At 35.0% G+C, this 72,089-nt stretch overlaps 5 protein-coding genes across 5 annotated transcripts; all 5 read right to left on the minus strand.

Annotated features, from left to right (window-relative positions):
- Positions 1 to 3,179: 3,179 nt before the first annotated feature.
- On the minus strand, positions 3,180 to 7,583 carry LOC142528309 (uncharacterized). Its single transcript, XM_075633351.1, has 7 exons — positions 7,463 to 7,583; positions 6,752 to 7,351; positions 6,007 to 6,248; positions 5,638 to 5,832; positions 4,708 to 5,265; positions 3,643 to 3,785; positions 3,180 to 3,525 (listed from the first exon to the last, which is right to left on the minus strand). The coding sequence occupies exons 1-7, from the start codon at positions 7,581 to 7,583 to the stop codon at positions 3,180 to 3,182; spliced, it is 2,205 nt and encodes a 734-aa protein (XP_075489466.1).
- A 6,989-nt stretch (positions 7,584 to 14,572) lies between these two features.
- Positions 14,573 to 17,092, minus strand: LOC142529073 (uncharacterized). Its single transcript, XM_075634463.1, has one exon. It carries the CDS (start codon positions 16,321 to 16,323, stop codon positions 14,893 to 14,895), a length of 1,431 nt encoding a protein of 476 aa, XP_075490578.1. The 5' UTR covers positions 16,324 to 17,092; the 3' UTR covers positions 14,573 to 14,892.
- A 2,692-nt stretch (positions 17,093 to 19,784) lies between these two features.
- On the minus strand, positions 19,785 to 24,258 carry LOC142528779 (uncharacterized). Its single transcript, XM_075633951.1, has 3 exons — positions 23,599 to 24,258; positions 21,991 to 22,137; positions 19,785 to 21,467 (listed from the first exon to the last, which is right to left on the minus strand). Exons 2-3 carry the CDS (start codon positions 22,130 to 22,132, stop codon positions 20,098 to 20,100), a joined length of 1,512 nt encoding a protein of 503 aa, XP_075490066.1. The 5' UTR covers positions 22,133 to 22,137; positions 23,599 to 24,258; the 3' UTR covers positions 19,785 to 20,097.
- A 767-nt stretch (positions 24,259 to 25,025) lies between these two features.
- Positions 25,026 to 30,455, minus strand: LOC142529834 (plant intracellular Ras-group-related LRR protein 7-like). Its single transcript, XM_075635491.1, has 10 exons — positions 30,135 to 30,455; positions 29,536 to 29,605; positions 29,295 to 29,341; positions 28,675 to 28,783; positions 28,470 to 28,555; positions 26,628 to 26,718; positions 26,088 to 26,173; positions 25,670 to 25,756; positions 25,448 to 25,583; positions 25,026 to 25,263 (listed from the first exon to the last, which is right to left on the minus strand). The coding sequence occupies exons 1-9, from the start codon at positions 30,231 to 30,233 to the stop codon at positions 25,473 to 25,475; spliced, it is 786 nt and encodes a 261-aa protein (XP_075491606.1). The 5' UTR covers positions 30,234 to 30,455; the 3' UTR covers positions 25,026 to 25,263; positions 25,448 to 25,472.
- Positions 30,456 to 31,746: 1,291 nt separating this feature from the next.
- LOC142529201 (uncharacterized) lies at positions 31,747 to 36,541 on the minus strand. The gene is made up of 2 exons (XM_075634660.1): positions 34,782 to 36,541; positions 31,747 to 31,995 (listed from the first exon to the last, which is right to left on the minus strand). Exons 1-2 carry the CDS (start codon positions 35,134 to 35,136, stop codon positions 31,955 to 31,957), a joined length of 396 nt encoding a protein of 131 aa, XP_075490775.1. The 5' UTR covers positions 35,137 to 36,541; the 3' UTR covers positions 31,747 to 31,954.
- Between the last annotated feature and the right edge of the window lie 35,548 nt (positions 36,542 to 72,089).

The following is a 72,089-nucleotide window of genomic DNA, read 5'->3' on the forward strand; positions in this document are numbered from 1 at the left end:
TCTCTTTTTCTCCCCTTTTTCTCCAACTTCATCAATGTAACATCATTCATTTTTCTTTTCTTTTGTAGGAGAATTTTCATTTCTTTGATCCTTTGAATTCTTACTCCCTTGAGAAGGTAGGAAATTAATGTTTAAGATATTCAACGGGGTAGTAAATGTGGGATATTTGAAAGAACATCGAATGGGGGTCTTTTACACATATTAACGTGTGCCATTCGAATTCATTTAAGCTCAAAGAGGTGACAAATGATAAATTCTTTTTATTTGGTAGCTTGAACGGCTCAATCGATCCAAAAATCACCTAAATCATTCCTAAATCATAATTTGTCCGTATTTCGCCTTGAGTGATGTTTGGATAGTTCTAGACAAAATATCAATTCACCAACACAAAGTAGAATCTAATCATCGTGAAAATGGTGTCTCAATGCATCTCAAAAGAAAAGTGCTTGGCTTCCAAGAAATTTCAAGACACAATTCTTTTTTTTTTCATATAGGCTCAAGAGGGCTTCAAATGAGTATTTATGAACAAATAAATAGGCCCAAAAAAAATCAAAGATTGCCTCAATCATATATGTGTTTGCAAAAATTTATTTCGATGTTAAATGAAAATCAAAGAGTTGTATAGAAATTATAAGTCTCAAACTTACCAAATCTCATGATTGTTCTCTAAATTTTTCAAATTGATCGATTAACATGAATGTAATACATGACTTTTCTTCTTAATGCAACATTTTTCTTTTCTCATCATTGGCCATTTTAAATAAAAATTTTCATGACTATAAACACACAAGCAAACAACTACAAAAATAAATAAATAAACACACAAAAGAAAATAAACACACAAGCAAACATAGAATAAATCAAATCTCCCCCAAACTAAAACATGTGCATCGTCCTCGATATAAATAAGCATGAAAATTAGGAGAATACACAAACTTCGGGCGACGACCGTCAGTGGTCATCACCATCCTCATCATCTTCGTCATCTTGTGGTGGTTGGAACTCCGGCGGGTGGTATATGGGTGGCCACTGTGGAGGAGGTGGGAATGGATTGCCAGAGGTTGAAGCCGATGGAAATTGCTGAGCCAAGACAGATGTAAAATCCATCATATATCCCATAAATGTGTCGGTCCTAAACCGAAATGCATCCATTTCTTGGCGGTGTTGTTGCATATCTTCTTCCAACTGGGTCAACCTATCTCTCCTATTTCGTTGTTGCGGTTGTGGTTGTGGTTCTTGAGCCTGAGCCTGACCACGTCTCTCTGCAGCTCTTCTGTTAAATTCCCTTTCTGCTCGACGTGCCGCAACATGTTCACCTCTAACTACCCTATGTGGTTGAACTACCACAATGGGGTTTTTAGGCTTCAACAATTCTTCATTTACTGCCCAAGTCACTCCCGCATTTATGCAAAAAGCAGTGATAAGAGAAGGGTGGAGGAGTCCACTAGGAGAGTTACCTCTTGCATATTCAAGCATCGAACTCTGAAGCAATTGACCTAAATCAATTGTCTTCCCCGTCATAATGCAAAAAGTAATAATTGCCCTCTCCTTGATGACTGTGGTGGTATGCTCAGTAGTCTTAATCCTAGCAAAAATAAATGAATACCAATCTTTGGCAACACTTTTGAGATCAGACTTAGCTAGGCTAACATACACATCATCCCTCATTCTCCATTCCGCTCCCTCTATGCAAATTGTTTGAAGAATATTATTATAATTTACATGCTCAGCCTGGTATTCTTCATATTCATCGTGCATTACATGAGGGATACCATATAACGTATTGATCGTATGTGCATCAAAGGCTACCATTTTTCCTCGCACCAACACCTTCAACTGATCATGCCTAACCTTGAGGTTAGCATAAAATTCTCTCACCAACGAAATGACAGCATCTTGTGGCTGCCTGCCAAACTCATCCCAGTGCCGAGCAGTAAGCATTAGTCCAATTTCAGTTCGAGGGAAACTAAGATCAAATCCCCTTTCTTTCATAATGCTCTTGCTCAAAATCTTTTCATAGTTCTCCTCCGCTTGTTCGTCCCAAAACCTGTTTGCATCGTAATTCACAGATGATGATGCACCCTTAGATTGTTTTTTTCTTGGAGGCATTTTATCGAACACCTTTGAATCACCAACTTCTCCTCAATCCAATTCACAAAATTTAATGATTCTTGCACTCCCCCAAACTTAATACTCACAATATGCACACCTCAACAATATACACAACAATCCAATCAACAATATCCACAATACCAAGAATGTACTTCACTAAACGTAATTTCCTTCCATAGCAAATAACACCTTCAATTTCGAAATTTCAACAAATATGCAATGGATTTGCTCAACTTGATTGTGTTGAAATGTTTCTTGAAGAATAAAATCAAAGCTCCATCCAATTTGAAGAAATTTTCTAGCCCCTTTTAAACCCTAGGTTTGATGTTGATTTTTGTGGAAAGAAAAGTGATATTTGATGGAATGAATGAAGATATTTAGGTTGGAGTGGTAAATTTGTTGAAGAAATAACAAAAATTGAGTGTGAAAAGTTTGTTCTTGAGAAAGGATTTCGAAGGAAGGAGAGAAATTTGAGAGAGGTGTTCTTCGATTATGAAAATTTCTGCCCCATTTTGTTTGTAAAACTATCGACCGCGGGTGCGGTGTTCCTTCGGGAATTCTTATAATTTTGATCTTCGATGACCGCGGGTGCGGTGTACAAGAGACCGTGGGTGCGGTGTGCTCTCGGCAAATGTAGCATAATTCGATATGAATCAACCGCGGCCGCGGTGCAAGAACAACCGCGGGTGCGGTATGCTTTCGAAACATGTTGCGCGGGTGCGCTCCAAAATATACCGCGGGTGCGGTGCTTTCTCGGCAATTTCTTGAAAATTTTTCTTCCTTAACCGCGGGTGCGGTGTTATATGTACCGCTGGTGCGGTATTCCTTCGGGAAAAAAATTTTTCTTCTTCATTTTTTTTGAGTCCTGAGAATAAAACAAGTGGAATTCATTAGTTTTGGGAAGATATAAGCACACACTATACTAAAAAAAATATAAACAACCTATAATAAGAATACTAGAATAAAAGCAAAACCGAAAACAAATTTCAAAAGAGAAACAAAAATTTGGGTTGCCTCCCAATAAGCGCTTGGTTTAACGTCTTCAGCCCGACTTCCATCAGTCTACATCAAGTCGATCCGCCCAAAGGAATGTTGTCAAGGTGCCTTACTTCAGTTCCATAATATGGCTTAACTCGTTGCCCATTCACCTTGAAGGTCCTTCCATCACTGCATTTTAGCTCAATTGCCCCATGAGGGTACACTGTCTCCACCAAAAATGGACCTGACCAACGTGATTTCAACTTACCAGGAAACAACTTCAGACGAGAGTTGAACAAGAGTACTTGTTGTCCTGGTTTGAGCTCCCTTCGTACAATGAGTTTATCGTGCCACTTCTTGGTCTGCTCTTTGTAAATCTTGGCATTTTCATATGCATCATTGCGGAACTCATCCATCTCGCTCAACTGCAGTTTCCTAACGTCACCAGAAGCTTTCAAATCAAAATTTAATTTCTTCACAGCCCAAAATGCTCTATGCTCCAACTCCAACGACAGATGACATGCTTTCCCAAACACTAGCCTATAGGGAGACATCCCAATAGGCGTCTTGAATGCAGTCCGATAAGCCCATAACGCATCATCCAACTTCATAGCCCAATCTCTCCGGTTGGTGTTGACAGTCTTTTCCAGAATTTGCTTACTTTCACGATTGGATATTTCAGCTTGTCCATTCGACTGAGGATGATATGCTAGTGCCACTTTGTGCTTCACATTGTATTTAGCCAACAGTGAGTTGAAAATTTTATTGCAAAAATGCGTACTTTCATCACTTATGATGGCTCTCGGTGTTCCAAACCTGGTGAAGATGTTCTTGTGGACAAACTTAACTACAACACGAGCATCATTAGTATTGGTGGCAATTGCTTCCACCCATTTCGACACATAATCAACAGCTAATAAAATATAAGATTGACCAAAAGAAGGGGGAAAGGGTCCCATGAAATCTATGCCCCATACATCAAAAAGTTCCACTTCCAAAATATTTGTCAGTGGCAATTCGTGACGCCTAGAAATGTTTCCTAACCTTTGGCACCTATCACATGATTTCACTAAGGTATAGCTATCCTTAAACAAAGTAGGCCAGAAAAAACCTGATTGCAATACCTTAGCTGCAGTTCGTGTCGCTCCAAAATGTCCACCATATGCATATGAATGACATAGCTCAAGAATTTGGTGTGCTTCAACACACCGTCAACACATCTCCTAATCACTTGGTCAGCACATCTCTTATACACATAAGGATCATCCCAGAAGAAAAATTTGATATCATGAAAGAACTTCTTTTTCTGATGGTGGTTCAGATCTGGAGGAAGAATACCACAAGACAAAAAATTTGCAATGTCAGCAAACCAAGGGAGTATTGAACTTACCTCAAAGAGTTGTTCATCCGGAAATGTTTCCTGTATTGCTCCTTCTTATTTCCTATCCTCTAACTCAAGTCTTGACAAGTGGTCAGCCACTTGATTCTCACTTCCTTCTTATATTTGACCTCGAAGTCAAATTCTTGTAATAGCAGTATCCACCTTATCAAGCGTGGTTTCGCATCATTCTTGGCAAATAGGTAGCGAATGGCTGCATGGTCAGTAAAAACAATTACCTTTGTGCCGATCAGATATGGCCCGAATTTGTCGAAGGCAAATACTACAGCAAGCATCACCTTTTCAGTCGTGGTGTAATTTTGCTGTGCAGCATCCATAGTACGACTTGCATAATAGATTGCCCTAAACATCCTTTCTCTTCTTTGGCCCAATACTGCACCAACAGCATAATCACTTGCGTCACACATCAGCTCAAAGGGCTCCTTCCATTCCAGCACTATCATGATTGGTGTTGTCACCAATGCCCTCTTGATTTTCTCAAACGCCTGCAAACAATCATCATCAAATATGAATGTGGAATCTTTTTCAAGCAAATTACATAAAGGTTTAGTGATCTTAGAAAAATCTTTAATGAATCTCCGATAAAACCCCGCATGTCCTAGAAAGCTCCTTATTCCTTTGATGTTCTTTGGTGGAGGAAGTTTTTCAATTGCAACCACCTTGGCTCTATCCACCTCTAATCCCTTAGATGATACTTTATGTCCCAGGACAATGCCCTCTTGGACCATAAAGTGACATTTTTCCCAATTAAGAACTAGGTTCTTTTCTTGGCATCTCTGCAACACAAGAGATAAGTTATGTAAACAATGATCAAATGAAGAGCCAAATACCGAGAAGTCATCCATGAAGACTTCCATGATTTCCTCCACCATGTCTGCAAATATAGCCATCATACACCTCTGAAAAGTGGCCGGTGCATTGCATAGCCCAAAAGGCATTCTCCTAAAAGCGAACGTGCCATAGGGACACGTAAAAGTAGTCTTCTCCTGATCCTCTGGTGCTATAGCTATCTGGTTTTAACCTGAATAACCATCTAAGAAGCAATAATGACAATAACCAGCAAGTCTATCTAGCATTTGATCAATAAAAGGCAATGGAAAATGATCTTTTCGGGTGGCATTGTTCAATTTTCTATAATCCATACAAACTCGCCAACCAGTTACAGTACGAGTAGATATTAATTCATCATGTTCATTTTTAACCACAGTTATTCCACCCTTTTTCGGTACAACTTGTACAGGAGACACCCAATTACTATCAGAAATAGCATATATCACACCAGCATTCAACAATTTCAGCACCTCATTTTTCACAACTTCTTTCATTGCCGGATTTAATCTCCTCTGATGATCCACATAAGGAGTATACGACTCCTCCATTAAAATTTTATGCATGCATATAGTGGGGCTAATTCCCCTAATATCAGAAATCGACCATCCCAATGCAGTTTTATATTCCCTCAATACTCTCAATAATTTATCTTTTTCATCAATAGTAAGGGAGGAAGATATGATTACCGGATATGTCGACTTCTCTCCTAAGAATGCATAACATAGGTGGCTTGGCAATTCCTTCAGATCAGGAGAGGGTGATATTACCTCTATTTTCTCTTTGACGTTCAACTCCTCAATCAACACATCCGTTTTCTTTTCTTTATGCAATACTTCAAGAGCCACCAGTTGCTCTTTCACTTCCCAGTCGTCTTCACTAACAGCTTCAGCAGCTCCAACCAAGCAACTCTCCAAAGGGTCCCTAGTTCCTGCACAGTCAAAGGATACACATGAGTCTATAACATCAGTGCTTTTACAAGTACTTACCTCATTTGATCCCCTCATGGCATGATAAATATTAAAAATGACTTCTTCTCCACCAACTCTCAAGGTGAGTTCACCCTTATGCACATCTATCAATGCCCTTCCAGTTGCAAGGAACGGTCTCCCAAAGATTAATGGAGCATCATTATCCTCTTCCATATCTAGAATCACAAAGTCTGCACGAAAAATAAACTTATCCACTTTTACCAATACATCCTCGACGATCCCTCTTGGATATGTAAGACTTCTGTCTGCAAGCTGTAGGGTGATAGTGGTTGGTTTAACTTCTCCAAGCTCCAATTTCCTGAAAATAGAAAATGACATCAAATTAATACTTGCTCCTAAATCACATAAAGCTTTACTACAATGAGAACCACAATAAAGCAAGGAATAGTAAAAATCCCTGGATCTTTCAATTTTTGTGGTAATTTCTTTTGTAGGATGGCACTGCACTCCTCAGTAAGCTTCACTGTCTCAAACTCTTGCAGCTTCCTCTTTTTAGACATCACATCTTTAATGAACTTGGCATAGTTGGGCATTTGCTCCAATGCATCAGCAAATGGTATATTGATGTGTATCTTCTTAAAAATCTCAAGGAATTTTGCAAATTGATCATCTAAACTCTTCTTTTTGAACCTCTGAGGGTATGGAATGACAGGCTTAAATGCAGGAGGTTGTACAACTTTTGTCTTAGAGTCCTCAACCTTATTCTCTGTTATAACCTCAAACTCAACATCTTCCACTGACTTCTCATTTTCCACCATCTCCTTGGGACTTTGAACCTCCAATTCTTTTCCGCTCCTCAAAGTGACTGCCTTGCACTGCTCTTTTGGATTAACTTCCGTATTACTCGGAAATTGACCCCTGTTCTGATCTCTCAAAGCATTAGCCAACTGTCCAATTTGTGTCTCCAAATATTTTATCGTAGCACCCATGTTTCCTATGTGAGTCTCCATGCTATCAAGCCGAGACTCAGTTCTAGCCATCCTCTTTCCAGATTCAGCCACAAATGTACCTACCAAATCCTCAAACGAAGGCTTTCCCTCCCCTTTTGATGTATTGAACCCCGGAGGAGGATTCAACACATTCTTATTGTTTGCATAAGAAAAATTTTCATGATTTCTCAAACCTGGATGATAAGTATTAGGAGGAGGGTTACCTCGATATCCTCCAAATCCACCAAAGTTTCTGTTGTTGATATATTGGGCTTCTTCAAGAGAATGAGTTTCTTCAGCAACCACGGAAGGACCTTCAGTGTCAGGTATGCTCACTTTATTCATGGCTGCTAGTTGTGTGGTCAATGCAGAAACTTGGGCGGTTAGTGAAGTGATAGGATCCACGGCATAAATACCGGCTGTCTTCTTTACTCCTGACCTTTCAGATGGCCACTGATAACTGTTAATGGTCATCTGTTCAAGCAAATCATATGCTTGATCAGGTGATTTGGCAAATATCGTTCCACCAGCTGCTGCATCCACAGTGCCTCTTGTTTGTCCATTCAAACCATTATAAAACAATTCAATCTGTACCCAATCTTCAAAACCATGGTTTGGACACCTCCTCAACAACTCCTTATACCGTTCCCATGCCTCATATAATTGCTCAAAGTCAGTCTGCCTAAAAGTACTTATCTCTATCTTCAACTGTGCAGACTTCGCAGGTGGAAAATATTTAGCAAGGAACTTGGTTTCTAACTCCTGCCATGTAGTGATGCTCCCCAAAGGAAACGATTGGAGCCATCCTCTTGCTTGATCCCTAAGAGAAAAAGGAAACAAACGCAATCGAATTATATCATCAGAAATACCATTTATTTTTACCGTGTCAGTAATTTCAAGGAATGTTCTGAGATGTAGATGAGGATCTGCAGTAGCGGCTCCCCCAAACTGATTCTGTTGAACCATGTTTATCAATGCGGGCTTAAGCTCAAAGTTGTTTGCATTAATAGTCCCTCATGCTATGCCCGAGTAATGAGCATTTAGTACCGGCCTAAAATGATCTCTGATGGGTATTGCAGGGGGTGGATTTTCATTATCTCTGTTTTCAGCCATTGCTCGAATCTCTTCTCTTCTTGCCTTTCTTAATCTTCTTACGGTTCTTTCGATCTCAGGATCAAAGCTAAGCATGTCAAGATTTTGCGATCTTCGCATGCACTGTCAAACAAAGATAAGAAACAAATCAATGTTTAATGTATTACAATAAAAACAGCTCTAAATTAAAATAAAGACTAATTGGTAACAATACTAATATAAATTTAAAATAGACACTCCCCGGCAACTAGCGCCAAAAACTTGTCGCGTGATTTCTTAATTGCTTGCAAGTGCACAACGTCAAGTTGTAATAAAATGTATTGTCGAGTACAAGTGTCGATCTCACGAGGAGTACGTATTTAAATGTATATTAATGCTTGCAATTAAAATAGTCTCAATTTTATTTAGAAAAATCAATTGACAGATTTGTTTGCACCAATAACTAAATTGAAAATAAATTTAATTATATTATAACACCAAACTTTTTATAACAAATAACTATGAAATAAAAGATCTAGAGGTCCGATTTCACGCAACTATCCACCATGTGTTATTTTGTGTAGCTATATTATAAATGTCCTTATTATACATTAGCTAAGAATTCTAAATTATCTACTCCCTCTCCTGAGTGCTAAGTAGATACTAATTATCTAACAAAGGATTGTAACGTCCCCGTCAACAATCTATAATTAAATAACACAATAAGCAATAACTTCTTTTAATGGCTTCAATAGCAATATATGTCCTCCCGAACTATATAAATACCATCGATGTATTTTTCCCTTTCTTGTTTATAAATTCCCTTTTCCAAGTGATAAATTATAAACATAAGAATCATTCAAGATATGGCCAATAAAATGAAAGCATTAAGATTGGAAAAATATAAATGAACAATAAGGAAAACTTGTATAGCATAATTCATAAATCTCAACACATGGTGTCTAGTTTTGTTCCATCATTCCTCTAGAAATAAGAATTAGTTCATAATAAAAATAACACAACAACACATGAATCTTAAACAAGACATATCAAATAAAAATAAAGAAAGAAGAACTAAGAACAAGAGATTTGGAGTGCAATGAAATTTCTGTCCAGAAATGTGCAATAGATTTCCAAGGATGATGAACTTGAGCTTCAATCCTTTCTTTGTAGCCTCCTCTCCTTTCCTTTGCTCCCCAATACCCTAGATGGTGAATAATAGAAGCCTTTTATAGTCCAGACAAACTTCCCCACGCAGCACACCATTTTCCTCTTCTTTTATTCGAAGTCCACAAAGTTACAGATTTTTCGGTCTCTGTTTTGCGAAGGACCGCGGGTGCGGTGAAAGAAGGACCGCGGGTGCGGTGTTGTTTCGGAGAAACTTTCAGTCTCGAAATTCAGTGACCGCGGGTGCGGTGAAAGAAGGACCGCGGGTGCGGTCATGCTTCGGCAGAATTTTTTTATTTCTATCTTCAGGGACCGCGGGTGCGGTCCATATGATACCGCGGGTGCAGTCATACTTCGGCCATTTTATCTTTTGCACTACTCCAAATTCTATTCTAAGCTTCCAAACTACAACAACAAAAACAACAACAAATCACATAAAACCTGCTCAAGAATAACAAAATTTCAAGTTAAAAACAAGTAACAAAAGTACAATAAATTGCACTTATCAATTACTATAACTAAATACACATTTTTTAAAAATGCTCATAAGGAATCAATCACTAACTTATATGAAAAAACATTTAACGACATACTATATTGAAAATATTTTAATTAATTCAGCGCATTTGCTGAAAATTTTCTAATTAATTAAGAAAAATTCATTTACAATAGTCATATTTAATCTTTTAACATCATTTACTTTATAAGATATTCATCGCAATTCTTTATTTGTATGTTAATCTTTAAATCTCAATTATGATTAATATATATTATTTTTCTAAGAGTTCTTAAATAATGATTTAATACATTTATTCGACACTTCAATATTAACATTTTAAAATATATTAATTTTATATTGTATGCGTGCAACACTTCTAATCATGATTATAAAAATTCAATAAAAATTCTAAAAATAAATTAGGTAAAACATAAAAAATTACACAATTAATCAAAAGACAGAAAATAAAAACTAAATAATTGTTTATTACATATAAACTACTAATACCAACTTCTAAAGATTGAAGTCGGTGAGAGTGGAGGCCACTATGTATTAAAAAAATAAAAATTTAATGCTTGAATGAGTCACACTGCAAAGTTAGTGAAGTAAAAAAACGAAAGACAAAGTGAGTTAATAAAAATATTATAATGAGCTAAGTTGAATGAGACTCATATATATAAGTATCTCACTTGGTCTCACCTTATGTTTTGTCACTGTACAAAGTGAAAGTTTATGCACTGTAGTATTCTACATTTTCTTAATTTTTCTCTTGATTTCAAATTTATTTAATCATCTATTGGTTTTTAAAGATATATTAGAATTTTTTCTAAAAATCTAATCTTAAATGTGATCAATTAACCAAATAATTATTATACTTTGTATATAATAATAAATAGATCAATATATTTAAGATAGAAAAAGTAATGTATTGAGAAGAATAAAATAAGAATGTTAGAATTAATACCATAATTATCTAATGTCAATATTAAATTTGGCGGCAATAATTTTTCAAAGAAAATAGGGCCAGTCAAGAAAGGCAGCAAAACGTGTATTAAATGTGGGCAGAAATTTGGATTGTCAAATTTGACGGAAATAACGCGTTTTTAACGCGCTTTCATACTGACAGAGGCTCTATAAATAGAGCTCCCCCTTCATTCTAAAATCATCCCTTCTTCGAGTTTTCTCTCATTTTATAAGCATTTGAGTGCTTAGTTCTATAATATTTGTGAGGTGTTTTGTTCTTCTATATTAAGAGAGTGTGTGTTCTCTTTGGAAACACAGTGAGCGAATTTGTACACCACAAAATATTATAGTGGAATTCTTTTCATCTTGTCCGTGGTTTTTACCCTAATAATTTTTAGGGGTTTTTCACGTAAATCTCGGTGTTCAGTTTATTCTTTATTTTCGGGTTTTATTATCTCAAATTCCGCACGTGAGACCAACAAAATTTAACATCCTACATTCGAAAATGTGTTTATTGAGGTAAAGACTATGATGATAAACTAAAAATAATAATTTATTTATCATTATAACGTAATAAAAATGTGATCGTTATTCGGAATCAGAAAATGATGTACTTTGACTTTTTTATTAAATTGTATGAACAATTCTTTCAATATTTTTAGTGGATAAACATGTTAAATCTATTAAAATTAAATAGTAAAATTTAATGATGAATATGAATGTATTAATTCAACTTTCAATTTAGGTCTCAGGATTTTGTCAACATGCTCTATATATATATATATTCTGATTTTTCTTTTATTTTAAAATATAAATTTTCAAATAAATGAAAATTGATTTTTTTTTCTCTACTGCTTATGTAGAATATAAATTATATATTCTACTCAAATGACTTATAAATTCATATGATTTAGTAAAAAGTTACTTGCATAAACTTATTTGTTTGGGTACAATAATTGATCATGTTGTGTAGAGTAATTGAAATGTTGTGCTTGAGCTGTTTTACTATTTAAAATATTTGATTTGCACTTTTACCATAATATATAGGTTTTGATAAAACAGTAAACGCTTGAACCTACAATTTGTATCAGAGCCAAGATCGGGACTTTGATTTTCGTTGATTGCAATTATTAGGAGATAGATTGTTTGGTACAATAATTGTCCACGATGGTCAGGCGCTTGAGTTGTTGTATGATTTAAAGATTTGACTTGTATAGTTACCATCAGTTATAGCTTTTGGTAAAGCGACAAACGCTTCATCCTATATTATTCGATTGTAAAGCTAGAAGAAACATGTTGCATCAACTTTTAGTTTTGAATTGATCCTTTACATGTTACTCGATTTTTAAATTTAGAAGCATTCTACAGTTTTCAAATATTATTATATATTGAATTATAGTTTATCTATTTCAAATTGGATAATATACAATAAAGAGTAGGTCTTTGTGAAACGGTCTCACGAATCTTTATCTGTGAGACAGGTCAACCATACCGATATTCACAATAAAAAGTAATATTCTTAGCATTAAAAAGTAATAATTTTTCATGTATGACCCAAATAAGAGACTTGTCTCACAAAAGATGACCCGTGAGACCGTCTCATACAAGTTTTTGCCTACAATAAAACTCATGTAAAAATTATTAATAAAAACATTTAAATGAAATATTGGATTTGTCGATAATCAAAATAAGAAATAAACAAATTTTGATCCATGAGTGAGAAATAAGATATTTTAAATAAAGTTATAATTGCCACAATGAAATAGTACACCTACATGCATTTATCACTGTATTTTGCAACTAAAATTTCAAATGGAAGATACAGTGAGTTGGATAAGATAAAAGAGAAAAAATTATTAACTATTTTGGGTTACACAAAAAATAGAAATGGAAGAAGTGTTTGTCATACAATGAATTCAGTTTCCAAATTAAATGTATTCTATAAAGCTATATTTACCGTTCAAACTTTATAAATGCAATGAATTTTTCTAAAGTTAAGGGTACACAAATGTTCCCGTTAAGATATTTAAACAATTAGAAAAATTAAATATACTATTTTTCTAGAGATAATACTAATATGACATTAGTAATTTGATTGTACTAATTATACTTATGAGTTAATATGAAATATTAAATAAGTGTCATAAGAGTCAGTAAAAATATGATTTATTGTCAAAAATATTATTATTATAAATTACAAATAAATGACAACATTTAATCAATATTTTTTTAAATCAATCTATCAGTACTTTTTATGTGATGATAGATTGTTATAATAATTAGGGGTGAGCATTCTGTCGGTTCTGTTACCGATCGAACCGAATTATTCATAACCGGATCGAATCGAAATATTTAACAATAACCGAACCGATCGAATTAATTTTCATAACTGATGAAAACCGAACCGAATTAAAATTGGTTAATTCGGTTGGTGACCGAATTAACCGATTAGTTTTAAAAAAAATTTGTGATTTGACTTTAATTAAATATGTAATTTTTTTGAATACTACAGTCTACACAAATGCATAAAAACATAAAATCACATACATCACAAATTTTTCTTTAGAATTAGGGCTGATTTTAATATTAAAAATTTAAAAATATATTAAAATGATAAATAATAAAAATTTATTAAATAATATATTTATTATATCGGTTAATTCGGTTAGCCGATTTCAAAATTATGAAAACTGTAACCGAATCGAATTAACCGATATAACCGATTTTTTTAATTTGAAAACCGAATTTCTGAAATAACCGAACCGAATTTCCGAATTGACTCGGTTCGGTCGGTTAATTCGGTTTAACCAAAATTTTGGTCACCCCTAATAATAATGTGTAGTTTATATGTTATCAAGTATAAGTGTCTAATAAATTAAAGGTGACTAGGAAAGTAAAAGCATCCAGTAGAAATTGTTGTCAATTTACATGAAAGAGAATAATAATCAAACAACATGGTAAATAAAAAATAGCATATCATTGATTGTCAAAAAATTTTGTAATAATTGAATATTATAATAAAATATATGCATTATTGAGAGAATATGACAAATAATAAAAGAAAACAATATGATAAAAAAAATATGAGAAAAATTTTAGTAGTCCAAATCTTTTTTTAAAATTAAAAAAATATGTTTTTTCCAAATTAGTTACATATGCTAATTAACACGAATTGTCAAAATTTACAATACTATTATCATTATCTTTTGTTGAGTTAACTAATTTTATTTCAAATTATAATAACTTCAACATATGTTTCCTACGTGCAACGCACGTGCATTATCTAGTATACATATGTGTGTGTGTTGTATATATATGACAATATAGTGAAAGGGAAATGGGATTGGTGGTCATTTTAAATGGTAGGTGACCAACCCACCACCTTTAGTTCACTTGTAAACTTTGTATACGTGTACAATATAAAAAGACTCCACATGGTAATGACTTCATGTGTATATACTTAAATAGCAAGTCCAATTTTCAATACTTCATTCATTTTCCTTCATTGCCAAGTCAAGATAATTACAGCCGAGGACTTTAATTTGTGGATGATGTATAGATGAAATAGAAATTACAATTAAATGAATGATTAATATCATTTTCAAGTAAGAAAAAGAAAAGAGTAATGATCAAGTGTTACATAATCTAGAAATGGTAAAAACAAGTGGAAGTTATGGCTCAAGAAAATGGTTGATGGGAAACTTTTTGGTAAAAATTGATGTAACTTTAATTGCTAATAGACCATAGAACACTTGAATTTTCAGTAAAGAATCAATGAATTGGTGAATTAGTAAATGGCAAGCAAACCAAGACTATCATCAGCTGGAGATGAAGCCGAGCAACGGCTCGTGCTCGTTCTTGTGACTGTGATCGTGCTCTTGTTCATGGCTGATCCCTATCCACCAAGATTTGAAGTCACTGCACCCTTCATCGACAGGAGCAGGCATGTTGAGATCAAGAAAGTCTCGTATTTCGGATAATTGGTTTCTGAGGAGCTGTAGATGGATGATTGCTTTTGGTTTGATGACTAATCAAGTGTGATCTTTTGTGCCCACCTAAAGCTTGGCCTGACGAGAAAATCTTGAAGCAAATTGGGCATTCATGATCTTTACCTTTCTTGAATCCAACTTCTGATGCAGCTTTTGCTGCAAAATCACGTTTATCTTCGGTGTTCTGATCACTTTGAATTGGTGAATTTTCTGTGTTTTCATTTCTTGGAGCACAGCAGCCTTTGAAATTTTTATGGCTAGCTCTGTGACCCCCAAGAGCTTGGTAAGAAGGGAAAGCTCTTTTACAAATTGTGCACAAAAATTTGCTGTTCCTCTCGAAATCTTCCGAGTCGAATGGGCTGTAGGATAATGGGACTTTGAAGTTTTCCACAAGCAAAGTCGAGTCAGAATCACTTGAGTCAGTAAATTTCCTCTTGTTGTTCTTCTTGAAATCTTGTTCTTCAAGCAGATCAAATTCACTTTTCTTGATCAAATTCTTTGGGGAGCTAACGTCGGATTTGTTGCATCCAATGTCGACATACTTCGACTTCTTAAAATTTTCATCTGCACGAAATTCAGTTCTTTTTTTGTGCCCATTTCTTGAATATGGAGTTTTAACCTCAGAATCCACAACTATAGAATATATCTTCCCATTTTTGAGTTCCTCAAACCTCAAGAACTCACCATTTTTCAAGTTTCTGTCCACGATTTTACCGAGATTCTTAGCTTCTAAAAGCTCAGAATTATTATCAGAAGAATCAAAAGAATGCATACCATCCCATTTCCTTACATCCTTTGAAAGCATGATCAAACTCAAAGCTACCGCTTCTTGTTCTCGCTGATCGATATCAGAAACGTACGATGAAAAATTTGTCAAAGAAGATGAATTTGCTGCATATGTGCACCTTTTCAATCTCTCTGATCTCTTTTTCTTGCTAAAGGGAGTCGCCGCTTCGTTATCTGAACAGTTATCCATGTTCATTTTCCGATGATCATCGAAACTGTCTGGAGAATCTCCTTCCAAGCTATTTTCAATCCTTCCACTGAGAGAGTGAGATTTCATGTGGCCAAACAAAGCCTTCCAAGATTGGAAACTTATGCCGCATTCTTTACAGAGCTTTCTTTGAAGCAAAGTATTCACTTTTTTAATCGACTTTGAGAATTTTCTAGTCTTGTACGAACCAACTCGGCTTCCGAATACCATAATCTCATCGAGTTTAGCATTGCCTTTGCCATTTGTATGAGGTGGGAGTTTCTTCTTTTGCAACTTGTGATCATTTTTCTGAGTTTGATCGGATGAAACATTGATCAAATGAGACCTCATGTGGCCACCTAAGGATCTGCCACAGGGGAAACTTTTGTTGCAGAATTTGCAGATATACTTCAGTTCCTCCATAATTGAGTTGAAATTTGACAGAAACAAAGGTGAAAAAGGGATCACAAACAAATCAAGAAAAGTTGAAAACTTCAAAATCCTGACATCTGTGCTAATGAAACAGCACAGAAAATGCAAAAGATCAAATCAAGAACATGAATCGAAGTCAAACCAGGATTAATCCAGTTTCGCCAATCCCAAACTTATAACCAGCAAGCTCAAATCAAGAAACATGAACTTGAAGCTCAAAGGAGACGACTGATTCAATTTCTTGAACCTTGAACAGCTGGAGAAAAACAAAGATTCAAGAATTTGTCGGAGCTCCAGAGCCGAACAAGATCAGACTGAAGAAAAAAAATATGAAAAAGAATAACAAAAAGAAAGAAAAAGATCAGTTCAGCTAGCAACCAAGGAAGGGACTCTCTTTTTTTTAAGCTACTCTTACTTGTAATAGTAGTAGTAGCTTTAGGGTAGTTGAAAGTTGAAGTAAATATCAATTTAGAAAGAGCAGAATCAGTTGGCTTTGTTGCAAATGATGGCAAAGAACAAGCCAATATAAAACAAGAAACAAAGAATTAATTAAAAAATATACATATATTTATATCAAATGTCTATCTGTCACAAAGTACATCAGGGAGGGGAGAAAGCCATGCATGAAAGCTAAGATAAAAGAAGAGAAACAAAGCAAAGAAAGTGGCAATAAATTGGTGGAGGGTGGGGGCTTTAAGATATCCTTGCTCCTCTTGCAGAGCTTCAGCTCCAAATGGAATATAGGAGCAAACAATAAATTTTTATATGCGTATGACTTCATGAATGTTTGTGATCTATTATAATTTTTATTTTTTAAAAAAAAAGATTTTTCCTTTAATTTCAAAAAATAAGTCTTTTTAATACTCGATTCTACTTTTTAAAAAAAATACTCAGATTTAATTGAATTTTATTAATTGATCTCCTTCTGATATTTCAAAAGTGATTATGATATTTTGATAATTAAATAGAAATTTTTATTTACACTCTTTAAGTTCATTTACACCATCAAACTTTATCTTTATCAAACACTTCAATAAATGTATTTTTTGTGTTTTTTAAAAAGTATAATTTATTTACCGAACATTCGATGCTAAATTTTTCTAGTTTTTGACTTTATTTCAAGCAAAATTCCAGTTTTCATTTTTTCTTACATCTTTCTCATCTATACCCTTAATCATCTCTCTAAAACGTAATATTTTACAAACACTCTCTTATCATGCATTAAATATGTGAACTTTATATATATATTTTAAAAAATGTATGTATGTAAAAATAAATTAAATTGGTGTTCTTTAGTATCAACCGTACAATTCTTTGTAAGTATCGTTCTGGTGGATCCAACAAATAAGTAGCTGTTCAAGTTGTGGATCTTTGCCTCTATTTATCATTTTATTTTTTTATGTGGATATTTATTACTTTTTAAGGACGAATCTACCATACTTTTATACAAGTATTTGCCACCCACTTTCACAAAACAGAGTGGGAGAAAACTGATATCGACCCATCAAATTTTTAGGTGTAAAAAACAACATTCGAATGTTAGAAAATGGCACAAAATATAAATATAAAAGATAGCGTAAAAAATGTATTATTTTAATACAAAACTTAGTTGACAACTTGAGGCTGCAGCTAGCAAAGAAGCTGAGCATGCAGCAATAGTGACAGTGCCGCCCCAAATTTGCTGCCATGCCGGCTTTTTTCATTGCAAAATCCGCACTTTCAAATGTCTTCTAATTCCATTTTTCAGCCTGCGTTTCCACTCCAAGATTTAGCTGTATATGTCTACCATATTTTATATTTTTATATAATATACCTAATCGGGTTCAAGCACATAGATAGTCATTAACTAGTCGTGAGGGAGGTGAGTTGTATGATCAAAGCATAGATTTGCAGCAATGGCATGCGGAAGTAATTCTATATGTGTTGAGAGCAAATCACATTAAATGTTGTTTACTTTCTCTAAGGTTATGTGATAACACCGAGCTTTAGGAAAAAAAGATGAAATAAAAGATTTGAATCAAATTTTAAATATAAATATAATTTATTCTCGATTTTTTTCATGATGATTGATTAGTTCAACCGATTAATCAATCTAAAGCTCCTCAACAATAAACATTAATGATTTTTGCATTTGAAAACATTTGCATTAATAAAGTGACTTCACTTGTGAGCAAAGTTCATAGATTGTCCCAAAGTGATGCTTAAATTGACAAGCAAAAGGTTGGCCACTCACTTGTCTTCTCACTACTACCTTACTTGCATCATTCAAGTACAAGAAAGATAAGATGCCTTTCTTTTGGCTTTATTGGTCAAATTGTTCCAACAATTTGGTACACCCATCTAGCACATTGGCGGAGCTATTTTCGTCTGGGTGACTACGTTCAAGAGTTTTCAATCTTAGCTCAGGTGGTTCGAAATTCTTGACTCCGCCATTGATCTACCACTTAATCCAAACATCACAATGAGAATTAACTACTATCTATATTAAGCATACATATCATCCACTACAAGAAAACACGCAGTTTAGTGACGATTTTTAATGAATAATCGTCCAGTGATTTTTTAAAATTAATTTTTTTTTATTAGTTTGAAACTCCGATTAATCACTCTCATGTAGTCAAGATAGACATGGCTACAAATTAGGTTATTAAAAAAGAACAAACTTCAACCAATGGAGGGTTGCATGATCTACCTAATGGTCTCTTTAATATTTTTCAAGAAACATAGTTTTTCACGTCTATAAATTATTGTAGGTAAATGATTGTTAGACTACATATTAAATATTAACAAACAGATGAGAAATGAGAATTAAAATCACAAATTGCAACAAATATTATTGCACTAATCAATATTGATAAAATAACACCGATTATCATTATTTTGTACCATTGTTAATTAAATACATCAGCTGCTTCTACCAAACTTTTATATCATAATATGAAAACACTCATCAATTAAAGAAAAAATGAGATTTTTTTCAATAACTTTCTTAATATGTGTGTGTGTGTGTGTGTAAAAACATAATGATCAATAATATATTTTTGAAGACAAAATCTAAGTTTCACATATTACAATGCATACAAATATATAAATTAATGGTATTTCCATGTATATTTGTGTACATAATATAAGCATGTTCCTGAGCAACACATGCTTAAGAAACACTCAAAACTCCCACCTGTCCCTCGAATGCCACCATTATTTTTTACTTAGTTAATGATTTGTACAGCTAGCAAAAAACATCAGAAAACACACAAAGTATGCTATAAAATATAATAAAAACCACTCCACGTTGAATGAGACGACATTTTGATCCCAAATGTACCACTTTTTTCCATATTGAAGTTTTTCAGGCTGATAATACAAACAAGCAGGCTCCCCTTCAAAAATATATATATATATATATATATATTGTTTTGTTCAAAGGATGATAAATAATTTACAAGGGTAAATACCCTTGGCTCTTAAAAAGCCATAAATTAGAGAATTTACAGAGTGTATCACATGTCATTGTAATCGGTTAAAACATAAATCTCAGGAGTTCAAGGTCGAACGACGGAGAAACTGGGAGACAAACAGGTAAACTAGTAAAATAAGGACTGCCAAATGATATCAATTATCAAATCTTACAGAATCAGCAGGTGCTGAAAATGTACAAGTAAAATTGGAACTGTTCTCCAGAGTAGATCCGTTGTTTACCTGAGCCAGGGTGTTAAACGCCACAAGGACAACAAAAATGTTTGAGATTAAAGACGCTATCGGACACTAGCTTAAGCCCTGTCCATCCCGGGCCTTACAGTTCCAAGATCCAGTACCAAACACTTCTTCAATCATACTGCATGTGGGCAAGAGATCCACTTCATTTCTTGTGTGAGCCATGTACCCACCTTCCCAATCTCGAGCATTACAAGCCTCCAACATGAAGTCATGTCCACTGACCCCATTAGTGCCAGTCCATTGTCTATGATCATCACTTTTCTCTGCACGCTCGCCAAGAGCAACAATAGCATCACCAGATGTACGAGATTCATTTTTAACACCAGGACTGCGAGTTTCATGAGAATGGTCGCCACCTGAAATCTGGCACATGGCATGTATATTACCAGGATATACAGCAGATGCCTGGCAAACATCCTCACCAGATGGATGTGTGACTTTATCAAAGATTTCATGTCTATCGGCATCTAAAGGTGATTCAACCTCAAAACCATCATCTTCATCAACTTCAACCTCATCATCACTAGAATCGTCAGTCCCCTGCCATTGATCATCATCGCTATCAATGTTCATTGGATCAATCCTGTTTTGCTCAGCGCGTTTTCGAAGCATAAAGACATTAAAATAATAACTGACAATTTCCTTCCTTGTCCTGGAGGGAAATACAACTGCTAGATGGTCCCAGAAGTTCTTCCCTACCGATGCTGGATAGGAAAATACAACCTCATGAAATAATTGCTCTTCGTCTTCACTCCATTTCTCCGCAACTAACTCTCCCATATCACAGAAACCTAGCACAGTAAAAGCCTCAAGCCCAAGTGTTTTCTTAAGTTTCTCTCTGGCTTCTAGAATGTGTTGTTGGACACATCTGATCGAGCCCATGTCTTCACATGAACAATCTATTCTACCAACCCCAACCTCATTACTCTCTGCAGGCAATTTTGATTCTGGCATTGGAATGACACGGCGTCCAGCTAAATCAAAATGTTTGAAAGGAACAGATTCTGGGGATTGAGAAATCAGATTAGATTCTTCCTGTGGATACTTGGAGCATTTAAGGGTCGTCTGATTTCCATGCCCAACCCATTCCAGTACGTTAGCTTGGAAATCTGGTCCCACAGGAACAACTTTCCGAGGAGGATGATCCAAAAGAAACGAATAAATCTCCGCATGGTGCATATTGGTTCTTGGTGGGCGTTCAGTATTATGATAATCAGGGGATGACAACAAGTGAAATGGTGACTCCAACCTTCTATCCTCTTCACGGACACTGCTGGTGGCCCAGGAACTGTAAGGAAGAGAACTGGAGGCCGTGGATGGAACATCTTTCGTGATGAAAAATAGAGGATCTGCACCAGTAACATGGAACTTCTCGCTATATTCAGGCTTAATTTTAGCTGAACAGTTATCACCTTGATCTAAAACACAATGGTTTCAGTCAATCGATAAACAAATGAACTCAGACTAGAAAACCGAAATTTCAGTTCCAAAACTTGAATTGTAAGGCAGTTAAATGAAAACAAAGTGAGACAATATTGGAAGTAACAAGCTGCAAAATAATGTAGTTCAAAATTTTTTTTAAAAAAACTCGAGCTGACATCATAAGAATGGCCAGTGCCATCATAAGAATCGAGAGCACCATTGATAATTAACAACGGAATATAAGAATGCTGAAACATCGAATCAAATAAATCATATAATTTGCCAATGCTCGAACATCACGAGATCTATGAGGACCAAACTTTAACTACATTTTTACAGTGAACACAATCAAATCATTTCGTAGATCTCAGGTAGTACATTAAATTCATGGACACGTGAACAGTTGAAGAACACTGAACACAAGCTCTATTGTTCAACTCTGAGAAGGCTTATGTGACTCAAAACTCTTAGGCTAAATATTTTTAGAAGGTCAGGAATATGCCACTTTCTCTTCCCCACCTGAAACATGAGGACTCGGAACTGCAGATTCAGAAGGAAATTCGAAAGTAGTAATGAGTTGCTTATTTGGTTCAAGATGCCTAGCTTGTTTAGATGAAACTTCAATTGGCTCGCCTTCGCCAAAAGTGCGTTTCTGTACCATTTTAGCTGCGAAAGTACAAAAAAGTTTAGAAAAAAGAATTCAGAGTAGAGAAGAAAATTCACCAAACAACTAAACAGAAAATAAAAATAAAATTGACCATACATGAAGCTCTCAAGAGACAAAACACTTTATGCAACTTTCACAGATAATGTAAGAGAAAACAGAAAATGAATACAAGCTACATCAGAAAATCAAATCTCTTCCCCCCATTCTTTTTCCTTTTTTTTAATAAGAAACAAAATTATAGTATATAATAACCAACTATTAATTACAAAAAGCGGGCAAGATATCCGGGCACGGAGCACCTAAAGCTCAAATCATATTAACAGTATATAAAGGTCCAATCCCTAGAAAAATATGAAACCGAAAATGTAATAAACACCTTATGCTTCCTTATCCATGTAGATGCCCAATCTTATATTTTCCCAACACTCTTCACCCGACTCCGTTGTTTCATAAAAAATCCTTCAATTCCTATCCAACCAAACTGACCAAGGTAAAATAATTTTGCGTCATCTTGTCAAATAATATAAAGCATGATAGGTAATCCTAAATCAGGTAATGATGAGAAAAATGGACCCCCCTTTAATTAGAAAGTACTGAAAGTACTTCATATTTTTACCATGGTTTGCTCCAAAGATTTTATTAGGCCATCACAGCATAGATCCAGCCAGGATACTGAATCTCAGTGTTCTATAATGGCATTAAAATCATGAAACATCTCCGTGAAGAAAATATCTACTGATTCCAGAATAGGCAGAAAACTAGCTTGGCAATGAATGGTGTTTATATCAAACCAGTAGGCACGAGACTTCTGAAAAGGGTTACGCCTCAAAATCAATAAATCCCAACAGAAAATTTAGGGTTTCAAACTCTTAAGAAAAACACGCAGTTCAGTAGAACTTCTAACAGAGTCAATGCACCCACTAAGAATTAGAATTCCAAGTACAAATGCCAATCCATATTTTAATTCATGATGCATGGAATAGAATCCGTAAGAGTAACTACAGCTCGTACAGTTTGTTCTAGAATTATGTTCTATTATTTCATGTAAAGTACAGACAGATTAGTGGTGCATGCCTAAATTTGTTTCACGCTATTTGCAATTTGAAACCTGGTATACTAGCCTTCCAGATTCTTATCCCACGACCATGCAACATACCAAGAATAGTAAATAAATGTTATTTGAAATAAAAACCATCAATGATAAGTTGGGCTCCACCAAAAAGCAAGATAAGGTCATGCATCAAGTAAGGCGATATCGTCACTAAACTTTAAATTTTTTATTTTGTCATCAAAGAACTTGAATCAGCGCAAATGCATATTGACTCTAATTATGGAAAAAAATAATAAGATAAATTTCTGAAGAAGTATCAAATAATATAAATGGAGAAAAAATTAAGCTCCTCTAAGCAAAGAAAGTTTCAAAGCAGTCGGAAAAATTTACCTAAAAAATATTTACATACCTCTAAATAATAGAATCTTCGAATCAAAAGGAACAGCTGATCGATGAATTTATGATCGTATATCAATGGGCTTGGCGAAAATTACTAAGCACCGAAGCAATTTTCTTGCTGGGGATCCAATTAAAAAAATTTTCCAGCTTAATTTTATTTTTTTAAAAAAAATACAAAACAAACCATAGATCCCCAAATGACACACACAGAAAAATCGATCTGCAAAAATTTACCGAAAAATCGAAAAAAAAAATTTACTTCGAAAATCCAAGAAACTATCAGGGAAAAGGAAATCAAAATACAAAACAATTAAATCACAAAAAAATGATAATGATAATTTTTTCTAATTTTCCCAAATTCAAGAAAAAGTTAATAAACCATGAAAATAAAAAGAAATACAGAACGATCTACGCAGATCACAGCTTAATTCGACGAGATCTATCCAGAATCAAACACCAGAAAACCCTAACCCTAAATTTCAATTCCATAAACGAAAGAAGGTAAATGAGTTATCGATACAAAGATAAACAGCTGAATTGACAGGATTTGCTCTCAATTTAAAGATTTAGAAGAGAAAAATGGGTGAAATTGAGCGAAGAAGAAGGGGATCGAAAAGAGGGGAAAATAATTTTGTTTGACTTATAATATAATTAATAAAAATGCAAAAAATAAAAGGTAAAGCAATTGTGAGTGATGAAACTGTAACAAGGTTGGAGTGAAACTACCGCAATGACCTTGTCATGAAATTTTTCGTTAATTTGAAAACCATCCCTGAAATTGTTTGTTATTCACCACTAACCCACAGACTTTTTAATTTAGCAACCAGATCCCTTTGTAGTACCATCCTTTTGCTTGTTGTAACCAACTAATTGCATAGTACCCCCTCAAAATCTGAAAGACGAAAACTTACAACAATATTTTAATAAGCTAATATATGATTATTTTTAAACATAAAACTCATATAAAACATCTTACGGATCAATTTTATAAGAAAAATATCTTATTTGATTCGATTTATGAAAAAAATTATTTTTCCTTGTAAATATAATTCAAGTCGATCCGTTTTTTTGAGACTCATTTTTTTTAAAAGTTAATCACATATAATCTTTTTGAATGGAGATTTGATTGTGATTTATGATTACGAAATCAATAGGTCGTTGTTATGTGATCATTCGATTGGGTTTCACACATTTATAATTTGAAATGAAATTTTTAGATTTTTTTCCCAAATTCGACCTACGGATGGAGGATGGATCACTAAAATTCGAACAAATGGAGCACTGAGAAATGCAAATTCTCAATTTTTTTAAAAAAAAATGTATTAAGCAATAAATTTATACGTGTTTTCATTTGAAAGATAAAATTTTATTCTTTCCTTCTTCAATGTAATAAATGTATTTTTGGATGCTGATTGATATTTTCAAAACACACACACAAAAAGAAAATATTGTTATTATTATACAATACATAAAGAAAATATTGTCATTATTATTATTTACATGACTCACAGTGCAGGACTACAGCAGATGCATATGGCAGTCGAGCAAGGGGAGACGAGCTAAGATATATAGGCACACTAATAAATAATCGGCAGCAGAAGAGGATCATAAAAAGATGGCGCCCTGTGATTGACTATCGAAGAGTCCGAATCCCGAATATCACGACATACAGCAACTGCAAAAAAAAAAAACACACTAAATTTACATCTGGGAACTAAGCAGTATCAGAGTAGAACGACGAACGACTACCAGAATGTTACGATGAAGTATCTAGGAAGATAATTGATGAAAATATAACAGCATGAAATGAGAGTTAACTTCAAATAAAAGAAAAAATTTCCATTAGAAAGAGTTCAAACCTTGCAAAAATTTCGGCTGCAAGATTTACAGGTCAACGCCCTCATCAAGGCCTTTGGAGCTGATCATCACATTAGAATCAATCTGTTTGTCGAACTTTCTTTTTCTCCGAGACTCGAATTCTGGGAACCCTTCCATCTAACAAGAACAAAAGAAAAAAAAAGTTGAATGCTTGCGGAATTAGTTGTACAACACAGGCACGCAAAATATTTAAATGGTTTCACCTGTTGAAAATGATCCATAGATATTGGGTTTCCATGGAGGGATATATTCTGCAGACTTTTGCAATCTTTCAACAAGTTTGGAGGTATCTGTGAAGTGTAGGACACTGATTAATAAATCCATTGATAGTAAAAAAACTTCAAATTATCAGACAGGCGACATTACATGGAAAAGTTATAACTTTGGTACGATAGAACATAAGGACTCGATTAAAGTAACTCAGGTACAACAAATATAAAAAAAACACCGCGGCAGATTATTTTGGGTCATTTTAGCATTCTCACACACCAAAACCTAACATGCAACAGGCACCACAACTATGTGCATTAAAATAACAATCATTTACTTAAGACTAAGGTAAGCAAGATATTTCAACCAAAAAACATATTACACCAAAAATAAAATGAAGTTAACTGATACCTGTTTCAGGTCATTATTATCCAAACAGAGAGACTTTAGATTAACGAGATTGCAAATTGAACCCGGAAGCTCTTCAATAGAATTTTCTGTAACGTATATATATTAGATATTAAAACTCAATAATGCATATGCAGAGAAGAGTAGAAGTATAAGGACATCCATCGTTCTTAACTAAATAAGACATCCTTCTAAACAATCTCTCTTTTACACCATATACATTGTATGTAAGTGAAAGGAATGAATAGATCATCAAGAAACTGATGGGGATGAGACTCATATATGAACATCAAACACTGGAAGATGCTATGGACACAATCAGACAAGTTCCTCAAATGAACACCATTCCATTTGTTGCTAACAGAGTGGTGGTCTATGCTGACTTAAAGCCATTTGAGGCTAATTATATTCTGTACTATTTCTTGGGAATTCATGCATTGGTATATTTCGCAATCATAAATTTTGTACTGCTAGAACATTCAATTTGTATAATTGAATTGGGTGTCCTACAAAAAAATTACAAAAAGATACATCTGAAAGTACCATTAGCTTGAAACTCCTCCAGCGAGTAACAGCTACCAATTGACTCCGGAAGAAAGTTTATTTTGTTGTTTGATACATTTAACAGCACCAACTGCAGAGTCCAAAGTTTTGAATGACTTTCTTCAGCATATACAACATATAAAACAAGTTACTGCTATCAAATAATAGAGATTAGATCCAAAACCCAGTCAAGTAATGAATTCAAAATCAAACCACCTCATGATGGGCCATTTTCACCAGTTCATTATGTGATAGAACCCATGGAAAAGCTACAATTCATCTTTGCACTGTGTATAGGTATGGGATAAAGAACTTAATGGACAACCTTGGTCCTATTAAACTAGTGAAAGTGAAGATCTGAATGGAAAAGTCAGGGTTAAAAACATTCATAGTTGCAGGGGTCGTGACAATTCTAGTTGTTTGAATAATGGATCTACGAGTGAGTGCTCTTACGCACCAGCTGAAAAAGCCCTTTCCCTTTTTCATAAAAAATGAAATGAAGGTAAGCTTCATAGCTCCAACCTAGTAAAAGGGCTTTGATGCCCTTTTACTAGGTTGGGTTGCTGGATACGGGATCCTCGTAGTAGGCTGGACCAACATCCATCCGAGAGAGGGCAGTCTTTAGAAACAACTGGGTGTATGTATCCCAGGTGAGCCAAGAGGTGAAGAGTGGGAGTAGATCAGCTCCTTCCCGCCCTAGGAGTAGCACAAAAAGAGGGATTAAAATTATACCAAGACCTTCCCTTACTTGCCTCAATATTTAATGGGCCTAATATGGGTCCTAATATAAAACACATAGGCCCAAGAGTTCCCAAGGCCTCTGAAGAATCAAGATGTGGGGGAGAATGGAAAAAAAGTGACGAAGGGGTGGACTGTTAGCGCATTCTGTTATTTAACTTATTTTTCCTTGAGAAGTTTTGTAACTAGCATTGCTAGAGGAGAGCAAGAGCTCTTTTACAGAGTCAATACTCTGGGTATGTATATATATATATATATAAACTTGCATTTCAGCATTCAGAAATATATTTGATCTATGAAATCTGAGTTGCAACACCTTCCTCCTTGGGGCTCTGCACACTAAGCCAATCCTTTTCTTGACATCAGGTGGAGTTCTTAAGAAATTCATGGATTTTGGATAAAAGGGGAAAACACTTTTGCAATATTAATTGATTTAAAAGGGACATAATTAGTTATTAATAAATTTTAATAATATTAATAATAATAAATTGAAAAATAGAGAAAAACCGACTACCGGAATCGAACCGATGACCATCCATTACAAGTGTGATGCCCTAACATCTGAGCTAAGCACAAAAACTCTAATTTATATCAAAAAGACTGGGAAAAAGTTTTAATATCCAGAACATTTCCTAAAATAATGGATAAAATGAATCAAATCGGTCTCCCTCAATCGAGAGACTCGCTTGCTTCACTTCAACTTCATAGAAGAGGAAGGAGCTATGCTTAGGGGTGATTCCGAAGCCTGGGACAGCAATACCGATGTGTCAACAGTACTTCTCTGATCTGATCGAATATCATTCTTCAACTTGTTAGGAAGCTCGTAATTTCTTTCAAAATAAATTACTAGATCATTGTCAGGTGCATGGACAAGATGCAATCAACTGAAGTGGACCTTTCACAACTAGATCCCTGAACTCTGTTACGATTCTAATCATATGGCTAACTTATTATATCAGCACTGACTGACATCATAATAAATAAGTAAAATATTGAAGTTTGGTTCATTTCTCTAAAATAGGAAAATACAGTAAGAAACAAATCAAGTCACAAAATCTGAAATATCTTTGAACCATAAGTGAAACACTAGAATAAGTAACTCACATTGCGCAAGCTCCCTATAGTTTCAGGCAACTGAATCAACAAATTTCCCGATATTGATAGCCTCTCTAGTTTTACCAACTGGCCCACTGAAATTCACAATAAGTTTCACGAATCAATAGTTAGAACCTTCAGTTTAAAGCAGCAAAAGGCGGTTTCTACAACATATTGAAGTACAATCCTTTCACTTTGAGACCAAGAAACTCACATTCATCAGGCAATGTGGTCACTTTATTTCCATCGAGTGTCATAACCTTTAACGACTGAAGCTTTCCTAAGTTCATTGGAAGGCGCTCAATAAGATTATCAGCTAAAATCTGTGAAACAAATGTTAATCAACCATATATGTGAGAAAACAGATGTCAGAATGATACAATCTAATTGTCAGAAGTAACAACCTATTCAAGCACACTGCATGATGAAACTAATACTATAGCAAATAAGATTGTTGAAGGTTGTCATCTGGAAAAACATAGTGCAATAAAGATCTTCGTTCTGACAGAAATTGTTTTTTTGTTTCATACAAGACAATCATGAAAAAAAACCTAAACAATTTTAACGTCTATAAAGAGGTTAAAACAATTATGCAACATCTGTGAACTCTTGAAAATATCATGCTAATACTTTTTACTTTACATATAGCGTGTAAAATCACAACTATCCAAAAATAATACGTGTTGGATTTCCTCAAACTATTACAAATATACAGAAGAAATTATGATAGATAAAAACAAGTAATATTAGCCTTTATAACAAAAAGTGTTTAACTCATGCAACAAATATTCAAACAATTCTCCAGGATCAACACATGCAAATCATAATTCTTACCAAACGCTGCAAATTAATCAATTTGCTTATCTCCGTCGGAACATCAACTGTTACAGCAAATAAGAGAATTTAGGAAGTTGAAGAGATTGAAAAGAGCAAAGTAAAATACTATTCGTCTAGTAATGAGTTTGCAAATCTACAAGAAACACTAATGCCCCACCATAATCGAAGTTCAGGTTAAAAACCAATTGTAATTAGAACAGTAATGATAACTGAATTGTTTTTAAACTTGAAAAATTACCCAATCTGTTATGCGTTAAATCAAGTGTGCGCACTGATCTTTCCAAATTGAGAACTTCATCCGGAAATGTCTGTAAACCACGGCAGATAGGAAAAGATCAACATTTCCAGTCAACATAACGCAAACACATGTCAGGAGAAAAATATTTTCAGCATTCAAACATCAAATTTAATGTCAGACAAGTTACTATCAATTTGCTACAATATTTGAGAACCTTATCAACAACAGATAACACAAAAATCAACTTGTAAGTTCTACAGGAATCCACAAATACTCAACTGCCTAAAACTAACTCAACCTACAGACTAACAGGGATTACCAAAAATTATGTCCTTACATCTTCCTAAATTTTTCCAAACTCAAATTATCCATTATTCTAAGCGAAAAAACCTGCAACAGTAACACCGCGTAAATATTCAGAAATGCTTCATTCCTCGAATGCAAATCATTTTCAACACCAATACACCATCCACTGAAGCTATCCCGAAAATTCAGAAAGAAAAGAGAATCCCAGGTATCCGATCACCTTAAAGTATTATAACGCATTAAACAATAATGACAGCAACAATCAAAAGAAAAAGGGGTAAAAAAGATGGTACCTTCAATTTAGAATCACGCAAGGCTACGATCCCCGTGGACCGCCATCGAGCGGCGCGACTCGCTCTGGAATCGGCGTTCTTACTGCTGCAACAACCCATTCAGCTCAATTTAATTTACCTTTAACGATCAAGAAAAAAATTAAAAAAAAACTACACAGACTGTAAGATTTTTCCCTATTTTTATTCAAATTCCAAAGAATTTGACAAGGGAGGATAAATGATTGAGAAATATCAGGTTTCAATCAGACGAAATTTGGAGAGAGAATCGTGAGACTTGAGAAACCGCGTTGGCATGTAGTCTATGCTCTTTGGGATTGATTCTTTCCGAGATTATTTACAAAGTCAAAATAACAATAAGTCAAAAATTAATATGTTAAAATTTGAATTTTCCAAGATAATTTATTTTGATTTTAATTTTTTAGTAAAATAATAATAATATTTTTAGATTATACACCATTCATTTTTTTAAATTATTTAAATTTTGTTATTCACATCGATGATTTATTTATATAGTTATTATATTTTGAATACTATTTTGAATATTTTATATAAAAAATATTTTATTTTTTTGTAACGTAAATGTTTGAAAATTTAAATAATACTAATAAAAAGCATATGCATTTTTTTTATAAATATACAAAAATATGTAAAAAAATCTAAAAATACAAATTATGAAAAATGTAAAATAATTTTTTTAAAACATAAATGTTTGTAATAAAATATTATTGGAACTCTAGTTGTATTTGAAACTCTTAAAAACAATATATAAATAAAATTTAGCTTTTACAAAATCTTCAAAAATATTTATAAAAATTTTAACTATTTATGAATATGATAATTTTTTTAAAGATATAAAAACCAAATTGTAACTTTAAATCATTAACAAAATACAGAAACGGAAAAAAAACTAATTTCAATCTTACTTCAAACTTTTGATTAAAAATTATAGAATGTGAAGCAAACGTTGACATTCACAAATACCTGAAATCACTTTCACTCAGATAAAATCTAAGAAGTGCTTCACAGAAGCTTCTCTAAACACTCCATTAACTCGTCTATGGATCTACATATTCTGTAATTTCAAGGAAAACATAAAAATGATAAATTTAAAATAAAAAAGATAAAAATGTAGCATTTTCATAAACCAATAGTCACTAAAATGAAATAAACACATCAATTTTAAAATGGTGGATGAAATTTTTGTAAATAAAAATGTACAAAGTGAGACGTATATTGGTCAATTTATGTTAGAGAGAATTTTTTATGTTATCACCACATATGAAATAAGTGGACTCGTTTCACATGATATCTAGTTTTTCTTTTAATTGCCTCCTAAATATTTATGTTTCATTTCTTTTTAGATTATTTCAAATATATAATTTAAGTTTTATAATTAGTATTTTTATTTTACTATATATATATAATCAGGATCGAGATAATAAATTTATAGATGATGGTAAATAAATTTTCTTTGAGTAGTTACGTTTGTATTTGAAACGTTTACTAATTAAAATACTACTATTTTTTAAAAAAAAAACTAAATATCGAAATATACATTTTTATTTCAAAATATATATTTATAGGCATTCATGCAATATCTACTATCAATCAAATAATTTAAAATAAAAGATATTCAACTACTGGGTAAAAGTATTGCAGCTTAAAAGAGCTCTAATAAACAATATGCAAGTCTTGTCAAACCATAAACATATAAATAATAAAATGTAAGAAAATATCTATGATCACTCTCAACTCATAAACATAATGTGCGGAAAAAGTATGGTCCTCGGGTTAATGTGCGCACATCCAACTCCGTCTACTCAGTCTTCGGCGCCTCCAATCTCCTCATCTATATGCTCACCTGCATCATTCACACATAGTGAGTCAAAAGACTCAATACCCTGAATCGTTATAACAAGTAAATATACACAGCATGCAACAGTGAAAAGTACTGTAATTAAAAATACATTTCATGAGCTTCAAATCGTAAGCGTAAATGTAACATGCTAAAACATAAATATGTTCCTATCGCATCATGTCAAACATACGTATTCACTTTTTTTATTTGAATTTCGTTCATTGGTTGTGCTTTTGTATCACCGTATTAATAGATGAATCCAACTACATATATCTGCGGTACCCGACGGCGGAGATATCAGCGACAATATTACTCATCAACTGAGCCTCGGCCTTGCATGTCATCGTATTATTGCATCATCATATTAGTCATAACAAACTCATTTCCTCAAAAAAACATGTCATCGTATTAATCACTTATAAAAATCATGTATATATATAAATTTCCTTAAAATCAAGCATGCAGCATATTTTTCATATTTCAATAAAAAGTCATGTTCGTGATATCATCAACATTTAAAACATGAATTTTTTGTGATCAAGACGCTGTCAGGACTACTAACTCGACCCAGGTGCAAAATGATCATTTTACCCCTGGAAACCCTAACTGACCGTTTTACCCATCGACCTCAAAATTTCGACCCGAAGCCAACCAAACACCTTAAAATTCTTCAAAACATATTTATAGCCGTTTCTTAGACGTAAACTCGAGCCTGTTTTATAACTTATACGATTCGTTTTAAACTTGGAATGGGGTCTCGGTTTAAACCTGAATCCACCCGAAACTTAACTAAACTTTCTCAAATTTTAACCACAACTTATTTACACCCTATCAGCCCCTAAACAACAGTATTCTAGCCGTTTAGAACACCTTAAAACCCGCTGCTACCTGCTGGAATTTTCGGCACCTTGATTCCAACAAACCCTAATGCACCAAGCCCTCGATTATTCGATCCTATGCCTAACCAACCCGAATCAGCCATGAACAATGGCTACCTAGGACCAAGTTCAGACCGAGGACACCTACAAAACCGACCCTAACCTCGCCCATTGTCCATGCAATCAACCATACGCGATTCACCCGAAGACAACACCATACTCGCCCTACCTGGTTCTTGCGCGACGACCAACCCTTAGCTCATAACCAGCCGCGGTTGAGCCCTCCTATACCACGTCTCAACCCCCTTATGGACTGCACCGTGGCTTAGATAGAATCCCCTACAGCTGGTTCTCTTCCCATAACCCGATCTAGCCCCCAAACGTCGAACCATGCCCTAGGTCCGATCGGTTTCCACTCTAGCTCGACAAAACCGTGACTCCAGCACCTAGTCACCATCACTCTCGACATGTGAAGCCCCCTAGCACCCCCACTCAGCAGCCCTTTACACAACAATAGCAAAAACGTGAGTTACATGTCAACAAATGCATATTTCGTGACATAACGACGCATAAATGATTCAACATAAAAGATTTATGCATTCCTTATGCAAACATACACACATCAGCATAAATAGCATGAATGATGAGGAAAAATTAAGATTTATGGCGTGCATTTGTGAATATACGCTCGAAACCTTAGATATCTTCGCGTAGGACGAGCAGCGGAGAGGCGGTGAATGATTTCTTTGAAAAATTTGAGAGGATTTTCGAATATGGTGCTGCTGGAAATTCAGAATGTTGCTGCTGAATGGGAGAGGGCGGCCGAGAGGTTAGTGCTAGGTTTAGGGTTTGAAAATAAGGTGATTAAATCATAATATAAGGTGCTATTGGGCCCTTAATTAAAAAAAAGAGATTAAAAAGATTTTGGGCTCATTAAGCAATAAAATAAACCCATTAAGCCCTGCAACACTCCCGAAAAATATTTCATTTGTTCGGAATCTGCTGATATCTGGCTGCCTAAAAAATAAATGGCTTCTCGTTGGACGGTCGGTTGGACATATACTGACCCCCGTCGAAAATCTATAACATGTCCGTCCGAAGAAAGCATATCCATACCTAGAATAATATCAAACTCTGGTAACGGTAGCACAATCAGGTTTGCTTGCACTGCATCTTTCTGCAACCGAAGCTCCAATCTCTTCACTATCTGAGAAGTAAACATCTGATCTCCGAATGGAATTGAAACTCTGAATCCCAAATCCATAGCTTCTGGTATGATTCCCAGTCGCTTGAAAAATGATTTGGATATAAGCGAATATGTAGCTGTGGAATCTAGCATTGCGTACGTGGCTACACCTAAAATATATATCTTTCATGCTACAAAACATACCATCAAATTTGTTCGTGTTGAATATTAAGGAAATTTTCTATCAGTACTAATCCCAAAATCCTTTAAAAATCACTGATTTACTTCTAGAGCCCATAAAAAATTCGAAATTTACCTCCAAGAATTTCGAAAATTGCAAGTTGACCTCTAAAGTTTCGAATTTCTTACCATTTAGCCCTTCAATTTTCGAAAATTGCATCTTAGTCCCCATAAAATTTTGAATTTAGCCAATTTAAACCTTAATATTCTCGAAAATTGTGATTTGGTCCCAAAATTTTTAAAAAATTGAAAACAACCCCTTAATTTCGATTTTCGCAATTAGGTCCTTGAGATTTCGGTTATTTCATTTATGGTCCTTAAGCTCTTAATTACATAAATTCAACCCTTAAGTCCATCTATTAGAGCATGCAACCTAATTTATTCTAGGTTCTCAATCCCAACAAAAAAATAATAATTTCTCGCAACCAACATAATAATCTATGCAATCGAGGCGGTAAATAAAAATCCTTAAGCTTAAAGCTTACCGGTGATCAGCGTAGAGTTTGGCTCCGCCTCCGCCTCCTCTGCGTGCATCACATAGGCTCTGCAAGTAGTGGGGCTTTTGCTCTTAGGGCAATCAGCTGCCATGTGGCCCTCTTCTTTGCATATGAAGCATTTGAAGGTCCCCCACATACACTTGCCGAAATGGAACCGGTTGCACTGCTTGCACGGATGCCTCTCCTCCGGATTAGGAGCCCCTGGTGCCTGCGGTGGCCTCTGCTCTCCGAGCCTCTGAAACTGACCCTGGGGCTTCTGCTGCCCCTGATGCCTCGATGGCCCAGTGAACTGCCTCTTCTGTGGCTGTGAGGTAGATTGGGCCCGATGCCTCTTCCGCTGCATCTCGGCGTCGATATCCCGGAGGGCCTGTTTCGCCTAAAAAGCACAAGCGATGGCCTCATCATAACTCGCCGGTCTCATCAGCATCACATCATGGCGCAAAGTTGGTCTGAGGCCATCCATGAAGTGCCTCAGCTTCTGAGCGGCGTCTCTCGCAATAAGGGGCATATAGTGACAGCCCCTATCAAACTTCCTGATGAACTCTGCAACCTACAAGTTCCTTTGTCGGAGACCCATAAACTCCCTCTTCAGACGTCTCCTGACCTCCGCTGGAAAGTATCTATTGTAGAACAGTTCTTTGAATTGGTCCCAAGTAAGGGTAGCCAAATTCACCGCTTGCGCTGCTCCTTCCCACCATAGGGATGTGTCGTCTCTCAGCATGTACGTGGCGCACCGGACCCGATCTCTGTCCCTCATGTCTAGGTATTGAAAGTGCAGCTCTAGAGACCAGATCCAACCCTCTGCTAAGAACGGATCAGTAGTACCCACGAACTCTTTCGGTTTGAGCCGTCTGAACTGCTCATAAATGTCCGTCGGGGGCCTCAGAGCCTGCTGTGCCTGCTCCATCAGTCTAGCAATACCCTCAAGGACTCGGGTAGCTGCATCTCTTGGTGGTGATGGTGGTGGTGGTGCTGGTGGAGGGCCTCTACCGCCTCGAGGAGTATCATCCTGACGATCAGTGCTGAGAGCGCGTCTGGGAAGCATGGTATCTGAATACATTCCAAAATATAAACGTTACCCATCATGCAATTTAATCTAGCTTTCAAAACATTTTATCCTTAAATCATGTAAGCAGCTAAACATGTAATGTTAATCGCTCAAAAACGTGTATCATGTAAACATAGCATTAAATCATTCAAAACATTTAAAAACATACAAACTTACAGACTTGAAGCTTGAAGACTAAGCTGCAGAAGCTGGCGGTGGCACAACCCTATACCAGAACCTTGCTCTGATACCAACTGAAACGTCTACTACTTAAAATACTACTAAATTTTTTTTTTTGAAATCTAAATCTTGAAATATACATTTTTATGCATGCATGCGATAACCGCTGAAAATTACATATTTTAAAATAAAAATAATCAACTATCAGTAAAAACACTACAGTTAAAAAAAAAGGTGACAAAACGTCAAACCCTAGACGATCGTGTAGAATAATTCAAATGTGAAACATGCAAAAATCCTGACAAACCATCAATATATAAGATGAAAGAGTATGAAAATATTCATGATCACTCCTAACTCATAAACCAAATGTGCTGGAAAAGTATGGTCCTCGGGTTAGCGTGCGCACATCCAACTCCGCCTACTCAATCTTCGATGCTTCCAATCTCCTCAACAATATGCTCACCTGCATCATTCACACATAGTAAGCCTAAAGACTCAACACACCTAAATTGTTATAACAAATACATATACATAACATGTAATAGTGAAAAGTACAGTAATCAACATACATTTCATGATTTTAAAAGCATTAACTTAAAAATATCGCATCAAGGCATAACGTGTCAAAACATGTCTCATCATATACATGTTCATTTTTTTTATTTGAATTTCATTCATTAATTATAACTTCCGTATCAGCTCTATTCGATGGATCCATCTACGTATAATAGTGGTAACCGGCGGCGGGGACATCAGTGACAAAATTACCCATCCACTGAGCTTTGCCCTTACATGTCATCGTATTATCGTGTTCGTATTAGTCACAACCAACACCCATCCTTCAAAACATGTCATCATATTCATCACTTATAAAAATCACGCATATACGTAAATTTTTCTTATAATCAAGCATGCAACGTATTTTTCATATTTCCATAAAAAGTTATGTTCATGATAGCATATACATTAAAAACGTATAATTATGTGATCAGGGCGCTGCCAGGATTGCTAACTCGACCCAGATGCAAAGTGACCATTTTGCCCCTAGACACCCTAATTGACCATTTCACCCCTAAACCTCAAAATATCGATCCGAAGCCAACCACACTCATAAAAACACCTCAAAATATATTTATAATCATTTCTTAGACGTAACATCGAGCGTGTTTCATAACTTATTCGATTCGTTTTAAAACTTGGATCAGAGTCTCGGTTTTAACCTAAATCACCCTGAAACTTAACCAAATCTTTTCAAACTTAAACCAAAACAAAATCACTCCCTACCAGCCCCTATACCACCCAATTCCAGCCATTCTAAATCCAATAAAACACGTTGCCGCTTGCTGGATTTTTCAGAATACAAGCACCAAAAACCCTAGTGTATCTATACTCCTAAATTTCGACCCTAGCCCAAATCAACGAGGACTAGACCCGAACCAACTCTTCCTAGCCCACCTTTGGACCCTCCTGGACTGACCTAGCCCTAGCCCTCAGTCCCATGTACACTGTTAAGCGCGACCACCCCAGAGCCACAAAAACGAGCCCAACCGAGACACCCCTCACCAAAACTTCCTCAATCAGCCCCATGACCACGACCAGCAAGGTTTGAGCCATCCTAGGCCATAGCTCAGACCCACCAGGGTCTGGTCCATGGCTTGGAACAGTCCTTGCACCGCTGACTCACTCTTTTCTTCCGATCTAACCACAACCGAGACATTCAACCAAAGCATGCGATCGGCCCTTACCAAACCGTGACTACCTCACGACTCCAAGACATTGACACCTTAAATCTCGACATATTTACCCCCTAGCATCACAAATCAGCAGCCCTTTCACAAGAACAACAAAAACGTGAGTTTCATGTCAAACAAAAGCATATTTCGTGACAAAACCTCGCAAAAACGATGCGCCGTAATAAGTCTATGCAATCCTCATGAATACACACACTCCAGCATAAAGTAGCGTGAATGATGAGAAAAAATGATTTATGGCGTGTCTTTGCGTTTATACGCTCGAAAACCTTGAGATATACGCGTAGAACTTGCACCGAAGAGGCGGGGAAGGAGCTTTCTTGAAAACCTAGGAGAATTTTCGAGTGGCTGCTGTATTTTTTTAAGAAAGGTGCAGCGGCTGCTAGCGGAGGGGGCGTATGTGAGTGTGAGGGAGTGTGAGTAGATTTAAGGTTAATATAATGTAGGGTTTAAGTTGTATAATTGTACACTAATGGATCCTTAATAAAAATTAAAGGGATAGAAGGATTTTAGGCCTATTAAGCAATAAAATTAACCCTTCAAGCTCAATAACACTCTCGAAAAATATTTTGCTTAGCTAAGTTTTTGAAAATATTTCCCGAGCCATCAAAAAGTCCCACGACTCGCTAAATTTTGTGTACCAGTTAAAAATATGACCGTCAAGTAAAAATATTCCACCAAGGCCCATTTTTTAAATTTTCCTCTAATTATACCATATATTAAATAATTATTTATTTAATAAAAAAATTTTCCCTAATTATCCTCGGTCTCCGTTTCTCGTTCGCGTACAAAATATAACTTAAAGCTCTAATGCATGAAACTTTAAATAAACCATGAACTAAACCACATATCATGCAATAAAAATAACTAAACACTTATTTTAGTAAAACCCTAGATTGCATGCAGTCAGATTACGTAGCTCAAATTTCCTAGACCTTACAACTTGTTATCATGGCTAAGGTTTGTGGAGTCAATAGATTCACTATGTGTGATCGATGCAGGTGAGCATGATTTTGATGGAAGATTTGATGGTTGAATTAGCTGGACTGATGATGCACATAACCCGATGACCTTTGCTAGTTTTTCGCATTATCTTTATAATTTAAGATTTCTTTAAAGAATTTATGACTTTATGCTTTTGAGTGGTTTTTGAAAAATTTAAAATGCTTACGTTTTATTTGAAAAATGTTAGTTTTAGGTTTGGTTGATATTTACGATTTTATGTTTCGAATCGCGTTTTTGGTATTTTCAAATAATTAATTGGTGAGTTATTTTAAATGGTGTAAAATATATATATATATATATATATTAGGGTTCGGCCGAAGTATTGTAAGAAATAAGAAAAAAAATAATATATTTTAAAGAAAAACGATTAGTGGACGTTTCAGCTTCAAATTTTTAAGTTAATTCAGCAGCCGAGTCATTCCATATTTTAGCTTATTCATAATATAGTTGTTGGTGAACTAGTTAAAGTCACTAGCGAGTGAATTCAAAATTACGCTCACTTGTGTGGCCTCATACCTTTTTGAGTAAACACCATTCGTTTCAATTTTTAGTTTTAACTCAAGAATGCCGCCGTCTGGATGTGTCAAAATTAAAATACAACCAAAATTCTTAATTCCATAATATTTCTAACTTAATCATATTATATAAAATCTTGTTCAAAATATTTATTATGCATCACATAGAACTTTCGCAAATAATTTATGAAATGCAATTATTCATGATTCCATGCGACATACAATAATAAATGGGATAGGCACGTCTAATTCTAAATGCAATGTAACATGCATGAACACACTGTATTATTTCGTAGAATTGTGTCAAATTTGGGGACATCAAAATCAGAATTACTATTAAACAGTTTTATTCAAACTAATTAATTAAATTTTACGAACACTCGAAATCAAAATCCAATTACGACACACCCATGATATATTTCATAACATTCAATTAACTGAGCGTCATAAACATGAGAACAATCCATATAGATGAAATATATTATAATGCTTCGCAACACCTTTTACTCTGATATCACTTGCTGGTGTTTTATGTTCGATGCGCGGAGGAAATTTGTGAAAAATAAGATTAAACAGCTTCAAAAAAATTTTACAGGTCGGATAAAGGATCTAGTTTAATTGTAAGAATTTCACAAGTTCTATTATAATTAAACATGTAAACATTATAATATAATCAACACCAAAAGGAAATTAGAGTCGTTACCAAAAATCTTTGGATCCCGGAATTCTTTTAGTACCAACGATCTTCCTCACCAGTCTTCGAATCAACCGACAGAAAAAAAGTGTGGGCTAACTTTTTTGATTTTCTCAAAAATTGTTGACCAGAATTTTTCACACTAGCATTTAATAGTGGAGAAAGATGTATTGGAAAATATCTTTTTTTCCTTTTGGGAATATCTCTCATATCTATAGATTGAGAAAAAAAAAAACTATTGAATTCTAATCAAATCTAGATATATTGAGATAAGATATTTATTTTTAACAAAAAATATAATCAAGAAATCAAATCTTCATAAGAGTGAAATTTTATTTGAATTTCAAAAAATAGAATATCATCAAATATGTAGTATTTTACATTCAAATTATTGACAAAAAAATTGACCACTAATTTGGGAATTCTCGACAGTCACAATTCACAAAATCAAGGAAACAAATTTCATTGTGATTTGAATTAGATAATGAAATCTATTTATGATTTGAAATTTTTTTAATTTCAATAATTATCAAATATATAATATTTGATTTCAAACTATCAAACGATAATTTTATCTCTGATTTTTCCTAATTGAATTTTATTTTGTAATCAAATTAAAAATAGAAAATATGTCCTCTTAAATAATTTTTTTTATTTAATTAATTTATGAAAATTGATAATTAATCAATTAATTATTCAAGAATATCCATCATGATTTTATGAAGATAGTTCTTCGGGGACCATGGACAGGCCATATTTTCAAGCTCAAATAAAAATAGATAAATTAATTAAATTATCTAATTTATTAATTCCAAGGCCGCTTCACTAAAAATCTCAGAACTATACTCTTGAGAAATATGAAATGTGTTTACTCAAAATATTTGAATAGTCAATTGATATAATCATTATATGTTGATCAATCCTCTATTCATGGTTCACAAATAGAGCTTGAAATAATTACTGGTTTACAACTTCATTTGTATCTTAAACCCCAAGTATTGATGGGATTCGTTGAAGTGTTTAGAGGGGATTGAATAAACATTTCCTCAATTTTTTCAATAATAATTCAATCTTGTTAGAAATTAAACTTATTATTCTTGATTGTCAATGTCAATTGGCTAACAAAATATGTGCAGAAAGAAGTCAAACTGACAGATTATAACATTTCAAGTAATGGATTGCCTATGTAAACTGAAAGTAAAATGTATGGAAGTTTGGTTCTCGATGCTCGAAGAACTAAAGATCCTACGTCACCCCTTCTTCATTTTGGGAAGACTCACATAAGAAGGCACTTAACACCGTCAAACTGAAACTCCTAGTTTACTCAATTGAACAAAGAAACAATATACAAACTATTCTCGAATACAGTGAATTACAAGGAATTCTCCTAGCACTTGATGATCCTTAATGATCAGATACAACTATGTAAAGTGTGCTTGAGTGTGTGATCAGTTTTGCTTGAAATCTTGAATCAGATGTATGTCTATGTAATATGTTGTTCTGTAGGTTTTTCCCCCTTTTTGCTCAACCGGTCTGCACCTATATTTATAGACTTCAAGCTGCAACGGTCACAAACTTCAAAAAGGATCCATTTCAAATAATGATAGCAGTTGTTGCGTTTTGTCCAGTTCATCATTCTCTGACATCGTACAAAATTGTAGTGCAGTTGGATTAAGCTGTGTCAGCAAGGTACAGAAAAACTTATCCAATAATCAGTTTAGCCCTCTGGTGTAAACTGATTTCCTAGATGATGAATAAAGATTTCTAAACTAATAACTTCTCAAAACGTGCTTTGATATAATTCAGTTCAGGTTCAACTAAGTTTTGCTTTGGCTAGTCCAGACTAGTTTAGCTTGTGGACATAGTCAGTTATGTTTGGTTCGAATGACTCAGATAGTTTATTTCAGTTTATCTTACATCAATTTTGCCTTAAACCATTTGTTAACATCAAAACATAAATTTTCCAACAATTTTCCCCTTTTGGTGTTTGAAAAATTAAACAATAAACCAATTTGTCTTTAGGTAAAAACTGTATGAATGATTATGATAAGCAAATATATGATAAATTGATATCTTCTGAAACTGATAAAGTGAGAAACTGAAAATTTGTGAAAACTTAGAATAAAAAAATACGACTATCTACTATATTCTTTGTCTTCACCTTTTGTCTTCGACTTCTTTGAGGCAGATTCATCCTTAGATGTAATATCCTTGTCTTCCCTTTTTTCTTCCCCTTTTTTGTCAACACCGTGGCATTAACTTATCTTTTTAGAATGTGTACAAGTGAAGTCATCTGGGTTGACATGCTGTCGAATTTGGCAGAGATTTGAGTGTGAACTGAATCAAGCTTCGAGTTTAAGTTGTCATATACTAGATCCATCTTCTGTGTAAGAGCATCATGAGAACTTGAAAGTTGTGAAGTTGAAGCACTGTTTTTTCTCAAGGGATCTAGTTGAATAAACAACGTGTTCATATCTTTAGATAGACCTGAGAGGTCTTTGGATACTTTATCTTTGAGATTCTCAACATCAGTTGCAGTCATTTTATGGCATCTCTTGGCCTGTGAAAGAATATCATTGATTCCAGTCAAATTTGAAAGAATATCATCCATTAGAAGATCATCTGCAAACTCTATTTCTGGTGATTCAGCAATAATATGAGGCTTTGGATTACGAAAAATGATCAACTGACTGCTTGGTTCAGCAACAACTTGCTCAACTGAAGTGTCTGTGATTTGCTCAACTGACTCAACAACTTCAGTTCCAGTTTCTTGGATTTTGGTTTGGTTTATTACTGCAACAGACTCTTCAACTATTGATGCGTTCGGATCCAACTGATTCCTCACAGTTTCAAGCATGAAAAATTTCTCAGGAACTACAACTTCAGTAATTTGAACTTCCACAAGATTAACTAGAAAAGAAAATGGTTGAACAAGAGTAATAACTTCTCTCACAAATTCCACTTCTTTAGTCTCTACTGTCAACTGTTATTCAGTTCTCAGCAAGTCAATGACTCTCACTAATGGAGTAGAAGCAATTTCAGCAACACATCTTTCAATGTGACCAAGAATCTCCTTATCCATAGAGTCTTCTTGAATTTTAAATGATTATTCTATTGCTGGTTCCTCATTTCCATCACAGATGAATTAGTTCTTTTAGTTACTGTCTTCAAAAAACATTAATATTCTCAGTCGAACTGGATGATGGTCTAGCTTGGCTTCACCTTATTGATTTTGATCAATCATTTCCTTTGGAACTGGAAGTTATGAATCCTTTTCTTGTTGTTCCTCTTGATTCAGTTCAATTTTGGTATAATCTACTTCTTGGTAGATTTCTTACTCTTGTTGTCAACTGGAATGAACAACTGTTGGTCAATCTCCCAGAACTTGAATTTCATTTGCAGTGAGCTCAAATCTACATCCGATTGAGTGAACGTAGCTTGATCATCATGAGCAGTTGGATAGGTCGAATCATAATTTATCTTCGATTCTTCACAAACAAGGTCAATTTCTTAATTCTCATTAAATTAAGGAAATATTACATCCTCTCCAACGCATGAACCACTTATACTACTTTCACAACCATCATTACCATCTTCTCAAGAGCAATGAACTTCTTTAAAGTCTCATTCCTATTCAGTTTTTGAGCAGGAGTGACTATTCTAAACTGATATCATTCATCATAATATTCAGTTTTGGTGTCTGCGAATTAATTCACCTAGTCTATAACAGATTTATCTGAGTTTGAACTGAAGATAGTAGTTTAGAATCCTCGGTTTCAACCATATTTTATTTTCCTTTCCCTTCTGTCCATTTAGAAGAAAATCTTAATTCGAGTCCAGATATGATGTACTCAGGAATCCATGATAATATTGCCTTTAGGCCTTGCTGTCGGTAGAATGGTAGGTGGAGAAACTATTTGTAGAGGAACAAATATCCCAACCAAGGTCAAATTCTCTACAGACCTAGCAGAAACTTCCTTGTCAGTTGCTTAGCAAGTAGCTGCCTTGACATCATTTTTGGTCAATTTCGGATCAGTTTGCTCCGCCTCAACTTTCTTTTCTTTCTTTTTCTTCTCACTTGCCTTATCGACGGGCAAAGGTGCCAGTTTGCTCTGAGCAGAAACTGGCTTAGTCTTTGTTGTTCTGGCCTTCTTAACTGGTGTAGAAGGTACTGTATCAAAATCACTTTCATTGGTGATTAGCTTCCTCTTGGCTTCTGGCTTGGGGGTTGAACCTACTTTGCCTTCTGAGCATTAGATTTCTTAGCTTGATTCACTTATTCTATAATCTCCTTCTTTACCTTTAACAGACCAGCAGGTAAAGTAGTCAGGGCTTGGCCCTTTGGCCTCAAAGCCAAAATTCTTTATGCATTGAGAATCTTAAGCTTGTGGAGAGTTGTTGCTACATTTAGAAGAATTCCAGAATCCTCAAAATGTTTGCTCAACTGAACAGCAAAATCAAAATTGTCTAGTGTGTTGCACCCTATTCTTCAGATTATTGTACAGAATAAGGGACCAGTTGATCAATCCCTTTACTATGGCCATCATCACCTGAAACTTTTCAATAGTTAAGGGCAGCAAAAGAACATGCCTTAGCAATTAAGCCACAGACCACAACATCCATCAACAACTGATACTCTAGTTTAATTTCTTTCTTAACGTCCGAAAGTTTTACTACCTTCACAGACACACAGAACTTCAGTTGCATCTCATCCAAATCAGTAGTAACGTACCTGTGAAGTTAATGATGCCTTCTGAAGGTAGCTGAAACAAGGCTGCAAAGAAGCCCTCGTCAATCAGCATAGAGTGCCCATTGATATTCATAACAATCTTCCCCTCTTCACTGACTGAACTCTTCTCATAGACACTCGACAACTCTGTCACAATGATATCCAATAAAGAATCAAAAATAAATCCTCCGAGTCCAGATGGCTCTAACAATCAGAAAAATACTGCGATTGCTTCGTCTTCCATGACATAAATTGAATCGAAATCTACAACAAGAGCATTTAATATGTAAGTTGGTGAAGAAGATCTCATTTCAAAAGAAAATCTTAACAGATTTTTAAAAAAAATTGTTGCATGAGAATCTAGAAGCAAAAAGCACAAACAAATGCAAACAATGCTTTGAACGGTGAAGTAAGAATATAAGGAGTTAAACCTGATGTACTTATGTACGATGACCTTTTGAATTTCCTTTGACAATACATGTGTCATTGGAATAAATTTTTTTGAAATATTGATAAATTGGTTTTAGGAAAACTGATTGTTCAAATGTCACTAAATTTTATATAGAATTAACTGAGTTAATAATCATTCTACTAAATGATAAGACCGGTTTGTCCAAAAGAACAGAAGATCAGTTGGTACGGAACGAAATTGGCAATTTGTTGAGCTCAAGGTAAACTTACTTCTGTCTTATCAGTTGACCTTCTTAAAACTCAATATTCCCACTAACTTAAGCTTTAAGATAAATCAATAAGCCTTAAAATATTTCTAAAGTAAGAAAACTTAGTCTCTGGTTGTGACCTGGTGATAATAGCATCTGCTTGTTGATCAGTTGAGACATATTCTAGCCTTATGTCTTTCTTCAATATATGATATATGGTGAAGTACTGATTGACATTAATTTGTTTGATCCTGGATTGTAGAATTGGATTGTAGGTGATTGATATGGTGCTTGTATTGTCACAAAATATCGGTGACTCATGTGCAATGATTTTACAGTCTTTCAACTATTGTTGAATCTATAGCAGTTGGGCACAACAGATTCTAGCAGCTAAGTACTCTGCTCCAGTTGTGGATGTTGCAATGGAAGTTTTCTTCTTGCTGAACCAAGAGATCAGTCTGTCTCCTAGAAATTTCATGATCCACATGTACCTTTTCTATCAAGCTTGCACCCTGCATAATCTGCATCTGAATAGCCAATTAAATTGAAAGAAGAGTCTTTAGTATACTAAAAACCCACATTTTGTGTGCCTTTAAGATATTTAAGAATTTGTTTGGTAGCTAAATAATGAGATTACTTAGGGTAGGACTGAAACCGAGCACACATATAGACGACAAATACAATATCAGGTCGACTAGAAGTTAGGTACAATAAAGAACCTATTAAGCCTCGATACATGGTTACCTCAACTGATATTCTCACTTCATTTTTGTCTAGTTTAAGTGACGAGCTCAATGAGGTTGCTGCTATGGAACATGTTGTTTCCATTCCAGATTTCATGATCAGTTCTTTTGTGTACTTAGTTTGACTGATGTAAATATCATTATCCAATTTTTTAACTTACAGGACAAGAAAGAATGTTAGTTCACCTATCATACTCATTTAAAATTTGTCACGCATCAGTTTAGAAAACTTTTCTTACAGTTTGGGGTCAGCTGACCAAAAAATATTGTCATCAACATGCATTTGCACTGATAAAATATGATAACTTTTAGTAAAATTAAATAGAGTTTTATCAAAAATTTTTATAATGAAATCATATTCAATAAGAAACCAAGATAGTGTATCATATCAAACTCTTGGAGCCTGTTTCAGACTATATAAAGCTTTGTTCAGTTTATAAACATGATCAGAAAATAAATGGTTGATAAAAGTTGGTGGTTGTTCAACACAAACTTCTTCTTGTTGTTGTCCATTCGAGAATGCAATCTTTACACCCATTTCATAAAATTTGAAGTTCTTGAAAGAGGCAAAGGCAAGGAATATCCTGATAGCTTTAAGTCTAGCTACTGGAGAAAAAGTTTTATGATAGTTAATTCCTTCTTCTCGCATAAATCCTTGAGAAACTAATATTGTGTTGTTCCTTACCATTGTGCCATCTTCATTGAGTTTGTTCTTGTATACCCATCTTGTATCTATAACTGATTGATGAGAATGTATTGGAACTAAAATCCAGATAGAATTTCTAGTAAACTTGAGTTAGTTCTTGCATAGTGTAAAAGCCCGTATTTCGTATTCATAATTTTCCGGAATTATTAAAATTTTTCTAAATAAATAATTATCTTGTCTCATTTAATTAAAATAAACATGTAAATAATTTTTTTTAACTTTAAAGTAACAGCGGAAGCAAATATTGTTTTCAACCAATAATTTAAAAATAATCCAACATAAACATCAATTTAAAAATAATCTAACGTATTCAAACTGAGTTTGAATAATAAAAGGTGCATAAACTAAATCATGAGGTCCTCGGATTTACTACTGCTGTCCCAAGATCGCTCACTGGTCTCCGTCCGCGGTCTCGACCTCATCAATACCTACAACAATCAAGTCTAGTGAGTCTAAAGACTCAACATGTATATATCGTGAATAACAAGTAAATATATCATAAAATCGCATGCCATGTAAAAATAAAGTGTCGTAAAGCATACGGTGAAAATCGTATCATGAATAATTATAACTACGTGCATATCTGAAAAGCTTTGCTCAATAGAGCTCTGTCATAACATATCATATCTTTCTGGTAGAGATAATGTTTCTAAGCAAGTGGCCCATAATATAGCGTAAGCGCCTGATCAGACTAAACTACAGTATACTGGGCGGTAGAGATCAATCACAGCCCTTGGACTTGATGTCCGTACCCATACATAATCGTAAACCGGTCGTAGGTCACCGGGCGGAGAGGTCCTCGGTTGCGCCTACCGACTTCCAAACCCATAAGCATAAGGTGGCCACAAGACATATAGCATATATCTCAAAAATAAACATTTTATATTTTTATGCACGTAATATAATTATAATCTTATTTTTACCGGATGAGTTGGATCGTTCCTAGGCTTACTGCGACTTTATTCTAATATGTGACACATGCAAATAATATTATCTTGACCTAACTTGACAATCTAACCAAAAATTTAACAATAGAACCAACAATGAGACTATGAGGACCAACCACTTGGTTTTTCAATCATGGTATCGTACCAACCCGAACCAACATTAAACCGACATTTAACCATGATTAAAAATACCCCAAACATACTGAAAATCATGCATAAGAATTGTAAAACACGAAAATAGGTGAAAGAAATCCAAAAACATAAAACACTCTTTCGAGAGTCATTTTGTCACCTTTCACCGTAAATTCTCGTACGACCTCTAAACTCGACCGAATCACGAACGGCCAAAAACATGACTTTCCTAACTCATTGAGGTACTGTCCAGTCCAAGGTCATGGGCTAAAAGCCATCCAAGAACTCAAACCAACCTCATGAACCGAACAGCAAGTTGCTGTCAAATTACAGCAGGAGCAGCTTGTGTATTTGAGGGGAAATTCTGAAATTTAATGACCAAGGGCTTGAACCACCACCCAAAGACTCTTACCAACATCCTAAGGCATGGCTTGGACCATGGCTAAGGGATAAAATCCAACCACACACAGAGCCAACACCTAGTACAATGCACAGCTCAAACCGAGAGTACCCAGAAATTCTGTGCTGTAGTATTCGAATGAATTTGTTGTCTTATTTCGTTCCAGTGGCTATATGATCAACCATGGCACGATCTAGACATGAGGGAGTGTTGTATGAACCATGGCTATAGGTTAGAAGCCAGCCACAATCCATCCAAATCTCACAAACCGAAAGTTACTCGCACAGAAACATGATGAAACCGAAATGTGCTTGTGATGTTTTGGTGAAATTTTGATAGATCCGTGAACCAATCCTTGAAGGGATGATTTGGTCACGTCCTTGACATGTTAAGATAGAGTTCTAACCATGGCTATAGTCCCTAGGACAGCCAAGATTCGAACACCACCATTAAACACCAAATGACAGAAAACGTGCACCAAATCTGTAGCTTGTGGAAATAGTTGCTGTCATGCTTTTGTTTTAAACGTTTGGACTCAAACCAATGAATCACTAACACCATAACATACTCTAAATATTGCCTAGAAACAGCCGTGGGTGCCTGGAAAACGATCCAAACTCCTGAACCACAAAGCAAGCCAGAAACCGTGAGACACAAAGAGGAAATAAAATTCTGTGCAGAAAAAATTGGGTGGTTGCTGTCCAAATTTCGTGATGCTGCATGAATATTGATTATATATTGGTTTAAAAATATCTATAGGACTTTATTGAAGAGTCAAGAAATAATATATACATCCCTGGAATTTGTTTTGAAGAAAAACAAATCAAAACGACAATACGACGCGACGGAACCGAGTTGGATATCTTCCTTTCTTTTCTACTTTTCTGCTGATATTTCCTTCGATTTCAGCTGCTGTTTTTCTGATGTTTTCGAAGCTTAAGGTTGTAGGAAGTGTAAGGGATGAAAGTGAATGATATAGGAGGTGTTAAAGGTGCTATAATATGCATTTAGTTTGAGAGTTACAAGTCAAGAATTGAATGGGTTTGAATTGTTTTTCTCACTTCCTTTGCTGTAACTTTTCTTATTATTTTATTTCCCAATTTCAGTAGTCTTTCTTCTGATATTTTCGTGAATATGGAATGAAGAAATGCTATGTAATGGAGGTGATGGTTACAAGGGTGTTAATGATACCATAATATGCATTAAGGTGGGAGGTTACAAGTGCAAGCTTTGAATATTATTTGAATGATTTCTTCCTAGTTGCCGTTGCATGCCCATCAAATTCTTGCAACACAATCAAGCTCATTTCATAGTCTAATAGGTTGAGGGAAATTATATGAATTATAGTATTTGAATTTACCAATAACTTATTGAATTAAAGGTGAGTAATGGTATTTATTTTAAAGGCTATTGAGATGACTAGAATGAATTTACTACTCTTTTGAATTATCTTAACCAATTTTATTACTCATTTGGATAGTATATTATTATTTAAACCTTATAATTTAAATTCTTAAGATTCTAAATACTCATTATACATATTAGTGAATTAACACCTTAATCTAGATTAAACTCTTGCATGACTTTGCATGGATTCAACTTTAAGTATTTAAATACTATGTTTAATTTCTTGAATATATTATACCTAGATTAGTTCATCCTCAATTGCTTACACATTTTAATTTAAGCTATAATTAAATATTAACCTAAAGAATTATTTACTAACTTAGCTCCACTTCATTTTATAAATCCTTAAACATCCTATTTCTTTAAATTAACTTATACCTTGACTTAAATTAAATTTAGGAATATTTTTCTTATTATTAATCTTATTTCTAATTTTCAAACTCCGGTCCGCCCTCGCGTATTTAACTGAAAAGATAAAACTAAACTTTTGCATTTAAAATAAATAGTTATGACTTGTCAAATATCAAAATGAATTAGACCCTTCATATATATATATATAAATCATTTTTAAATTTAAATAGTAATAACTATGCAGGGCTTATACGTAGTCTGATTTTCGGGTCGTTACACATAACATCAATCAAACCACTGTCAGTGAAAGTTTCATCAATATTTTTACGTTCAATGTTAGGAATGAAACCAGAGTGTAAAAATAGATTGAGCATATGTCCTCTGTTTTCGCTGGATCAAATGTGTTGCATATTATTAAGCTAGGTGGATGATTCTTGTTCCATCTGTAATCGGGTCCATCATTGTTGTTCTATGGAACTGAATCATTTTGGTTGACATCAGTTGAGTTAACTTCGGTTTGGTTGTCGTCAGTTTGATTTTCAATTGTTCTTTGTGCATCAGAAAACTAGTCAACTGGAACACCATTTTTTATTCAACTGATTGATCAAACAGCTCATGCTATGAAGATTGAAGTGCCTTTTTGTTAATATGGACCTCATCTTCACTATCATCTTCCAGATTGATCTCTTCAAATCTTTTGTCAGTTCAGCTGGATCAGTTGACTGGTCAGTTGACAATGTTTCATCAAAAACAATATGCACATATTCTTCAATATTTAAAGTTATTTTGTTAAATACTCGATAAGTTTTGATAATTAAAGAATAACCAAGAAATATACCCTCATCTGACTTAGCATCAAAAGCAGTCAGTTGAATTTTACTATTATTGTGGATAAAACATTTGAGACCAAATATGTTGAAATTGGATACCACATGTTGCTTGTCATACCAGATCTCACATGATGTCTTGCCATATTTCTTGGTAATCATCGATCTGTACTGAGTATATCATGCAATGTTCAATTCCTCAACCCAAAACTTTTGAAAAATACTAGAATCGACAAACATTGTTCTATCAGTCTATTTAAGAGTTCTATTTGTCCTCTCAGCAACTCTATTTTGCTGAGGTGTTCTAGCCGCAGAGAACTCATGCATAATTGCATGTCTTTCTAAACATGTAGAAAAAAATTGGTTGACAAATTCAGTTTCTTTATCAGATCTGATAAGTCATTTTGAAAATCTTGATCAGTTGAGTAACAATTTGATCTTTTGAATTTTGAAAAGATTACATAGGTAAACATTGAGAAGCCATCAACAATAACTACAATATATTTCATTCCCCCTAATAAGCACATGACTAGGATATGAACAAACAAGTGTATATGCAACAGTTCTAAGTTTCAGGTTGATGAGTTACACCATTTGTTCTTAAAAAATGACCTAATTTGATTCTCAGAATGACAAGCTGAACAAATTTTGTCCTTAGAAAATTCAATTTTAGGAAAACCAGTGAGTGACCAAATCATTCTTGCTCAGATTTACAAAGCTTTGAAATTTAAATAGTTTAACATCTTGTGCCACAACCAGTTCTTTGGTAAGTTAGAAGCAATGAACCACACTAGTTCACTAGGTTGAGTAGTCCAACTGATTTTGTATGTATTTTCACATCTTTCACTCGTCATTATAATACTTCCAAAAATATCTTTAACATTAAAAATATGTTTATGGAACTCAACTGAATATTCATACCACACAGTTGGCTTATGCCAACCAAATCGTATTTAAGATTTTCAACAAGTATTATATCCTCAATAATAATGTAACCATGATTAAGCTTACCCTTACCTATGATTCTACCTTAAGAAACTTCTTCAAAACTAACCTTAGGTCAAGTAAACTGAAACAGTTAGATAACAGTTTAGCTTCACTAGTCATGCGTCTTGAACATCCACTGTCCCTAGAGAACCTGCGGGGAAAACCCGACAAGGTCTGGGTTCTGGGGAGAGCTATTGGGTTCGGTTTTGATTTTGGGGATTTTTAAAATCTACGTAGTGATTTGGGGGCAGGTATGGGGATGATATCCCTATCCCCGAAGCCGCCTCGATAATAATAATTATTAAATAATAATAATAATAATAACAATAATTATTATTGATTAAATGAGAACAAAATAACAAAAAAAATTAACCTAAATATCTAACCCCTCAATTCTCATTCTCCATTCACGCCTCTACTCCAAGGTTCAACACTCCAACCCTTCACGAGTCACGACATTCCTTCCTATTTCCGACGTTTTCTCACTTTCAAAGAATTTTGGACCTCAACCCAACATAAACCATGTTCGATTGTTGTCTTTTGTATATCGATTTGAGCGATTATTATTTAAACCTAAGATATAAAGAAATGTCTTGCTGCTGAACTAAACTCAAATTCCGAATCGTCTGAGTTATATTGATAATTGTTTGCATTCTCTTTGAATCTATTTTTTGTTCTCAGCCTGGAGATTCTCCAATGTCTTTATTCCAATTATTGTTGCCGAAGGGTTTTATGATCATGCGACCGAATCCTGCCAAGCCGGGAAAAAAATTAGCTTGAAACATTTCTTGATAAAATGTCATATTTTGGCTGTGATTGTGAACCATTCCATTTGCAACTTCGGGTTGTTCTTCCTTTCATGATTCATAATGACTTGTTCCGATGAACTTCCGGAGGATAATGTAATTTCTGAAGTAATTTTGTTTGGGCTAAGAATAAATAATAGACAGGCCCGTGGTCTGAAAATCTCGATTCACCCGTTGTTTCCATCCATCAAATAATCGACCCGATGGTTCTTTTCAATGTTAATGATTTGATTAGTATTTTTGATTTTTTCAAGTGGTGTTTCCTGCTTTGGTACTTTTGCCCCCGAAATCATGTTTAAAGAGTTTACGTTTTTTTTTTATATAATAAAGTATTGGTTTATTGCATAATAAATTTTGGGGTTGTTCAATGAAGATTGCTAAATCATTTATGACGGATATTGTTCAAATTTTCCATTTCCTCTAATTCCACTGAGAAATTTTCAGGAAATTAGTGTTGGGGTCACTATCCAAGTTCTTGTCTGAAGGATGGTCGAATTTTTCATTTTAGTTGGCCACCATTTCATTTTTCATTTTCGTTGGCCACCATTCCATGTGATAAAATTGTTGGCCACCGTTTCATTTTTCATGTTTTTAAATTTACAAATACTGATGGTTCAGATTGAAATGCCTCGTCATGATAATCATTATGTGATATTATCTAAGATGGAATATAATGATAAAGAGGTTGAGACTGCTCCAACTGTGGGAAGTCAAGCACTTGCATCGAAAAATGAGAATGTTTCAATCGATGAAAATGAAATACCTCAAAATGAGACTTTATATGTTGAAGTTACGGGAACAGATGGTGGAAATAAAAGAAAATTTAGATCTTCTGCATAAGATCATTCTGAGAGGAAGCTAATTGGAAGAAAATGGAAAGCGATATGCAATGATTGTAAGAAGTATTTAGGTGGTAAAAGTAAGATTGGTACCAGACATTTACTTTACCACATAAAAACATATTTGCACAAAAAACAGAAAACTATAAAACAATCTCTATTGCAACCAACAAATTCCAATGACGGGACAACTATGCTTGGGACATACCACTTCAACCAAGTTGGTGGGAGAGAAGAGCTTGCGAATATGATTATATTGCATGAGTACCCGCTATCTATGATTGATTATGTGGGATTTAGAAGGTATTCTTATGCCTTACAACCATTATTTAAAGTTGTTTCACAGAACATAATTAAGAACGAGATCATGAAAATATTTGAGCATGAAAGAGATACAATAAAATTCTAGTCGGATTGCATTGACTACTGATATATGGACGTTAAATAATAAAAAAAGAGGATTCATGGCAATCACTTCACACTTCATCGATGCTTCATGGAAACTACAAAGTCGGCTTGTGAGGTAAATTTTTTCTTTTCTCTTTAACTTTGTACTTGTATTTACCATTAATAATATTACTATCATTGTTAAAATTTATTATATATATATATATTTACTAGATTTATATATGTGATGTGTCCACATATTGATGAGGTCCTTGCAAATTCCTTTGTTGATTGCCTCTTAGATTGAAATTTGGATCGTAAGTTGTCTACTTTAACTATTGATAATTGCACAACTAATGATGCTATGATTGAGCTTATTCAGATAAGATTCCTCCGAGTTTACTTATTTTAGAAGGTAAATTATTTCACATGAAGTGTTGTGCCCATTTTTTGAATTTGGTTGAAACGAATGGAGTACAATTAATCAGTGGTAATATTGAAACAATTCGATATAGTGTTGGATTTTGGTCAGAAATGCCGAAAAGAGATGAAAAATTTATTGAAGCAGCTTGATAGTTGAAGGTTCCAAACACTAAAAAATTGGAACTTGATTGCAAAACACGTTGGAACTCTACATATTTAATGTTTAACACTACATTAGAATATAAAGATGTGTTTGCTCGTTTGAAACACCGTGAGAGTTTATATAAAAGAGTCCCCACAGAAGAAGATTGGTTAAAAGTGAGAGAGATTTCTTCTAAATGGAGATTTTTCATGATGCCACGAGTATCCCACTATAAATCTTTTCTTCTCAAATATTTGTGCTATCAAGTTGACAATTAATGATTGGCTTCTTTTGGATGATAATTTGGTAAATACAATGGCAACAAATATGAAATTAAAGTTTGAAAAATATTGAGAGGTGATGAAATGTTTACCGGTAATTGGGAGCATTTTAGATCCAAGGTACAAGATGAAGACAATTCAGTTTTATTATCCTCTTGTTTATGGTAATATGTCTTCATTTGGGATTGAAAAATAAAGAAAAAATTGTATGACGTTATTGAAGAGTACAAGAAGAAATCCAAACAATAGCAGGAAGTGAAATATTCACAATCTTCCTATTTAAGACCTCCAATTCCTAAGCGTGGAAGTTATGCTCATAAATTTGAGATGTTAATGGAGTCTAAAACTAATACTGAACTTGAGAAGTCAGAGTTGGATTATTATTTGGAAGAGTCTCTCTTGCTAAGAAATAAAAGTGACTTTGATATCTTATGTTGGTTGAAGACGAATGAGCTCAAATATCCTATTTTGCATGACATTGCAAAGGATGTGTTGGCCATTCCTGTGACGATGGTTGCTTCTGAATCAACATTCAATACTATTGGGAGAGTTTTCAGTGCTCACCATAATCGACTTCATCCTAAAACTGTGGAGGCTTTGATATGTGCTCAAGATTGATTTTGGAGTGAAATTTAAGGTATTAAATAGTTTCAAAACAAAATTGTTTATGATACTTTATTTATTTTTTTAATTTATAATTTTTTTATTTTGTCTTATTAGATTCTATAACTTCAAAGATCAAAAGTTTGACAAGATTCTGATATAGAGGTAAGTAATAAGTTGTTTTTGTTATTGTATTAAAGTTTTTAAAATTTATATATTTTTTTCTCTCCGTCTTATTATTTTTTAGGAGCAAGAGTCGTGCATTAACAGTAATACTGATTACAACATGGAGTTATGTAATGTGATATGATGGAGAAGAAAGTGATCTCGTAAAGCTAAAAAGTTTGATCTTATACATTTATTGAACTAACGATTTTTTTTTTTGAGGAGATTGAACTATGGATTATTAATGTTATGATATGTAATGTTAGTTTTATGTATGTCATTGAATTTTTTTAAGGAGATTCTTTAAACAATGTTAGTTTTATGTAATGTTAGTTTTATGTATGTCATGAAATTTTTGTATCAATACTCTTTAAGTCAAATTAAAAAGTTTTTGTGTCAATTCAATAAATACTTGAAGTTTCATGAAAAAAAGTCAAATGGGTACGGGGATGGGACCGGGGATCCCCATCCTCGCGAGGTCAGGGATGGGGATTCCCCGATAGGTAGAATCGGGGATGGGCCCAAGGATATAATTTGGGGGCGGGGATGTGGACGAAAAACCCGCCCTCGCTCCAGCCCATTGCCATCCCTAGCTGTCCTTTCACATACAACTTGCCAATCATATGCCAACACAAATTTGAAAAGAACACAAGCAATACCATGACTAAACATTGCAGAAATAGAAACCTAAACACAAGCAACTGGCACAATATTTAATTTACCACACGCTTGGTTAATTGATAAAATCAATTTTATATTTTCACGATTTTAAATTCCCTTGGATGAATAATAACCAACTTAGAGCATGAAAGAGTTCCTTCAAATTTTTGTAGTTAATTTTATTAATCAATATAATATTGTTTCTTATTATATATATATATATATATATATATATATAAAATGTTCGTCAAATTTGTTTCCTTGAAAACAATTTTCAGCATAAGGATAAAATTATATTAAACTAACATACAATATGAATACATCCAGAAGATAAAAGAAAAGTTTTTGCTAACAAACAAGTACACAAATATTATGTAACTCGTTCTCTAATTTAATCACAGCTCATAGATCAATGTCACAAATATTAAGCATGAGAGGAAGTAGAACAAACCTTCCATAAATCGAGATACGCCTATATTTGAGCTTGTTATGGTGGAAAAAACCAAAAATTTGTTAAGTATTACACCGAAGCGATAACGATCGCGATGAAAAAAATTGCGGAATAAAATAATAAACAAGGACACAAACATTTCGTGGTTCACTCAATTTAGGCTACGTCCACGGAGTTACTGCTGATCTTTTATAACTTGAGAAATATTACAACAAGTGTATACAACAATACACTAAATATCTCACACTTTCAACCCGAATATAACCGAGAAAAATAATTACTCCAACTCACAAAAAAAAAAATCAACATTCAAATGCTCTCTCTATTATATTAAGCTTTAAAATCTCTTGATTTTGGGATGCTATAAACTGAAACGAAAGAGTTCTATTTATAAGTGTAAAAACGCGTTTCCAACGTGTTAAAATAAAAAATATGTTTCCTTCGTCAACTATTGTTGCACGGTTTCCTTGTCAAATTTCGCTTCATTTCCAAAACATGTCGATAGCTCATGCAATTTAATAAATGAATCTGATTATGACAACCCACATAATATTTCTCCCACTTGAAGACTTGATTTCAATAATGACTCCACACCATTAATGCATCAGCTCATATCTCCTCATTTATTCTTGCAGTCCAACATAAGTTGAACACAACTTCAGTTTTCGACGGTTATCGTCTTCGTGAGCATATCAGCTGGATTTTTACTTCCAAGAATCTTCTCAAGCATCAATACTCCATCTTCTAGCACTGATATGACCTAACCTGTATATGCTTTATCCTAGCATGATAAACAGGTTTTTTTCCTAAAATGAATATCACTCCGACTGTCACAGTGTAATTCACTACCTTCAAGCTTCTGACTCAATTCTTCTAGAAAGGATTTCAACCACATCATCTCCTTGCTAGCTTCTGTTACAGCAACATACTCAGTCTCAGTAGTTGAAAGCGCAACTATCTTTTGCATTTTAGAAACCCAGCTTACAATCGTATCACCTAATGTGAACACATACCCAGTAGTACTTTTCTGCCATCTAAGTCACCACCCATGTCGACATCGACAAAACTTTGTAAACCCAAATTTGACCTTCTGAAGCAAAGATAAGCTAGCACTAACTTTCAAATACCTCAGAATCCATTTAACTGCTTCCTAGTGTTGTTTTCCTGGATTGCTCATAAACCTGCTCACAACTCCCAATGTATGTGCTATGTCTGGTCTTGTACACACCATTGCATACATGAGGCTTCCGACAGCAGAAACAAAAGAAACCTTGTTCATATAAGCCTCATCCTGCTCAGACGATGGTGATTGTACTTTGGTTAGTTTAAAATGACTAGCCAAAGGAGTACTCAGAGGTTTAGCTTCATTCATGTTAAATCTGCTAATCATTTTTTTTCACGTACTCTTCTTGAGATAACTTCAAGATTCCATTCAGTTGATCTCTAAAGATCCTCATTCCAAGGATTTGCTTTGCAACCCATAAATCCTTCATAGCAAATTATTTTGACAATTGTTTCTTGAGTTTCTCAATTTCATCCAGACAAGCTCTTACTATCAACATATTAACTACATATAACAGTAGAATGATATAAGAACCATCAAGCTTCTTCACATAACAATAGTGATAAGCCAGACACCTCAGGAAACCATTATCATTCATGAATCCATCAAACTTCTTATACCATTGTCTTTGAGTTTGTTTGAGACCGTACAAGCTCTTATGAAGTTTGCACACGATTTTCTCTTTTCTTTGTACTTCAAAACCTTGTGGCTGCTTAATATAAAATTCTTCATCTAGGCCACCATGAAGAAATGTCTTTTTTACATCTAACTGCTCCAAATGTAAATATTCTTTTGACACTAATCCGAGTATTGTCCTGATAGTGGTTAACTTAACCACTGGAGAGAAAATCTCAGTGTAATCAATGTCTTTTTTTTTTTGTTGAAAAACTTTTACAACAAGTCTTGCCTTGTACCACTTGCTACCATCATATTCTTCTTTTAACCGATACACCCATTTGTTATGTAATGCCTTTTTCCATTGCGGATTTTTGTCAACTCCCACATCTGGTTGGATGACAGTGAATCCATCTCATCTTCCATGGCTAACTCTCACTTGATTGAATCGTCATTTTTTATAGCCTCTTCATAGGTCTCCGGTTCATCTTTTTCTGTCCGTAAAATATAGTAAAGCACAGGGGAGTATATCTCAGGTGGTCTGATTGTTCTCAAAGATCTCCCGAGTTCAAACACCGGAGTTTGTGGGTCATCATTTTGTGCAGTCGCTTCTTCATCTTCCTTGTTATTGCTTTTCGATTCATTCACAGGAATATCTGTCAATGACACTTCATCAGTCTTCTTGACTTCAGGACATTCATCTTCGACTCCATTGTCTGACTTGTCCTTGTACAGTACTTGTTCATTGAAGATTACATCTATGCTCCGAATGATCTTTCGATTTTGGTCATCCCAAAAATGATAACCAAACTCATTATCTCTATAACCAATAAAGAAACATTTCTTTGATTTTGGATCAAGCTTTGTTCTGCTAGCTGAGTCAATATGCATAGGATAAACATCCAAACACTTTCAAGAAAGAAATGTTTACTTCTTTGCCGCTTCATACCTCTTCGGGTATTCTGCAGTCAAGCAGCACCGAAGGTCCTCTGTTGATCAGATATGCTGCAGTGTTAACAGCATCAGCCCAGAACAATTTTGGTAATCTAGAATGTAATCTCATGCTCTTAGCACGTTCATTCAAGGTCTTGTTCATCCTTTCAGCTACACCATTATTTTAAGGTGTACTAGGAATGGTTTTCTCCATCTTGATCATGTTCTGTGAACAATATTTCTCGAACTCGTCATCTTCGTATTCACCACCATTGTCAGAATGTAAGCACTTCACCTTCAAGTTGGTCTCATTCTCAACCATGACTTTCCATCGTTTAAATGTCTCATAAACATCATATTTAATTTTTAGAAAATAAACCCAAACTTTCCGGCTTGAATCGTCGATAAATGTGACATAATATCTTGAGCCTCCAAAGGATGTCACAGAAGATGGTCCCTATACATCAATATGAACTAGCTCCAACTTTGCTGCTTTCGGTTCTCTACCGCCTTTTGAAAAACTCACTTTTTTTTGCTTTCCAAATATACAGCTTCCAACTTGCATGGTTTCATTGTCAAATTTCGCTTCATTTCGAAAACATGTCGGCAACTCATGCAATTTAATAAATGATTTTGATTATGACAACCCACTTAAAAAAATTTCAATTCACTCATTCTGCCTCACATATCTCCATGATCAATACAATTAAATAAACATAATCTTGAGCAGGTTTATCACCAACCAAAGCATCCAATTTCCTTGAACTTAAATAAATTGATTCTATTGGTCAATGCCCAAAACAGTCTTCAAGCTTGTCAAAACCATGCATTCGTCTTATGTGAAGCATATCCCAATTCAATTCCAAATTACAATGCGTCCACATTAAACACAATTACAAAAATTTAAAAAATTAGTATTGGACGCTTTTGAAATATCATACGAATTGCAATATATTTATATCTTGTCATCGTTTGATAGCCTATATATCTATAGAGTTTACCACGACTAAATTGATTCTTGTCCTGGATCTGGTATCTTCTCACAAGCACAAAAAGACTGAAAACGCGGGAAGATGAATGTACATAATACTATGTGACACAGCAATCAGCTTTACTAGTGCACATCTAAACACTGCAATCCAGAGCTTTTAGCAAACAAAAGATCTAACTCCAAATCTCAATTGATCGCTTCCTACATAATTATAAGCTTCAAAAAAGTCTTTGTCACGCCACATTCAGGCAACCCAAGAACTTCAAATGAACCAAGCCAGAAAGACATAAAGTATCGAAGATTCACTCATGATCGGTTGTGTTCGAATGGATAAAGCTAATGGAGTTGAATAAATCAGAAGTCTATTTTTATCTGTCATTGGAAAAAATCTGTATCATTATCTATAAGGATTCTATCCTGTTATTAGGTGGTTGTTTTCAAGTTTTAGATGTTTTATCTTTTAGGATTTTTAGCATGTTATCTCCTAATCAAGATATGATGCAATCATGTACAAATATCCCTTGGTATGCATTCAATAAACAAGCTTCATTTCAATATAATTACTTGTTCCAAAGATCGGAGGTTCTCTTTAATGAACCTCAATCTATTTATTCAAAATAGGCAAACAAGGAAGAAAAACAAAAGAGAGCAGAGACATGAGCCTTGAAGATTTTCGAGTGAAACGACCCATAACTCGATCCATTTCTCGTAGTTGTGACAAGCTGGTACCAGAGACGGGAGCAATGGGAGAACTAAAGGTAATGCAAAAACAACTCGTGACTCTCAGGACCATGTACCTAGACAACAAGGCAGGGGCATAAATTCGTCAACAAAGATTGGAAATGAGGTTGTTGAAGAAAACTGTGTTTTAAATTATTTACTTTAAAATAGTTTTAAAAGCTATTTAAAAATACTTTATATTATTTTCAAAACTATTTGAGAATGTTAATCTAACGCTCATTGCGAAGAGTAGAGAGGATTGGCTCAGCGACTAACATTGTAGCCACTTCTCTAAACTCGGAGCTTTGGAGCTTTAATAATCCTGCAGGGGTACGAGTCCTACATGTTGGTGATAAGTGCAATTTATTGCATTTTTATTACTTGTTTTTAACTTGGAATTTATGATTCTTGAGCAGGTTTTATGTGATTTGTTATTGTTTTTGTTGTTGTAGTTTGGTAGCTTAGAATGAGAGTTTGGAGTAGTAAAGTGTTGAATTGAAAAGTGCAAAAGATCAAAATTACAGAAGCTGCAGCGCACCCGCGCTTATATATACACCGCACCCGCGGTGAAGCAGTGCACCCGCGCTAAAATCCATACCGCACCTGCACTCGCACACCAGAACCAACACCGCACCCGCGGTGTCCTCTTGACCGCACCCGCGCTCCTTGAAAAACAGAATCCGGAAAATCTGTATATTTGTGTGCTGCGCATGAAAGTCCAAGGTATTGGTGTGCTACAAATTGAGGCTTGTCTGGACTATAAAAAGACATCATTTACTTACCATCTAGGGTATTGGGGAGCCAAGGGAAGAGTGGAGGCTGTTGCTAGAGGATTGAAGATCCAAGTTCATCAAGTTCTTGGGAACTCTTTTGCACAACTCCGGGGACGGAATCAACACTTCAAACTCTTGTTCTAAGTTCTTCTTTCTTTTATTTTTCAGTTGATATGTCTTGTTTTAAAACCATGTTTTGTTGTTTTGATTGTGTTATTATGAACTAATTTTTATTTCTAGAGGAAAGATGGAACAAAACTAGAAACCATGTGTTAGAATTTATGAGCTAATCTATTTAAGTTCTTCATATTGTTCATTTGTATTTTTCTAATCTTAATGCTTTCAATTTATTGGCCATAATTTGAATGATTTATATGTTTACAAATTATCACTCGGAAGAGGAAATTATAAACAAGAAAGGGGAAAAATACATAAATGGTATTTATAGAGTTCGGGAGTTCCTATAATGCTATCGAAGCCCATAGAGAATCTAGTGCTTGATGTGTTATTCAATTGTAGACTGTTGATGGGAACGTTGCAATCTATTTTTTTATAACTAATATCTTCTTAACACTCGGGAGAGGGAGTAGATAATTATAGGATTCTTGGCTAATGAATAAGAAGGATTTTTATAACATAACTACAAGAAATTACACATGGTGGACAGTTGCGTGAAATCGGACCTCTAGATCTTTTATTCCATTGTTACTTGCTATAAATTGGTGTTATATTTAAATCCATTTTCAATTTAGTTATTCTTGAAAACAAATCTTTTAATTGATTATTCTAAATAAAGTCGAGACTATTTTAATCACAAGTACTAATATACATTTATATACACATTCCTCGTGGAATCGACACTTGTACTCGAAAATACATTTTACTATAACTTGACGTTGTGCGCTTGCAAGCAATCAAGAAAACACGCAACAAGTTTTTGACGCCATTGCCGGGGATGTTTATTTTAAATTTATATTTGTATTGTTACCAAAATTAGTCTAGATTTTAATTTAGAGCTGTTTTTATTGTATTACATTAAACATTGATTTGTTTCTTATCTTTGTTTGACAGTGCATGCGAGAAGATTAAGAAAGGCAAGAAGAGAAGCGATTCAAACAATGGCTGACAACAGAGATAACGAAAATTCACCCCCTGCAATACCCATCAGAGATCATTTTAGGCCGGTACTAAATGCTCATTATTCGAGCATAGCACGAGGGACTATTAATGCAAACAACTTTGAGCTCAAGCCCGCATTGGTAAACATGGTTCAACAGAACCAATTTGGGGGAGCCGCTACTGCAGATCCTCATCTACATCTCAGAACATTCCTTGAAATCACTGACACGGTAAAGATAAATGGTGTTCCTGATGATATAATTCGATTGCGCTTGTTTCCTTTTTCTCTTAGGGACCAAGCAAGAGGATGGCTCTAATCGCTTCCTTTGGGGAGTATCACTACATGGCAAGAGTTAGCAACCAAGTTCCTTGCTAAATATTTTCCACCTGCGAAGTCTGCACAATTGAAGATTGAGATAAGTACTTTTAGGCAGACTGACTTTGAGCAATTATATGAGGTATGGGAACGGTATAATGAGTTGTTGAGGAAGTGTCCAAACTATGGTTTTGAAGATTGGGTACAGATTGAATTATTTTACAATGGTTTGAATGGACAAACAAGAGGCACTGTGGATGCAGCAGCTGGTGGCACGATATTTGCCAAATCACCTGATCAAGCATATGATTTGCTTGAACAGATGACCATTAACAGTTATCAGTGGCCGTCTGAGAGATCAGGAGTAAAGAAACCAGCTGGAATTTATGCCGTAGATCCTATTACATCACTGACCGCACAAGTTTCAGCTTTAACAACTTAAATTGCAGCTATGAATAAAGCTAGTACACCAGAGATTGAAAATGCACCGGTTGTTATTGAAGAACCACATATTCCTGATGAGGCGCATTATATCAACAATAGGAATTTTTGTGGATACGGAGGATATCGAGGTAACCCTCCCCCTAACACTTATCATCCTGGTTTGAGAAATCATGAGAATTTTTCATATGCTAATAATAATAATGTGTTGAATCCTCCACCGGGGTTCAATACATTGAAGGGGGAAGGAAAGCCTTCACTTAAGGATCTAGTTGGGATATTTGTTGCTGAATCTAGTAAAAGTATGGCTAGGACTGAATCTCGTCTTGATGGCATGGAAACTCACATGGGAAATATGGGTGCCACAATGAAATCATTGGAGACACAGATTGGACAGTTGGCTAATGCATTAAGAGATCAAAATAGAGGTCAATTTCCAAGTAATACTGAAGTGAATCCAAAGGAGCAATGCAAAGCTGTAACTTTGAGAAGTGGAAGAGAACTTGAGGTTAAAAAATCCAAAGAGAATGAGGAAAATGAGAAGAGAGTTGAAGAAGATGAATGTGAAAATGGAAAGGAAAACAAGGTTGAGGAGTCTCGGATTGAAACTGAAGTTGAACGGATTCCTATACTGAAACCGACTCTTCCATACCCACAGAGATTTAGGAAGAAGATTATTGATGATCAATTTGCAAAATTTTTGGAGATTTTCAAGAAGATTCACATCAACATTCCATTTGCTGATGATTTAGAGCAAATGCCAAACTATGCAAAGTTCATCAAAGATGTGATGTCAAAAAAGAGGAAGTTGCAAGAGTTCGAGACAGTGAAGTTGACCGAAGAGTGCAGCGCCATTCTCCAAAAGAAGTAACCACAAAAACTAAAAGATCTAGGGAGTTTTACTATTCCTTGTATTATTGGTAGTACTCAAGTTAATAAAGATTTATGTGATCTTGGAGCGAGTATTAATCTTATGCCATTTTCTGTTTATAGGGACTTGGAGCTTGGGGAGGTAAAACCAACCACTATAACTTTGCAACTTGCAGATAGGTCACTCACCTATCCTCGTGGAATTGTTGAGACGTTTTGGTAAAATTTGACAAGTTTATATTCCCTGCTGATTTCGTAATACTTGATATGGAGGAAGATCAAGATGCTCCATTGATTTTTGGGCGACCCTTCTTAGCCACTGGAAAAGCATTGATAGATGTACACAAAGGAGAATTCACCTTGATAGTTGGTGGGGAAGCTGTGATATTCAACATCTATAAGGCTATTAAAGGTAACGACGAGGTGAGTACTTGTAAAAGTATTGATATAATTGACTCTTGTGTTGCCGAGATTGGTATAGGTCATACAGTAGAAGATCCATTAGAAAGATGCCTTTCTAGTACTGTCAGTAGAGTTGATGATGATGATTGGGAATTGAGAGAGCAACTTTTAGCTCTTGAAGAGTTGCCAAAGGTGAAGGAAGCCGCAAAGGAGAAGTTGGAAGAAGAAAAATGTTCAGAGATAATAACTTCATCTCCTGTTTTGAAGGAATTGCCAAGCCATCTTTGCTATGCTTTCTTGGGTGAGAAGTCGACATATCCTGTAATTATCTCTTTCTCTCTTACTTTAGATGAAAAAGAGAAATTGTTGAGAGTGTTGAGGAAATTTAAAACTGCATTTGGGTGGTTGATTTCTGATATCAAGGGGATTAGTCCCACCATATGCATGCATAGGATTTTAATGGAAGAGTCATACGCTCCTTATGTGGATCATCAGAGAAGGTTAAATCCAGCCATGAAAGAGGTAGTCAAAAATGAAGTGTTGAAATTGTTAAATGCTGGAGTTATATATGCTATTTCTGACAGCAGTTGGGTGTCTCATGTGCAAGTAGTGCCTAAAAATGGTGGAATGACTGTGGTAAAGAATGAAAATGATGAATTAATATCTACTCGTACTGTGACTGGATGGCGAGTATGTATTGATTATAGGAAGTTGAACAATGCCACACGTAAAGATCATTTTCCATTACCTTTTATTGATCAAATGCTTGATAGACTTGCTGGTTATTGTCACTACTGTTTTTTAGATGGTTATTCAGGTTATAACCAGATTGCTATAGCACGAGAGGATCAAGAGAAGACAACATTCACGTGCCTCTATGGAACGTTTGCTTTTAGGAGGATGCCTTTTGGGCTATGCAATGCACCTACTACTTTTCAGAGATGTATGATGGCCATATTTGCAGACATGGTGGAAGATATCATGGAAGTCTTCATGGATGATTTCTCCGTATTTACTCTTCATTTGATCACTGTTTAGATAACCTTTCCCTCGTTTTGCAGAGATGTCAAGAAAAGAACTTAGTTCTTAATTGGGAGAAGTGTCATTTTATGGTCCAAGAAGGTATTGTTCTTGGACATAAAGTGTCTTCAAAGGGATTAGAGGTAGACAGAGCCAAAGTAGTTGCAATTGAAAAGCTTCCACCACCGAAGAACATCAAAGGGATAAGAAGTTTCTTAGGACACACCGGGTTTTATCGTAGATTTATCAAAGATTTTTCTAAGATTACTAAACCTTTGTGTAATTTGCTTGAAAAAGAATCCACTTTTATTTTTGATGATGATTGTCTGCAGGCATTTGAGAAGATCAAGAAGGCATTGGTGACAACACCAATCATGATAGTACCAGATTGGAAGGAGCCCTTCGAGTTGATGTGCGATGCTAGTGATTATGCAGCAAGTGTGGTGTTGGGCCAAAGGCGTGATAAATTTTTTAGATCAATCTACTATGCAAGTCGAACCATGGATGCTGCACAGCAAAATTACAAAACTACTGAAAAGGAGATGCTTGCAGTAGTGTTTGCTTTTGACAAGTTTAGACCCTACTTGGTCGGCACAAAGGTAATTGTTTTCACTGATCATGCAGCTATTCGATACCTATTTGCCAAGAAAGATGCAAAACCACGCTTGATAAGGTGGATTTTATTACTCCAAGAGTTTGATTTTGAAGTGAAGGATAGGAAGGAGTGTGAAAATCAAGTGGCTGACCACTTGTCACGGCTCGAACTTGAAGATAAAATAGATGAAGGAATCATAAAAGAAGCATTCCCAGATGAACAGCTGTTTGAGGTAAATGCTATACTTCCTTGGTTTGCTGATATAGCTAATTTCTTGTCTTGTGGTACTCTCCCTCCAGATTTGAGTTATCACCAAAAGAAGAAGTTCTTTCACGATGCAAAGTTTTGCCTATGAGATGATCCATACGTCTTCAAGAGATGTGTTGATCAGATGATTAGAAGATGCGTAGCAGAGGAAGAAGCGAAAGTTATTCTTGAACAATGCCACTCTTCACCATATGGCGGTCACTTTGGAGCATCATGAACAGCAGCAAAGGTATTACAGTCTGGTTTTTATTTGCCTACTTTGTTCAAAGATAGTTATATCTTAGCCAAGTCATGTGATAGATGCCAAAGGGTTGGCAATATTTCTAGACGCCATGAGTTCCCATTGACCAATATTTTGGAAGTTGAACTTTTTGATGTTTGGGGTATTGACTTCATGGGACCATTCCCATCTTCTTTTGGTCAATCTTATATTTTGCTTGCTGTGGATTATGTGTCAAAATGGGTGGAAGCAATTGCCACCAATACTAATGATGCTCGAGTGGTTGCTAAGTTTGTTCACACGAACATCTTCACAAGATTTGGGACACCAAGAGCCATAATTAGTGGTGAAGGTACACATTTTTGTAAAAAAATCTTTAACTCACTTTTGGCTAAATATGATGTGAAGCATAAGGTGACCCTGGCATATCACCTACAAGAAAATGGACAAGCCGAAGTATCCAACCGAGAGATTAAGCAGATATTGGAGAAAACAGTGAAGACAAACCGGAAGGATTGGGCACTAAAGCTGGATGATGCCTTATGGGCGTACAGAACGGCTTACAAGATACCTATTGGGATGTCACCTTATAGGTTGATCTTTGGTAAGGCCTGTCACTTACCATTGGAATTGGAACATAAAGCTTTTTGGGCCGTGAATGAGATGGAGGAGTTCAGAAATGAGGCTTATGAGAACGCAAATATCTACAAGGAGAAGACCAAGAAGTGGCACGACAACCATATCTTGCATAGAAATTTCGAGCCCGGACAACAAGTACTGTTGTTCAATTCACGCCTCAAATTATTTCCTGGTAAGCTAAAATCAAGATGGTCGGGGCCATTTACTATAGAATCAGTCCAACCATATGGAGCCATTGAGCTAAAGTGCAATGACGGAAGTACGTTTAAAGTAAATGGTCAACAGATCAAGCATTATTATGGGAGTGAAGTACGACATCTTGACAACATTCCTTTGGGCGGATCAACTTGATGTAGACTGGTGGCAGTCGGGCTGACGACGTTAAACCAAGCTCTTTTTGGGAGGCAACCCAAATTTTTGTTTCTTTATTGCATTTCGTTTTCGGTTTTACTTTTACTCTCTCTTGTATTTTTATTGTTTGATAATGTAATTTTTTGGTTTAGTGTGTTCTTGTATTCCCCCAAATCTTATGAATATCTATTGTGTTTTTCAGGACTAACAATTAGAGGAGAAAACAATTTCAAAGAGTGCACCCGCGGTCCGTTATTGAGCGCGCAGGCGTTGGTTTTACATAGACTACACCGCACCCGCGGTATTTTTACAGCGCCCCTGCGGTGTTTGCTTTATGAAGAATGAAAATTTCCAGTAGGTGAAGCGCACCCGCGGCCTATTTTGTAGTGCACCCGCGATAGGTTTCCAGAACCCACACCCCACCCGCGGTAAGCTACGCACCGCACCCGCGGTCCCTGAAGGTTGAAAAGAAAAAAAAATTCCAGTAGCTACACCACACCCGCGGTAAGCTAAGCACCGCACCCGCGGTCCCTGAAGGTCGAAAAGAAAAAAAATTCCAGAACCCACACCGCACCCGAGGTAAGAAAAGCACCGCACCCGCGGTCGATCGTTTTAAACTCTGAAACAGGCGAACATTGGACATAACCGAAGAACTATCCTCCTTCACTTCGAAATATTCTCTCAAGAAATCATTCAACACTCGATTTTTTCTTCCAAAAACACATTTCCCACTCCACACATTCATACCTTCAATTCATTTCATCCAATATCCTATCTTCATTCCACTAAATTCAACACTCAACCTAGGGTGTGAAAAGGGGGCTCGAAATTTGTACACCAAAGACTGATTGGAGCTTTGATTTTGTTCTTCCAAGACAAATTTCAACACTCAAGGTGAGCAAATCCATACTATATTGGCTTTGAAATTAAGAAATTATTGGTGCCATCGGTTATGAAAGAAATATTAAATTTAGTGGAGTGTATTCTTGACATTGTTGATTGGAGTTGATTGGATTGGTGTGTATATTGGAGTTGATTGGATTGGAGTGAAAAATCATCAAGTTTAGTTAATTGGATTGAAGGAGAAGTTGGTGCGTTGAAAGTGTTCGACAAAATGCCTCCAAGAAAGAAACAATCAAAGGGTGCATCCTCATCTGCGAATTATGATGCGCACAAGTTCTGGGATGAAAAGGTGGAGGAAAATTATGCTAAAATTCTGAATAAGAGCATTGTGAAAGAGAGGGGATTTGACCCGAGCTTCCCACGAACCGAGATTGGATTAATGCTTACTGCTAGGCATTGGGAGGAGTTTGGCAAGACACCACAGGATGCGGTTATTTCGTTGGTACGAGAATTTTATTCTAACCTTAAGGTTAAGCATGATCACTTGAAAGTTTTGGTGCGAGGAAAGATGGTGGCTTTTGATTCTGATACCATCAACACGATGTATGGTATCCCTCCAGTCATGCATGATGAATATGAAGAATATCGGACCGAGGAAGTTGATTATGATAACATTCTTCAGACTATTTGCATTGAGGGAGCGGAGAGGGCGAATGAGAGAATGTACATTTAAGCCTAGCTAAATCTTATCTGAAAAATGTTGCCAAAGATTGGTATTCCTTCATTTCGGCTAGGATTAAGCCTACTGACCATACTACTACCGTCATCAAGGAGAGGGCAATCCTGACTTTTTGCATCTTAACGGGAAAGACGATTGATTTAGGTCAATTGCTTCAGAACTCAATGCTAGATTATGCAAAAGGTAACTCTCCTAGTGGACTCCTCCACCCTTCTCTTATCACAGACCTATGCCATTATGCGGGTGTGACTTGGGCAGCAAATGAAGAATTGTTGAAACCAAAAAATGCCATTGTGGTAATTCAACCACATAGGTAATTGACATCTGATCAACAAGATACACGTGAAGCTCAGAGAGAATTCAACCGATGAGCTGCTGAAAGACGTGCTCATGCTCAGGCCCAACAACAACAAACACAACCGCAACCAAGAAATGTGCGAGATAGATTAACTCATTTGGAAGAGGAGATGCGCCAACAACGCCAAGACATGGACGCGTTTCGGTTTAGGACCGATGCATTCATGGATTATATGATGGATTCCACGTCTGTCTTGGCTCAACAATTTCCATCAGCTTTCACATCTGGTAATCCATTTCCAAAACCTTCGCAATGGCCGCCCGCATATGATCCGCCGGAGTATCACCCACCATAAGAAGGAGCAGATGATGAGGATGGCGATGACCACTGACGGCCCGAGGTATGTGTATTCCCTAACTTTCACGATCATTTACATTGAGGGCGATGCACATATTTAAGTTTGGGGGAGATGTTATTTATATTTGTTTGCGTGTTTGTAGTGTCATTTAGTTTTACTTGAGTGTTTTATTTACTTTTGAGTTATTTGCTTGTGTGTTTGTAGTGTCATAGTCATGAAAATTTTTTAAATGGCCAATGATGAAAAAAAAAATTTGTGTATTAAGAAGAAAATTCATGTATTTCATTCATGTTCATCAATCAATTGGAAAAATTTAGAGAACAATCATGAGATTTGGTAAGTTTGAGACTTATAATTTCTAAAAAACTCTGTGATTTTCATTTGATATTGAAATAAATTTTTGCAAAAACATATATGATTGAGGCAATATTTGATTTTATTTGGGCCTATTTATATTGTTCATAAATATTCATTTGAAGCCTTCTTGAGCCTATATGAGAAAAGAATTGTGTTCTTGAAATTTCTTGGAAGCCAAGAACTTTTCTTTTGAATATATATGTATTTGGATGATGCATTGAGACACTATTTTTCACGATGATTAGATTCTACTGTGTTGGTGAATTGAGATTTTGTCTAGAACTATCCAAACAACACTCGAGACGAAATACGGACAACTTATGATTTAGGAATGATTTAGGTGATTTTTTTTATCGATTGAGCCTTTCAAGCCACCAAAAAAAAATAATTTATCATTTGTCACCTCTTTGAGCTTATATGAATTCGAATGGCACACGTAAATATGTGTAAAAGACCCCCATTTGATATCTTTTCAAAAATCCCACAATTACTACCCCGTTGAATATCTTAAACATTAATTTCCTATCTTATCAAGGGAGTAAGAATTCAAAGGATTAAAAAAAAAAGTATTGAATTGAAATTCTCCTACAAAAGAAAAGTTCAAGAGAGATGAAATGAATAAAAAATGAAGATAAAAGAAAAAAAGTGGAGTTTGCAAAAGAGATAAAAATTCAACTTACTCCCTTATTTGAATTCTAAATATTCATTTGTAGCCATGGGCCAAGGCCTAACATTACAAGCATTGCAAATCCTATTGACCAAGTCATAGTTGTCCAATATACTAGTGGAGAGTGATTGGGAGGATCAAGCCTATGGACAATCGATAAACACTTACATTGAGTACGAATCTTGATCAACTTTACACACACCTCATTGCATCAAATATTTATTGGGTACTCCTTTCTTGAATGAATATTGCTTTGAACCCAATTTTTACCGAAAAAGACCTCTTGATTGTGTTTGTAAAAATTGAAATCAATTGAGAATGTTTTGAAACATGAGTTGAAGAGATTAGAAATTTAGAAAATTAACCGATTTCATGATTATATCCGAATAAAAAAATTGATTGGATTGTTTTGACTTGTCATATATTGAATAATGAATGCATGAAGAGTTAATTAAATTATCTTGAGGCCAAGTTCTTTAAAGTATTTCATAACTTGTTTGTTTGTATTGTTTTATTTTGCTCGGGACTAGCAAATCCTAAGTTTGGGGGAGTTTGATAAGTGCAATTTATTGTATTTTTATTACTTGTTTTTAACTTGAAATTTTATGATTCTTGAGCAGGTTTTATGTGATTTGTTATTGTTTTTGTTGTTGTAGTTTGGTAGCTTAGAATGAGAGTTTGGAGTAGTAAAGTGTTGAATTGGAAAGTGCAAAAGATCAAAATTACAGAAGCTGCAGCGCACCCGCGCTTATATATACACCGCACCCGCGGTGAAGCAGTGCACCCGCGCTAAAATCCATACCGCACCTGCACTCGCACACCAGAACCAACACCGCACCCGCGGTGTCCTCTTGACCG

The sequence above is a fragment of the Primulina tabacum genome, chromosome 16 (genome assembly GCF_025594145.1).
Source record: "Primulina tabacum isolate GXHZ01 chromosome 16, ASM2559414v2, whole genome shotgun sequence".
NCBI classification, from domain to species: domain Eukaryota; kingdom Viridiplantae; phylum Streptophyta; class Magnoliopsida; order Lamiales; family Gesneriaceae; genus Primulina; species Primulina tabacum.

What these genes read in the sequence shown, in the direction of transcription:
- LOC142529201 (XM_075634660.1), bottom strand. Translation starts at nt 35,136, where the DNA reads ATGCAGCGGAAGAGGCATCGGGCCCAATCTACCTCACAGCCACAGAAG. An exon ending in AAACTCTACGCTGATCACCG is followed by an intron (nt 31,996 to 34,781) that starts GTAAGCTTTAAG and finishes TGAATGATGCAG; the next exon opens with GTGAGCATATAGATGAGGAG.
- LOC142528779 (XM_075633951.1), bottom strand. Translation starts at nt 22,132, where the DNA reads ATGGTACAGAAACGCACTTTTGGCGAAGGCGAGCCAATTGAAGTTTCA. An exon ending in TCCGAGTCCTCATGTTTCAG is followed by an intron (nt 21,468 to 21,990) that starts GTGGGGAAGAGA and finishes ATTGTGTTTTAG; the next exon opens with ATCAAGGTGATAACTGTTCA.
- LOC142529834 (XM_075635491.1), bottom strand. Translation starts at nt 30,233, where the DNA reads ATGGGTTGTTGCAGCAGTAAGAACGCCGATTCCAGAGCGAGTCGCGCC. An exon ending in TTTAACGCATAACAGATTGG is followed by an intron (nt 29,342 to 29,535) that starts GTAATTTTTCAA and finishes TTGCTGTAACAG; the next exon opens with TTGATGTTCCGACGGAGATA. An exon ending in ATAATAATGACCTGAAACAG is followed by an intron (nt 25,757 to 26,087) that starts GTATCAGTTAAC and finishes TACACTTCACAG; the next exon opens with ATACCTCCAAACTTGTTGAA.
- LOC142528309 (XM_075633351.1), bottom strand. Translation starts at nt 7,583, where the DNA reads ATGAATAAAGTGAGCATACCTGACACTGAAGGTCCTTCCGTGGTTGCT. An exon ending in GAAGCTTACTGAGGAGTGCA is followed by an intron (nt 6,249 to 6,751) that starts GTGCCATCCTAC and finishes TTGACTGTGCAG; the next exon opens with GAACTAGGGACCCTTTGGAG. An exon ending in GAGAGAAGTCGACATATCCG is followed by an intron (nt 5,833 to 6,006) that starts GTAATCATATCT and finishes GTGGATCATCAG; the next exon opens with AGGAGATTAAATCCGGCAAT.
- LOC142529073 (XM_075634463.1), bottom strand. Translation starts at nt 16,323, where the DNA reads ATGGAGGAACTGAAGTATATCTGCAAATTCTGCAACAAAAGTTTCCCC.